This window comes from Lytechinus variegatus, chromosome 1 (assembly GCF_018143015.1).
Source record: "Lytechinus variegatus isolate NC3 chromosome 1, Lvar_3.0, whole genome shotgun sequence".
In the NCBI taxonomy this organism is placed as follows: Eukaryota; Metazoa; Echinodermata; class Echinoidea; order Temnopleuroida; family Toxopneustidae; genus Lytechinus; species Lytechinus variegatus.
The window spans coordinates 54,414,198-54,486,286 of NC_054740.1; the positions used below are offsets into that span (position 1 = coordinate 54,414,198).

Below are 72,089 nucleotides of genomic sequence, written 5' to 3' on the forward strand. Positions count from 1 at the left end.
CGAAAACCGATCTATATTCGAGAAGTTACAACCAAATTTGCATAAATTTGATGACGTCATTTTTGAAAAAATGAAATTTTTAGTTTAGGCGCCATTTTGATGACGTCATGATCAAATTCAGGGACAATGGTGACATGAAATCAAATCTGCAACTAATACTCTATTGATATATGAAAAAAAATTGGGGGTCAATGAACTATTTAAAGAGCTACAGTAAATTTTCAATAGGCATGTTTTTGCACATATATGGCCTATACAGTGCGTATCAAAAAAAACGGGACAGTTTTGAAAAGTCTATGAAAAATTTGTTTCAAATTATTATATCTATATTTTGATTTTAATAGATGCTCTAAGATCTTATCTTTGAAATGCCATTTAAAAAAATATATTTTGTTCATGCTTGAGCGAACACGGGACGTTTTTGTCGGGGGTTCAAAAAGAGGCTTGCGCCAAAATGGCAGAAATGAGAAATTTGATGATTAGGCTTTTGGCTTATCAGCAGACTTCCTCTTAATCTTTTCATTATCTTTGCCATAATTTTCGAATTATGCTGTCAAATTTCATTTACAAATTTATTTATTTACCTGAATTGTATTGTTTTTCATTTCAACTTCTTTTACCCTTGAATTTTCCTTCATAAGTAAGAAAAGAAGAGACTTTTTGTCAACCCAAGTAAGAAGATTTGCATTGTTAACTGGGAAAATTTGTAATTTATTTATTAAAATCATTTTATTATGTGAAACAAAATACCTTTGATTATTTGGTGAAAAAATTATGCTATGGTACCTATAAAAGACATGAATCCTATTTTTCAGGAGTCATTGAATCCTTAACCAAGTTTAATTATGTGCTTGACAGGACAAACAGGAAAGGATTCATGTCTTTCAACGGCAATGGTGTATTGAGTCAATTTTAAAGGAGCAAGATATGGCAGATCGGGTAAAATGTATTAAAAAGTTGCGAAGCGAGCACGCAAAATTTTCCACTTTTTTATTAAAATATCCAATCTTGTGATTTTGACATAATATTCAGAAAATGATATCATACTTCACTTTCTATGATTTCTGTTATTTTCTTTCCCATTATTTTTCTTGGTAATAATTTTTTTTATTTAGGGGGGAGCACCCCGAGCCCCCACCCTCAGTATGCCACTGTTCAAAGGCACCATAACCTTTGTAGCACATAATGAAAGGAAAAAAAACACGCTCTCCCATACTTTGGTTTAAAAAAAATGTTCTTGCCTAAAGAAGGAAATCAAGGAATATTCAAAGCTAAAAGAGAACAGATTAAAAAAGGAACAACAACAGAACTGTTCAAGCAAATAAGTAGATTTGGAAATGAATTTTGACCGCATAATTCGAAAATTATGGCAAAGATAATGAAAAGGTAAAGAGGAAGTCTGCTGATTAGCAAGAAGTCTGACCACCATATTTATCATTTTATGCCATTTTGGCGCAAGCCTCCTTTTTTACCCCAGACAAAAACATTCCGTGTTCGCTCAAGCATGAACGAAACTAAATTATTTTAATGGCATTTGAAGGATAAGACTCCAGAGCACATATTGACACCAAAATAGAGAAATCATAATTTGAAACAAAAATTTTATAGACTTCAAATCTGTCCCGTTTTTTTTTATATGCACTGTATAGTGAGAGTTCGCGCGCACACGTGCTGCAAACTTCAACGGGTGGTAATTTCGTCATTAATGGTTGTAGAAGGTTGATCAAGGTATCAAATTGTTCAGAATTTCATTATCAATGCAAAGATGTAAAAAAAAAAAACGGTGTTTCTGCGTCGCGTTAAGGCGTTACGCGCACGCAAATTTTAAAATGCTTCAAATGACCTGAAACGTACTCTACTCTGGTCAAAAAGTGATTTTGAGCATTTTGACGAGCGCGTACGCGTGCGTCGTGACCTCCAGGTGACTTTTGATGACATGACCCAATGACCCTTGACCTGAAGTTGATGTGATGTAAATATTATTAATTTTTGATAATTGAAAATGGAGATACGATTGATAATGTGATTTTACAAAATGGCGCCTAGATGACGTCATCATGACCTGATGACATCGAAAAGCAAATTTTGACGTTTCCATGAGAGACCCTATGTATGGTATAAACTTCAATGAAATTGATTTTGTCAAACTCGAGATAACTTGGCAACAAAAACCTTGCCATTAAAAAGAATAAAAATAAAATTCTGACGAAATTAATAGGTGATCTGTCAATGACAGACCACCTAATAATAAGAACAATGATAGTGAATATATGGATTACTGCAGCTGCTGCAAATTTTAAAAGATGGTGAATGAAAGAACACAGATTGCTATGCATGTAATATACAAATGATACGTGAGAGAAAGAGATGGAAATATTTGGCAAGACATTAAGTGAAACCGAGGTTATCGTTTTCAGATTTTTTTTAAAGAAATGTCCAAAATCTTGGCCTTAATTTTAATATTGTTATAATGTTAATTTCACTATGTGCCATTTCATTCTCTTCAGGCAAATATTTAGTATTTTTTATTTTAATTTTCAGGGGCTACGTTTCACGAAAACACCTAAATCAGCAACAAAGAATAAGCTCTAAAATTGCTATGAATGGGGATTTCAAGCGCTCCCTTTTTCACTTTCCAGGGCTCTTTTGGGCACATCGGGGGCTACATCGCCCCCAGCCCCTAGTCTGCAGGCACAGACCCTGATTGAAACTTTGATCAACAAGTGTGTCTCCATGCAAAGACTAGCACATACAAAACTTGCTGTTTTAATTCAGGGGCCTTCAGTACACAAGGCATGAGTAGGCTGCAATTCAGACCCTTAACTCCAGTGAAGGGTTTGCACAGCACACTACCCAGCCCCGTGTAATTTTTTTCCCCCAATATTCTTCTGCTTCTCAATTCAACCCTAATATACACTTGAAATTAAGGTGTAAACAAAACTGAAAATAGCTATGATAGGAGAATGTAACGCTTGGAGACAGTTGGATTATATAAAAAGGGAGAATAAAAGAAACAGATCAATGAATGAATAAAGTTATGAGCATTTGAATATCGAGATCACTAATAAATCCTCCCTTTGGCAATGCCACCAAGATCTGTGATGTCACATATTTACAACTTCCCCATCACTTTTATTCATATTTAACATACAATTTTTTTTTCCTTTAACCAAGAGTTGATGTTCTCCTTTTTTTCTGATAGAAGACATGTACTACAGGATTCACATATTACTGAAAAAGATCATTAATCGTTTTATTTTAAACATTTTCCAATATAGAATTTGATATCATTTTTTTTGCATTGCCCTTTTAAGTTGCCGAACTATCATGTAAATGAATTACCCCATCATTAGAATGAGCAAAAGATATGTTTTGGAGTGTATTTTCAGTATCCAAAGGAGAGAAATATACTACATGTGCAGCATCACACATCTTGTTTGCATTGCCAATTTGAAGATCTCCAAAGCATTAATGTTCTCGATATTCAGATGCTGATAACTATCTTATTTTATTTATCCAGCTTTACTCAAACTTTCGTTAATCTCATTTCATTTTTTTTCCGACACAAGCCATCTTGATCCGTAGATCTCATTTTCCTTGAATTTGTATTCTACACAAAAACACATGTACATGTAAATAACAATATTCTATACAGTAGATTTACAATTTTGCTACAAACATGAAAAAAATTTAATTCAGCTGAAACTGCCTACATATAGGACATCTTTTCTTCTTTTTTTTTTAACATGCAATCATAAGCAATGTAAAATGTACCATTTTTAGGTAAAAAATTTTGCACATAGATATGATAACTTACAATATTTTCATAAACATCAATTTACAGAAGATAAAAAAGTAAACAAAAACCAGGCAACTATGCATATTTCCCCAAGTTTTGATTGTCACACATAAAATTGCATTCTATACTTCTAAGTCTAGATAGGTTAAAAGTCTTGAACATAGTTCTTGACATCGGACTTTAGATTGGTGTAGTGGAAGTATCAACTCATTCGGTCCAAGAGATATTGTCTTATTTGAAGAATTTTGAATGAGGTTTACTTTTCAAATGCCTGCAGTTCTTAAACAGTAATTTCTTTCCCCAGTGTACACAACATATGTAGAAAATTTTCCGCGCTTTCAACCAATACCTAATGTTCCTAATTAATTAAATTGCATACATGACAAGTTTATATTTCTCACTTGATTGCTGTTTTATGCAAGTTGGATTTGTCCTTATGGGCAATCATTCACGGGATATCTGACGCAGCAGCAATGCTTGCAAATGCAGAGAATTTGAAAGGTTGCACAAGGTTTGTGAAAGGTTGCAATGTGGTAAACAGTTTTCATTGCTGCAAGCAGTTCTTCCTGTTGCAAAGAAACGTTCAAAATGTCTTTGCCAATCTATTTTTCTACCACCACTTGCTGCCATTTGCAAAACTTTTGTATTTCAAATGATATTAACATAATCACATGGCTCCTGCATGAAATCTACACACCAATAAAAATGCGTTCGCAAATAGACTTTGATATTACAAACAAACATTCATTAGCATCACTCAAAAGAAAAGTTGGCAAATCCTAAAATTTGTACCGATCGTATATAAAAGCATTCACCGCTAAGTGAGATACACCTAACCTTAAATGCTACAGGGCTCTGCTATTTAATTTAATGCACAAGCGCTGAAAGGCAGCTCAAGCTAAAACTGGGGTTATTATAACAATGCGCCTTGGAACAGATTGTTTTTAGATAGATTGCATTATACAAATGCCAATTATCATCATTTAAGTGGACTTCCCTTATAATTAATGACTGATTTTAAATCCCAAGTTAATAATTATCCTTTTAAATCATCATCGAGATGTCACGTAATACAAAAAAGTATTGGCTGCTTATTTTTCAGTAAAAGAGGAAGAGTCATTGTTGAACTGTGAAGTCAGCAAATGATTTCAAAATGGCACTTATACTATGCTCAAGACCAAAACCATTCTTTATCATATAACCCTGAGAGGTCAATATACTATACCTATGAAAGACAATCACTAAGCAGAGAGGTTGAACAAATCTAATGGCAAGAGTTTTTTTTTTCACATACTTTTCACTGATTTAAGGTTTATACTATTAAATCAACACTTGTGCAAGATTTTATGCAAGATCATGCCTTTCCAATAGTCTGTTGTGCATCTTAAAAAGTGACGGACATACATTTACTTCAATAAAAATATCTCAAAATGAATAACGCATCCATACTCGATCCTAGGAAGATGCAGTTGTTTTCACTTTCTGTTTTCACTGAAAGGAATTTTTTTTTCTCTCCAAATCTAAGTGCAATTTTAAAACCCCTCAACACACATCTCCAATCAATACCATCTTACTATGAATGCCACTATAAGATATCATTAACTACCAAACAAAATATACTCAAAGGGAACATGATTAAATATTACCAACAAAAAACATATCAATGATATCAAAATAAATCAAAGCAATTTAATAACTGTCTTATATACAACACAACTCAACAATAATTAAAGAAAAAAATAATGGAATGAATGTTTAGCAATTTCGTTCATATATGAGTATACGAGGCTAGAGTGATCTGAAATACTGTTTCTCATATTAAGCACTACAGGCATATTAACTTCACCCACAAAATAAACAAACTCAATAACTTAGGGCAATTACTCAAATGATTAGATTTGACTTTAACCTTGTGCACTATTTTGTAATGTTCTTTTTATGAAATGTGAAAATAAATTAATCAAGCAATCAATTCAAAATCACTATTCCACCATCTCTTGTAATCTTGAAAGAATTTTTTTACATCAAACAGAAAATGCCTTAAATTTTTTTTATTGTACCTCCATATTATTACAAATTCTCCTGAAAAAAATATCTGCATTCCTGGAAGGTGGGATGTTGTTTGGGGAAGCTCAATTATTCTCCACTTGTTTAAGATAGTCAATGACTTTCCATTTGTTGAAATCTTTCAAATATTCTAGAGTTTTACGCACGAGTGTAGAGTATTTACCACTCATACTGTCAAAACTCAAAAGCCAAATTCTCTTCTTTCGCTGAAATCAAAGCCCGTCTTTAAGCTTTGGTAAATCCCCCAAAATGTTTGAGGCTTTGACTATTGCAATTCATTACAAGATTATGATGTGAAGGATAAGGAATGAAAATGTGTTTTTCAGGATAAATTTTACAATGTCACATAAAAAATGTATTTTAATCGGGTGCCCTTTGAAGATTTTTGGGGGTTTTATGGTGGTTTTTCTATTTGATTAAAAACCCATTCTAAAGAAGAGACTGGGCTGAAATATGCTGGATATATAATCTTTGTCCGAAGCTTATTTTAAAAATAAAATCCAATCCCTACATTTGTGAGATGAATGCTTTAAGTCCCCTTTTAAAAGAAAACAAAAATACCGCTGACAGGGGTCACTATATATGTGTGATTTTACAATGTCACATGAAAAATGTATTTCAATTGGGTGCCCTATGAAGATTGTTTGGGGTTTAATGGTGGTTTTTCTATTTGATCAAAAACCCATTCTAAAGAAGAGACTGGGCTGAAAAATGCTGGATATATAATCTTTGTCCGAAGGTTTTTTAAAAATAAAATCCAATCCCTACATTTGTGAGATGAATGCTTTAAATCCCCTTTTAAAAGAAAACAAAAATACCGCTGACAGGGGTCACTATATATGTGTGATTTGAGTATTTTCACAGAGAATCGGTGTTGATAAAAGATAAAATGGAACAGTATTTACTGAATGGGAATGCAAGGTATTATTCAAATATAGTTCTCATTACCAACCCTCTCCAAAGCCAAATACAGACTTTAATCTACCCTCTAGACATCAAAGATATCAAATGGCCAAAGTATAAAGATGTTCATCTTTGTATTAAGTTAGATGTGATCAAATGAAATATTTGAGAAACACATACCAAACATAAATACATTATAAACATATCCGCAACAAGCATGAAACATGCTAATGATCCATATTAAGGTAAACAAGCTAAATGAATGATAATAATGAAATTATGATAGCTTATAAATGTGAACATACATAGTAACATGTTTCAATGTTGAGGGAAGGCAGTGGAAATATAATTGAAAGCAAGCTATGTGGCTTTAGTAAGTTAGATAAAGTTATAAACAATGATCCTCCAAGCAAAGAATACGCTGCAAGCACACTTGAACTGATTAAAGACAACAAAGTTGCAAACTGTGAATAATTGATTTAACAAAAAAAGAGCGTCTTATACTGCGAGATAATTTTGAAGGAACCTTCCAAAAAAGAAAAAACTCATTTGTTAGATTAACCGAGATATAAAGAAAAAACTGAATCATGTAAATCCCTCTTTTTATTTTTCTGTTAACACAACTATAGACCTTATTGTCTTCAATTCCACTGGCATTGACACAACAAAAATTTGTTGACAACTATAACGTAATCAGCATCAGAATAAACAATGAATCTCTCTTAAAATCACATTTGAAAAATTGTTTGAAAAGAAATATACAAAGAAATGTTAGGAAATATATGACCCGCTTCACTTTCTGTTCATATTCTTTTATATATCATCTGAGTCCAGAAAGAACAATTTTATCCAACAATAAACAAGATTGAATTGCGTGTGACTCAAAAGAATATATCATGACAAACAAAACAAACTACAAAGTCCCAAATCTGGCATGAAAATATGATACTAACATAAAACCTCTCAAGCTGACAACAAAATACCAAAGTCAACTTATCAATAAAAGAACTGATGTCATCTTTTTATTTGAAAAACTAAACATGTACTGATGCAATATCCTTCTTCTAAATGGGGGAAAATAATCTTGACCCATTTTCAAAATTATAATGACTCTTAAAATCACCACTCATTTGACGATGAAAATGATATTTGACAATAAATCAAAAGAACAATTACCTTATGTTTTTCACTTTGGTGTGATAGTGGTTTTTTCTTCGTTAAAATTATTTTAAGTCCAGATTCAGAGAAGTGTTCTCTGAATCTCTCACAGCAACTGAGTCGTAAAACAATTCTTGCAGTTTTTAGGGAAGTTCCTCAACATCAGTGCAAATGTTGTGTGCACCACTGACGACAGCAATGTCCCAAGAATCACTAGCTACATAACATTGTAAATAGAAGGGCTAACTTCACGCCTGGTGCGGGACATTCATAAATCTTTCATGACCCGACAAGGGATTTTCAAATCCTTTGCAAGCATTTCATATGTGCTGCGAAGGTCGTGTGCATATGACAATACTTTTCAGACATGTTTTTCGAAACAGATTGCAGAGAAAATGTTGCAAAATGTAGTATTTCCTTTCAAGAAAAAAAAAAGCTTCAAACTGAAAACAACATCAACAAGCAACTGACAGTTTCCTAACCAACGCACACGTTCTGGCAAACTTTTGCAGCATGAACTGTGAATGTCGGACTTTGTAATTTTACTTTATTTTTTCGTATCCTTTACAAATCATTCACGTGTCCCATGAAATACCAACTTTAGTCATCTGATCATGCATAAGTTTTGTATCCCAGTGAGCAGCCTTTATCCCTGGAGGACCTTGCCGCGTCCAAGACCGCGCCCGAGTCCGATGTGAGCTGGCTGAGGTGCACCAAGAGGAGGGAAGTCATCTTCTAGGGAAGGAGGACCAGAGCTACTGTTCCCAGAGGAAGCTTGCTGTATGTTCAAAGAATGAAAGGGTATGCATGAAAGGTGAATAAACTACAAAAAAATGCGTCTTTCACATCTTTACCCCAACACCAAAGTGTGCCAAGTTTCATGAGAATCGGTTAAAAACAGGTACATGACGAAAACGGCCTGTTAGACCTCTTCCCTAGTATAACTTGCTAACTCGGGTTCAAGACACCACATTCCAAAGGGTCTTTCTGAGGATTAAGTTTCCAGTCCTATGTCTTTCCTCGGTAATCCTATTAAGGGATAATCCTCTTTAAGTAGCAAAAGACAGTTAGCTCTCACCTAGTACCAGCCCATTAGAAGATTGTGTGTGCAGTGCGTACGAACATTTTGTGTGTGGTATCCATGGCCAGTGGTAGTGGTATCGGTCCGTATACTCCGCTGGGGCCCATTTTCAATGAAATTGCAATAATAGCTATAAGCTATCAAAATTCTTTGTGATTGAATGTTTTAGCAATGATATAAATCATCATGTATATGTTATTTTAACAAGATCAGGTCTTTCAAACGGCACCATGGGTTTGTAAAAGGTAGCCAAATATTCTTACCAGGTTATAAGTTAGTTCTTTAAATGTTCTTATTTTTTACAGTTTTTTCTTGTCACAAAAACATTTTTAACATGTGTAATTTTTACGATGTTTTTAAAAGTCAAAGTATGTTTGGTCTTGATCGGACCCAATGACTTATGATTCTGTTTTTTTTTTCTTCTGTCGTCAGAATAATGTGTATTTTACATTTATTTTTGGAGAACGGAAGTTCAAAATGAAAAGTACATTACATTTATTTTTACTTGTTAGCTTAGCACCTCAGAAAGTTTAAAATGCTCCTGATAGTTCGTTTATTAATCTAAGAAGTTTGTGACTTTTCTTCTGTTTTATTTCATTTCCGCTGCTGTCAGAGTATTAACGATTAATTTACATATATTTTATAGCGGAAGTTGTATGAGTATATACCTGTTAGCCAACTCATGTATATATATATATATATATGGGCCTACATGTATATATATATATATATATATATATATATATACATACATATAATATATATTTTACCAGTTAGCCAACTCAAAGGAAATATTAAAACGTTCCCGATACCTTCATCATTAATCTTAGATGTTTGTGAATAATGCGTCTTTTACACGTATTTTTTAGAACGGGAGTTCATAACTAAAGGTAAATAGAATTTATTTTTATTCTTGTAAGCACTTCGAAACAATTTAGTTCTAAGATGTTTGTGAATTCCATTTTATTTTATTTTTCTTACGTAATTTATCATTCGTTTCGGAGAACGGCATTCAAAACGGAAGGTACATAAAATATATTTTTTATTGTGAGCAACTCGAAATAATCCTAAAACGTTCCTGATAGTTCGTGATTAATCGAAGATGTTTGTGATTCTATTTTGTTTTATTTTCCTTCCGTCTGTTATCTTTGCTTTTGAAGAACAGGATTTTTTTTAACGAAGTGTGTATAAAACAATTTTACTTGTGAGCAGCTTAAAATAGTTTTAAAACGTTCCTGATATTTCGTACTGAATCTGAGATGTTTGCGACTTTTATTCTGTTTTATTTTCATTGCGTCTTTTATATTTCCTTTGGAGAACGGGAGTTCATAAAGAAAGGTTCATAAAATTTACTTTTGTATTTGTAAGCACTTCAATTCTTTATTTGAAACGCCTTGAATGTTTGTTTATTAATCAAAGATGTTTATGCCGGGTGTTTGTGACTACTATTTTGTTTTATTTCTCTTGCGTAATTTACTTTTCGTTTAGGAGAACGGCGTTCAAAACGAAAGGTATAAAAAATATATTTCAAATTGTGAGCAACTCGAAATAATTTTGAAATGTTCCTGATAGTTTGTTCATTTATCTAAATGTTTGTTCATTTATCTAAGATGTTTGTGACTTATTTTCTCTTTCATTTCACTTTCAGCCGTTATCCGAATAGTATACGTCTTTTATATTTCATTTTGGTGAATGGGAATTCATAACGAAAGATATATAAAATGCATTTTTACTTGTTAGCACATCAAAATAATTTTAAAACGTTCTTAATAGTTCGTCCATTTATCTAAGACGTTTGTGACTTCTATTCTGTTTTATTTTCCAGTCATCTTCTATATTTCTTTTTGTAGAACGGGAGTTTTGTTAACGATATGTATATAACATATATTTTTTGTTATGAGCAGCTAAAAATAATTTAAAACGGTCCTGATGGTTCGTTCATGAATCCGAGATATTTGCGACTTTTATTTTATTATATTGTATCAGCGCCTTTTATATTTCTTTTTGGAGAACGGGGCTTCGTTAAGGTTCACAAAATTTACTTATATATTTGTAAGCACTTCAATTCTTTATTTGAAACGCCTTGAAAGTTTGTTTATTAATCAAAGATGTTTATGCCAGGTGTTTGTGACTTCTATTTTGTTTTATTTCTCTTGCGTAATTTACTTTTCGTTTAGGAGAACGGCGTTCAAAACGAAAGGTATGAAAAAAATATTTTCAAATTGTGAGCAACTCGAAATAGTTTTGAAACGTTCCTGATAGTTTGTTCATTTATCTAAATGTTTGTTCATTTATCTAAGATGTTTGTGACTTCTTTTCTCTTTCATTTCACTTTCAGCCGTTATCCGAATAGTATACGTCTTTTATATTTCATTTTGGTGATCGGGAATTCATAACGAAAGATATGTAAAACGCATTTTTACTTGTTAGCACATCAAAATAATTTTAAAACGTTCTTAATAGTTCGTCCATTAATCTAAGACGTTTGTAACTTCTATTCTGTTTCAATTTCCAGTCATCTTTTATATTTTTTTTTGTAGAACGGGAGTTTTGTTAACAAAATGTATATAGGCCTAACATATATTTTTTTGTTATGCGCAGCTAAAAATAATTTAAAACGGTCCTGATAGTTCATTCATGAATCTGGAATGTTTGCGACTTTTATTTTTCTTTTTGGAGAACGGGGCTTCGTTAAGGTCCACAAAATTTACTTATATATTTGTAAGCGCTTCAATTTGAAACGTCCCTGAAAGTTTGTTTATTAATCAAAGATGTTTATGGCGGGTGTTTGTGATTTCTATTTTGTTTTATTTCTCTCGCGTAATTTACTTTTCTTTTAGGAGAACGGCGTTCAAAACGGAAGGTACATAAAATATATTTTTTTGTGAGCAACTCGAAATAATCCTAAAACGTTCCTGATCGTGATTAATCGATGATGTTTGTGATTCTATTTTGTTTTATTTTCCTTCCGTCTGTTATCTTTGCTTTTGAAGAACAGGATTTTTTTTAACGAAGTGTGTATAAAACAGTTTTACTTGTGAGCAGCTTAAAATAGTTTTAAAACGTTCCTGATATTTCGTTACTGAATCTGAGATGTTTGCGACTTTTATTCTGTTTTATTTTCATTGCGTCTTTTATATTTCCTTTGGAGAACGGGAGTTCATAAAGAAAAGTACATAAAATTTACTTTCGTATGTGTAAGCACTTCAATTCTTTATTTGAAACATCCCTGAAAGTTTGTTTATTAATCATATTAATCGAAGATGTTTATGCCGGTCGTTTGTGACTTCTATTTTGTTTTATTTCTCTTGCGTAATTTACTTTTCGTTTCGGAGAACGGCGTTCAAAACGAAAGGTATAAAAATATATTTTAAATTGCGAGTAACTCGAAATAATTTTGAAACGTTCCCGATAGTTTGTTCATTTATCTAAGATGTTTGTGACTTCGTTTCTGTTTTAGTTCACTTTCAGCCGATATCCGAATAGTACACGTCTTTTATATGTCACTTTGGAGAACGGGAATTCGTAACGAAAGATATATAAATATATTTTTTATTGTGAGCAACTCAAAATAATCCTAAAACGTTCCTGACAGTTCGTGATTAATCGAAGATGTTTGTGACTTCTATTTTGTTTTTAATTTCCTTCCGTCTGTTATCTTCGTTTTTGGAGAACGGGAATTTTTTAACGAAGTGTGTATAAAACAATTTTACTTGTGAGCAGCTCAAAATAGTTTCAAAACGTTCCTGATATTTCGTTACTGAATCTGAGATGTTTGCGACTTTTATTCTGTTTTATTTTCATTGCGTCTTTTATATTTCCTTTTCGAGAACGGGATTTCATAAAGAAAAGTACATAAATTTTACTTTTGTATTTGTAAGCACTTCAATTCTTTATTTGAAACGCCCTGAAAGTTTGTTTATTAATCAAAGATTTTTATGCCGGGTGTTTGTGACTTCTATTTTGTTTTATTTCTCTTGCGTAATTTACTTTTCGTTTAGGAGAACGGCGTTCAAAACGAAAGGTATAAAAAATATATTTCAAATTTTGAGCAACTCGAAATAGTTTTGAAACGTTCCTGATAGTTTGTTCATTTATCTAAATGTTTGTTCATTTATCTAAGATGTTTGTGACTTATTTTCTCTTTCATTTCACTTTCAGCCGTTATCCGAATAGTATATGTCTTTTATATTTCATTTTGGTGAATGGGAATTCATAACGAAAGATACATAAAATGCATTTTTACTTGTTAGCACATCAAAATAATTTTAAAACGTTCTTAATAGTTCGTCCATTAATCTAAGACGTTTGTGACTACTATTCTGTTTATTTTCCAGTCATCGTTTATATTTCTTTTGGAGAACGGGAGTTTTGTTAACGAAATGTATATAACATATATTTTTTGTTATGAGCAGCTAAAAATGATAGTTCGTTTATGAATCTGAGATGTTTGCGACTTTTATTTTATTATATTTTATCAGCGCCTTTTATATCTCTTTTTGGAGAACGGGGCTTCGTTAAGGTTCACAAAATTTACTTGCCGGGTGTTTGTGACTTCTATTTTGTTTTATTTCTCTTGCGTAATTTACTTTTCGTTTAGGAGAACACCGTTCAAAACGATAGTATACGTCTTTTATATTTCATTTTGGAGAACGGGAATTCATAACGAACAATCATAAATATATTTTTTATTGTGAGCACATCAAAATAATTTTAAAACGTTCCTGATAGTTTATCCATTTATCTAAGATGTTTCTGACTTCTATTCTTTTTAATGTTTCTTTCTGCTGTTATCAGAGCAATGCGTGTTTTATATTTCGTTTTGGAGAACGGGAATTCATAAAGAAAGGTAGATAGAATTTAATTCTATATAAGCACTTCAATTTTTTTAAAACGTTCCTGACAGTTCGTTCATTACTCAAAGATGTTTGCGACTTCTATTCTGTTTTATTTTTCTTGCGTAAATTACATTTATTATTGGAGAACGGCGTTCATTATGACAGGTATTTGAAATATGTTTTTAATTGTAAACAACTCGAAACAATCTTAAACGTTCTTGATAGTTTGTTCATTTATCTAAGATGTATGTCACAAAAACTTGAATTTGGTATGTTACTACCAGAGTAGCCCACACAGTCACCTATCGTGATAAGCTGATCAGACGAGAGGCTGAATTTGGTGTGTTAAACCCGAGTTAGCCTACACAGTCACCTATCATGATAAGCCCAGCAGACGAGAGGCTGAATTTGGTGAGTTCGACCCGAGTTGTAGTCTTTTATACGCAGACCCGCAAGTTGCTAGAGTCGATTCTCACGGAGGTTTTAAGAAAAAATAACTTGAAAACAATGAACTGAATCTTGGGTAGTTTAAAATGAACTAATAAACGCAGATTCCAGATTCTATTTTTGCACTCCACTAGCGGAAGAAACAAATGAAACAAGTTAAAGTTAAGTAATCAACGGAGGTTCCAGATTTTATTTCTCGCACTCGACTAGCATGAGAAACAATTTAAACAATGATTGATTTTAACCAAATAAATAAATGAAATAAATAAAAAAGCAACATTTCCGAGGATATATTCTGGTAAACCATGTGAACAAAACTTACAATTAGCATGAAACTGAACAGGAAAATGTCAATCAAAATACTTTATATCAAATAGTATGTAGTCTTGAACATGTCGGATATGGGATATTCCTACCCCCCCCCCCAAAAAAAAAAGAAAAGCAAACTCACAATAAAGAATTAGAATTGAATATGAATGCTTGTCGGCAATGTATTTCAATTTAAAACAAGGGTAATCATAGTTTCACTTGCAAGGGAAAAATTACGATAAGAAATTAACATCATTTGATAAAAGGAAAGGATTCAGGACCAAAACCTGTCATGTTTTTAAAACGCTGACATACAAGCGCTAGCCCATAAGCCGAACAGACGAGAGGCTGAATTTGGTGTGTTAAACCCGAGTAGCCTACACAGTCACCTATCATGACAAGCCCAGCACACGAGAGGCAGCTGAAGTTGGTGTTTTAGACCCGAGTCTTAGTCTATTCTACGCAGACCCGCAAGTTGCTAGAGTCGATTCTCATGGAGGTTTTAAGAAAAATAACTTGCAAATAATGAACTGAATCTTAGGTAGTTTAAAATGAACTAATAAACGCAGATTCCAGATTCTATTTTTGCACTCCACTAGCGGAAGAAACAATTGAAACAATGATTTATTTTAAACCCAATGAATGAATGAAATAGATAATAACAGCGACATTTTCGAGGAAATATTCTGGTAAACCATGTGAACAAAAGTAACAATTAGCATGAAACTGAACAGGAAAATGTCAATCAAAATACTTTATATCAAATAGTATGTAGTCTTGAACATGTCGGATATGGGATATTCCTACCCCCCCCCAAAAAAAAAAAAAGCAAACTCACAATAAAGAATTAGAATTGAATATGAATACTTGTCGGCAATGTATTTCAATTTAAAACAAGGGTAATGATTGTTTCACTTGCATGGGAAAAATGACGATAGGAACTTAACATCTTTGGATAAAAGGAAAGGATTCAGGACCAAAACCTGTCATGTTTTTAAAACGCTGACATACAAGCGCTAGCCCATAAGCCGAACAGACGAGAGGCTGAATTTGGTGTGTTAAACCCGAGTAGCCTACACAGTCACCTATCATGACAAGCCCAGCACACGAGAGGCAGCTGAAGTTGGTGTTTTAGACCCGAGTTGTAGTCTATTCTACGCAGATAATAACAGCGACATTTTCGAGGAAATATTCTGGTAAACCATGTGAACAAAAGTAAAAAATTACAATTAGCATGAAACTGAACAGGAAAATGTCAATCAAAATACTTTATATCAAATAGTATGTAGTCTTGAACATGTCGGATATGGGATATTCCTACCCCCCCCCCAAAAAAAAAAAGCAAATTCACAATAAAGAATTAGAATTGAATATGAATGCTTGTCGGCAATGTATATCAATTTAAAACAAGGGTAATGATTGTTTCACTTGCATGGGAAAAATTACGATAAGAAATTAACATCTTTGGATAAAAGGAAAGGATTCAGGACCAAAACCTGTCATGTTTTTAAAACGCTGACATACAAGCGCTAGCCCATAAGCCGAACAGACGAGAGGCTGAATTTGGTGTGTTAAACCCGAGTAGCCTACACAGTCACCTATCATGACAAGCCCAGCACACGAGAGGCAGCTGAAGTTGGTGTTTTAGACCCGAGTCTTAGTCTATTCTACGCAGACCCGCAAGTTGCTAGAGTCGATTCTCATGGAGGTTTTAAGAAAAATAACTTGCAAATAATGAACTGAATCTTAGGTAGTTTAAAATGAACTAATAAACGGAGATTCCAGATTCTATTTTTGCACTCCACTAGCGGAAGAAACAATTGAAACAATGATTTATTTTAAACCCAATGAATGAATGAAATAGATAATAACAGCGACATTTTCGAGGAAATATTCTGGTAAACCATGTGAACAAAAGTAAAAATTACAATTAGCATGAAACTGAACAGGAAAATGTCAATCAAAATACTTTATATCAAATAGTATGATTTGTTTTAAATCTGTCATGTTTTTAAAACGCTGACATACAAGCGCTAGCCCATAAGCCGAACAGACGAGAGGCTGAATTTGGTGTGTTAAACCCGAGTAGCCTACACAGTCACCTATCATGACAAGCCCAGCACACGAGAGGCAGCTGAAGTTGGTGTTTTAGAGCCGAGTCTTAGTCTATTCTACGCAGACCCGCAAGTTGCTAGAGTCGATTCTCATGGAGGTTTTAAGAAAAATAACTTGCAAATAATGAACTGAATCTTAGGTACACATGTAGTTTAAAATGAACTAATAAACGGAGATTCCAGATTCTATTTTTGTACTCCACTAGAGGAAGAAACATTTTAAACAATGATTTATTTTAAACCAAATAAATGAATGAAGTAAATAATTACAGCAACATTTCCAAGGAAATATTCTGGTAAACCATGTGAACAAAAGTAACAATTACAATTAGCATGAAACTGAACTGGAAAATATCAATAAAAATACTTTAAAGTAAATAGTATGTAGTCTGGGATATTCTCACCCCCCAAAAAAAAAAAAAAAAAGAAAAGCAAACTCACAATAAAGAAGAATAGAATATGAATGCTTGTCGGCAAAGTATATCACTTTAAAACAAGGGTAATCATAGTTTCACATGCATGGGAAAAATTACGTTAGGAATTTAATATCTTTGGATAAAAGGAATGGTTTTAGGACCAAAACCTGTCATGTTTTTAAAACGCTGACATACAAGCGCTAGCCCATATAAGCCAAGCAGACGAGAGGCTGAATTTGGTGTGTTAAACCCGAGTAGCCTACACAGTCACCTATCATGACAAGCCCAGCAGACGAGAGGCTGAATCTGGTGAGTTCGACCCGAGTTGTAGTCTATTCTACGCAGACCCGCAAGTTGCTAGAGTCGGTTCTCATGGAGGTTATAAGAAAAATAACTTGAAAACAATGAACTGAATCTTGGGTATTTTCAAGTGAACAACGGAGATTCCAGATTTTAATTTTTGCACTTTACTAGCGGAAGAAACGATTTAAACAATTATTTATTTTAAACGAAAATAAATGAATGAAATAAATAAAAACAGCGACATTTCCGAGGAAATATTCTGGTAAATCATGTGAACAAAAGTAAAAATTACAATTAACATGAAACTGAACAGGAAAATGTCAATCAAAATACTTAAAAGTAAAAAGTATGTAGTCTTGAACTTGTCGGATATGGGATATTCTTCCCCCCCCCAAAAAAAACGAAGCAAACTCACAATAAAGAAGAATTGAATATGAATGCTTGTCGGCAATGTATATCACTTTAAAACAAGGGTAATCATAGTTTCACATGCATGGGAAAAATTACGTTAGAAATTTAATATCTTTGGATAAAAGGAATGGTTTTAGGACCAAAACCTGTCATGTTTTTAAAACGCTGAAATACAAGCGCTAGCCCACACAATCACCTATCATTGATAAACCCACCAGCAGACGAGTAGCTGAATTTGGTGTGTTAAACCCGAGTAGCGTACACAGTCATCTATCATGACAAGCCCAGCAGACGAGAAGCTGAACTTGGTGTTAGACCTGAGTTGTAGTTAATTCTACGCAGACCCGCAAGTTGCTAGAGTCGGATCTCATTTGGGTTTTAAGAAAAATAAATTGGAAAAAGTGAACTGAAGCTGTGGTATTTTAAAATGTATTAATCAACGGAGATTCCACATTTTTTTTACACTCCACTAGCGGAAAAGATTTTGTTTTAAACCGAATAAATGAATATGATAAATAAAAACAGCAATTGCGAGAACATGTTTGCTATCCGGTAAATGATGTGAACTTTTAAACTTGAGGATATGATAGGATATTCCCCCCCCCCTCCAAGAAAAAAATAATGACAAAAAAGCAAACTCACAATAAAAGAATTGAATATGCTTCCAAGCATTGCATGCCAACATGCAGGCGCGGTTCCGGGGGGGGGGGGGGTCGGCTCTAAGTGTGTGAAGCCCCCCCCCAAAAAAAAAAAGTGCTGAAGCCCGCCCCCCCAAAAAAATCTACCACATAGGAAAAATAAACATATTATGTCGGCCCTATATATATTTCAATGCAGTATTCCGTTTATGTCGCCAAGTGCTATAAAATAAAGTTTTTACATTTTTTTTTCTGCACACTTTCTTTTTGTTTATGCTTTCGTTTTTGTTTTACCCTTTGGCATGCACACTTTTTTGTTTCGTGTATGTGTGGGTTTCTTGTACGTTGATTTGATAATGTTTTATTATTTCTTCATTTTGGCTTTGCCCATTTGCATCTTAGAATTTTAGACCTATATCTCTCTCAAATTGATTTGTAACAAACCCTTAGGCCTAATTAGGGGCTGGAAATATAATTTTTCATGCCAACATGCAGGGATCATTTTAAGAAGCTTTAGCAAATCTTTTATATTTGAAACATGGAAACATGGGGCATGGAAGGTGCTGAATTTCCGGGATATGTTTTTATCTTTGTTATACTATGTACCCATTCCACTATAAATGCTCATGGTGCTACAGAGGGAACATTGAAATACAGGGAAATGCTAGTGTTTATTCATACATCAACATTTTCACGGGAAGTTCGGTCATTAGAGGCAAAACCGCCGGGATAAAAGAGTTTCGACAGCCAATTACAATATGCGATCATTAAAGTTCATCTGTGTTTGTTGTATTTTTAGCCAATATAGCAAGATTAGATTGGTGGATCGAAGAGCAGGCCCTACTCGATTCTTAAAAACTTATATGTTGTAAAACTATTTCTTGTTGTATTCGTTGTCGAATTAAACGCGGAGAATTTCCTTGGGTGTTTTTTCCCCCTTGATATAGATATATGTATATATATATATATACTTTATATATATATATCTGTATTGCCTTTTTTCCTCCGAGAACCCCGTCCAGGGCACCCCGCACCCACACCACCCGCAACCGTTCAACACATCATAGCAAATCGGCGACATGAAAAGACGGTCTTTGTAAAGACTCTTCTCATGGAATTCCCAGCTTTTGTTATCCAATTAGCACACTTCCTTGACCTCAATACTGTTCTCAGGGAAATCCCTCTCGTCGATTTTGGAGCCTCTATTACAAATTATTCTAAATTTTGTAAAGATTTAATTTTCTTCTTATATTAACTTGAAATATATTTGATAATGTTATAAATATATATATCGATATATAAATATTGTACATTTATTTACGATCGGCTTATTGGGTTTAGCTATTTTTTTAAAAAAGGAATATAGGGTCTGATTCAATACTAATATGCAGTAGATGCGATATGGAGCACGAATGCTCGCTCGCGATCGCGATTATTGCGCAAGTCTCGATCGACTCCCGCCAGCGCGTTTCCGTTTTACACCCTGGCGAAGGCATTTTCCGGAAAAGTAGCCAAAAAGCGACTAGTGAAGAGTCTACGTTTGTTCGCATTATCAGCTGGGCGCGCGATCCAAAGTCCGCACCGAAATTAGAACATATACTTTCCAGGTTCAATACGAATGTTTGCCTTGCCGATTTGCTGATGTCTGTCTTTTTTCTCTCTTTCTCTTTTGTCCATCCATATTTCTATCTACAACATCTCTCTCTATCTATCTATCCTCTCTCTCTTTCTCTCTCTCCCCCTCTCCCTCTATATATCGACCTCTCTGTCTCTCCCCCTCTCTCTGTTTATCTATCTATCCATCCATCTCTCCCTCTTTCTCTCTCTTTCTATCTATCTATCCACCTCTCTCTCCCTCTCTCTCTCCCTCTCTATTTCTATCTATCTGTCTGTCTATCTTGTCTCTATCTATTTGAGTCTTCTATATCTATCTTTCGGCAGCTAGCTATCCAATGAATCCATCAAACTTCAATTTGTCTTTCCATTATAAGTATCTGTTTATTTTGATTTTGTCTGTCATTCTATTCATTTAGTTAATAATTTATTTTTAGAAAAAAAAACTATCATAAACAACGCGACTGCAAAAGCATGTTCGGATTTCACTCCTGACTGCCGCTCTCTCTGTACATGAAGTGCCGAGGAACTCTGTGCTCTGATCAGTAACTGTGCAAATTGCATGCGGTGTGGTGGACTCGCCTGTGTCGCACGCTGCATGCAACCAGCGACGTGTGTAGACTCTTCACTAGTCGCTTTTTGGCTACTTTTCCGGAAAATGCCTTCGCCAGGGTGTAAAACGGAAACGCGCCTCCCGCCATAGTTTGGAAAATAATACATTTACAAGGCCTTTATTAATTTTGTTACTGTTGGGCCTAGCTTTTAACAGCTAGATGTACATGTAGCATGATTGAATCTTCAATGTTTTGTGATGTTTATCTGATTATTCTTCATCAGTCAAAATCATATACTCAACCTGTTCTACTCTTTAAATGATCAATTCCAAGACTGTTTCGAGCACCCGGCGGCATGGGCGCCGGGTGCGCTAGCGCAGAGGGGATATTCGGGCAGCGCTCCGCGGCCGCTTTTCACCAAAATGCCGGCTCATTGTAGCAGATATATGCGACCGGAACGGCGTAACAGAAAATATGCGAAGCTTTGGAGCGGATTCTTTCTTCTTTTTTTTTTACGAAAAGAACAAACCAATATGCTTTGAATTGGATTTCTTTGTTTTTTCTCAAAATGACAAAAATGCTATGCCTTGGAACGGAAAAGTCCGAATTTGCAGCTATGATTCCTTGTGCTCTAAATGCCCTCTAGAAACGGCAAGCTTTGTATCTGCTCGTCCTTGTTGATCAAAGTATTATACACATCTCTGGTGAATAAGTTTATTTTATGACCTTCACTTCTGAACTGGAAGGATGAGGGTGCTAAATGTCATTTCAGTTAGTTTTGTTTACAATTACATTTACTTTAGTATAGGACCACAGTTTATTATAACTACATGTATGAATAATAAATGTGAAGTATAACTGTACTTGCATATATAATTATTGCACCATTGAATAAGCAAAGTTAATGTGCCTCATACCAGGCCTCATAAATACTATAACTTATTATTATGAACGGTTTCAAAGTGGGGGGGGGGGAGACCATGCAAAAAAAATCTACAATCCTATGATCATTTTTTACGTTTTTGTACACGGTTTTGGAAAAAAACCCCCCCCCCCCGCCCCCACTTCCGTGGCCCCTGATGAATACACACAATGCATGTTTACTGTTAAATATGAAACTAAAATAATTTTGCTTATATCCAGATGTTTGTTATCACATTCACTGTATAAAGTATTTAAGGAAAATATATTCTTCTTGAAGATATAAAATGCAGAATCCATATATAAAATGTATGAACTAAATAAGAGGGAAGAGGGTAAACTATCAGGGGTCAATCGTGTAAATAGCTCTATTGGTTGATAATGATGATAAATAGAAGGTATACATTATGTAGTTCATTTTATTTCACCGATTAGGAAAATTTATTGATAACACACAGGGAAAGATTGTATGCACAGCCCCCCCCCTCCCCCATCACAAGTTAATTTGCATATAACTGTCTGTCTTAGTACACTACTTGGAGGGGATTATAGTATTACCAGAAACACAATAGAAGAGGTGTATTAGTGGTAATTGTATTAAGGTCAAGAGTCTTAGGATTACAGGATTAAATCTTCAGTAACAGTGTGAAAATCTGGTGTGCTGTTTCTAATGGGATGTTTTCGTCATGAGAAGTTCAATGCACTAGATTGGTAATGGACCGACCAAACGACTGTACACCGATTCCTGTATACCCCAACAAGCTGCGTTTGGCGGGGGTATGAAAAAGATTTAATACTGTTGTTTCACTTTGCTAGATTTTAGCTAGTCATCCAGGATTTGAATCTACTTCCTCCACTTTACTTTATTCGGTGCATCCTCCTCCCTCAACCCAACCCCCTACTATCTTATCTTTAGAGGGCTTGGCTATTACTTAGGTGTGACAGACAGAAATTTGCAACCCATAGGTGTAGTAGGGCTTTTATGAACTAATCTAAAAGTCTCCAAAATAGTCTAGATCTAAATACCATCTAAGATTAAACGGAACAGCCAACGTTTGATCCACATTCAACTAAACTTGTAAAATTAACATTTAAATTTTTTTTTCTTTAAATTGACCTCTGCTAACACCAGCCACAGCCACAACATCCGTTCATCAGCGCGCACGTGTATACATCCATCATTCGGTCAAGCGACATACGAGAGAGGGAGAGGGGGATAGATAGGAGGGATATTCTGACTTTTTTTAATACAGAAAAGAGGAAAAGTCTGAAACCCGGACAGATAATGGTGGAAAAATTGAAATTCTGAGTAAAAACCGGAAAAGTGACATCCCTGAATAATAATCAGAATTTGCATAACTTACGTGCACTGCCCAGGAGCTTTGAGCCAGTCCACCCGGCTTGGTTGAGGGTTGTTGGTTCTGTTGGGGGGGAGCACCCCATAGATTGGCTGCCATGACACGACCTTTGAACTGCCCTCTGCCTAGACCAGCCACAGCTGACGGTTGCACAGGTGCTGAGAAAGAGAGAGAAATGAGACACTGATAAAGAAAAATGTACCTGAAAGATAACCCCGGACAGGTTATACTGAGGCACTTTGGGGTAGGTTGTTGTAAGAACTTATTCATAATTCATTGATCACCTCTGAAAAAAGAGGAACAAGTTCAAGAATAATTTCCTTTTGATCTGGATATTGTTTGATGGATTTTAACCCCCTCGCCATATTTATATATTTTCTCCTAATTGTTATTAAGTCTGCTTTTAGATCTTTTAAAAAAACTTTTTTGAAACTAAAAGACAGAAAAAACATTAAACAATCAAAAAGAAAAATTGTTTTCCCTGAAATTTGCTGGTTAAACTATGATTGACAAAACAGCACAATTATTAATCGGTGTTCATCTGCAAAAAAAGAAGTAATCATCTATTGATAACTTCTCACTGAGAATACGGTTTTTATTGAAATTGGAGATTATAGTTTTTTTAAATAGAATTTTGGGATCTGACACACAATTGCAAAAATGTTGCACAATCAAAGGATTGAACAGATATCACAGCACCTTTCAACTAATCAAATGACATTAATCTTTTGACAAGTTGTTAAACAAGCAACAATGAATAGACTTACCCGGTGCTGTGCCATTGACCTTGGGTTCAGGGGCCGCAGGAACGGTGCCATACTGCTGCTGTTGAAGTTGCTGGTGGCGCTGTTGAGCTACTGCGGCTGCTTGGGCTGGTTGCCTCGGTAACCTCATCTCGACGGGCTCCTGGGAACGGTCTTGGCCGACGGCTCGAGGAGCACCCCTTCCTTTCGCTCTTGGTAGATGATTGTACTCCCTACGAAAGAGAATTCGTGGCATGGTGACCTTGCAAACCAACATCTCCATAGTATCAGTAATAAAACTTCAGAAAAAGGAAGTTATTTCCAGGATACTTCTAGTACTTCATGCATAAGTGTGACAGAGAGGAATAGTCATCTTCTCAGAATGTTGGCCCCATAAGCCACATAAATTGTAATGTAAAAATAGGTAGACTACAATACAACAAGGCAAAACTTTGGAAAATTTGTTGCAAATATATTCTGAACATAGCTATTGTGTGCAATCATTACGTAGAAATTATTGTTTGTCCTATCATTAATGGTCTACAATAATTTCCATTCCGATGGAAATTAAAATGAAAAATTTGATCTCTAATTCTATTTTCTCCAGGGATTTAAGCCCCTCCACAACATTTTGAACATGTATAAAAACGTAAAAATTACCATTTAATCATCTCTTTAGCATGGTAGGCCCCCGGCCCATTCCCCCTATTTCAAAACCGTTCTGCAAAGTGGACTAAGACATGGTGTTAAGTGAACTGAGAATTAGACAATATACACCAAGAGGATACAAGCCCTTTAATGAACCAATCCAATGCAAAGACCTTTTCACAGCACATGCAACTTCTTATAATCAAAATAATTAAAATATATGATATAACAAATTTATAAAAAAATATCAAAATATAAGAAATGAAAGAAAAGTTTAATACCTATTACTTCCTTCTTCGGGGCCCCAGTATTCTCTGGATTGGTCTGTTCGGATCTCTGAGAAACAAGAGCATATAATAAAATAGAAAAATTGGTCTCTACGTTTAAAAATGGGTTATTCCATTGCATATGGGAAACAAATTACAAGGCAGATTAATTCATATTGACAACAAAAGGTAAGACATTTTTATCATGAACTATATTTAACCTAATCTTAGGGTTTAACCCTTATTAACCCTAAAAAGACTGGGGGGGGGCTGATTCAGCCCCCCCCCTCGACATTTTTCGCGATAAATCCGCTGCGCAAAATTTTTTGACCACGTCGCTCGCTGACTTTTTACTTTCAAGTCTCGCGCAACTTTTGAGACCAAAATTGTGACCCCCGGGTACGCGGTTCCAAAATTACGCAACATTTTGTAAGTGCATGCAGACCCAAAATTACTCAAAAACGTGAATTTGTGTACAAATCCAATGCAAATAGTGTTCTTAGCCAAAATTCATGTTTCATTATTTTTCCTTTTACTGCTTAAAATCAATTAATTTTATCTTGTTTATGGTCAAAATAAAGTCCCCGACAATTTCCATTGAAAAAACAATAAAAAACAAAAAGTCGAAAAACAAAGAAATACATAAGAAATTTAGAAAACAATAGAATACATAAGAAAATAAATTTGATTTTGAAATTTTTTTAAAATCAATTTGATCAGATGCCTATCTAGAGTATGTGAAACAAAAATTAGCATTTCAGGGGCATTATTTTATTAATTAGAGCAAACTTATGATTTTACGCATAAATTAGCATAATTAATGAGACATGAGATTTTTTGCCGAATAGTTTTGTAGATAATGCCATGGGTAATGCGTGTGCCAATTTTCGTCGCGATCGCGCGATCAACGGCCGAGATCATAAGGGGGGGCTGAATCAGCCCCCCCCCCAGTCTTTTTAGGCGTCGAAATAGCCCAGTCTATTTAGGGTTAAACCGAGACCAAACTTGCGACGCCAACATACGTGGTTCCAAAATAATGTAACATTTTGTAAGTGCATGTCAGACCCGAAATTGCTCAAAAACGTGATTCCATTTAAATTAAACCTATGGAGGTGAGAGTATGTCAAATAATTCAATTTAATATCATGTTTTGCTACATGAAATAAAATCTGAACAGATAAAATGTTAATTTCCTCTCAGATATAAAGCAATCTCAGAATACCAATATCGTTTTTTAAGATAAAATTTCAAAAAATATTGAAGATAAAATGGATCTCAGAATACCATCCCAGGTTTTTATTATCAGTCTTCCAACTGCATGTGGGACCATCTGTAGTACGTAGACTTCACTTACTGACCTTCATCCCAGTTTTCGGAGGGCTTGTGTCCGAATTCCTCCGTCCGCTTGTAGGTTGGACTCTTGGTGTAGCCTTTGCAGTAAGTATTATTCGCATCATACCCTAAGACAGAAAGAGAACATGTTGTCATCACTGTGATCGAATAAAACGTAAAATTCACGAAGTCATTCCAGATTGACTGGCATGTAATCAGGTGAGATGGAGAGGTGCAATTATCGGCTGATTTTGTTCTGGGTTGACCTTGAAAACGCTTGAAGTAAACAATAGGGTTTCCTGAAACCACTGAGAAAGTGTGGCAGCAAAACTGCCATAACTTTTGTAAATGACCAGGAATCTGAGTGATGTTTATATTTTTGGAAAGAAAGATGACTTTGAGTGTTTATTAATTTAGTTTTCATACAGTGATTTCTCAAAATATAAGTCTTCGGCACAGCAAAAACTTGGCATGCAATCTGTACATATCTCAAGGATATGCACAGGAATGTGATCCATTGTATCATATATGTTTTTTATGTATATTTTGATGAAAAGGATCAATAAAACATGAATTACAAAAAAACAAAGATCTGTCAGGAATAAGTCCGAGGGCATGTTTTGGAAATGGGGAAAATTAAAGTAAGCAAGAAATGAAAACTATTTGTTTGATATAATTTTTTCAGGATCGAATGATATCATTTTGGATAAGTCCTGAAAATTTTAGGGATTTTTTAAACATACATTGAAAATAATTTTCCATGAAAAAATGAACTCTTGTCTCCACATGCACGGATGACGGTTGAAAATTCAAAACAAATCAGGCGTTATCACCGAGTTCATTAGGCCCATCTGCTGGGCCTGTAATCTGAGCATCGCTTCATGAAAGACATCGTGGTCTAACCTTCCACATGACTCTCTGTCCACATATGGGTAAACGTGTGAACAATTAGGAAATACAAGGTTTGTGAGAATATTGTATTCAAGTATTTTGTCTTTTATTTTTTAAAGAGTGATTTGGGGATTGACCTTGACATACGAATGGCCTTTGTTAATGAATTCCCTACACACTCTATACTGTACTCCATCTTTTTAAGTTTTACAATGCTAAGTTATGCCATTTCTAACATGTTGTATCATGTGATATGTACTGATTTGCCAAATGTCCCCAATCCACTGTAAATTGTGAGACATTTCCTATCTTGGGGAAGCACCATGAGTGCCCAACAGAGGCAGAGACTGGCGCTATGCAAGATCCCATCATCAATTTTGAAGCACCAAATATTCTTTATATGTTTTTTTTTTAATAATGATGTGTGAATAAAAATGAATGAAACTGAATTGAAGTAGGAGATGAATAGATACCTCTCATCATTTCCTTCTCCACACAAGCCTTGTCTGGACAGTTTGCAACGTGGTGCCTTGCTTCGGGAGCTGGAACTAGATGGCATGCATTAAATGGACAGGTGAACATTTCTTTCCCTGTATAATTCTAAGAACAAAAAAGAAAGAAAGTATTAAACAAGATAATTTATCAAATTTGTCACCTTTTGGCTAGTATTAAACAAGATTTAAATGTAATTTATCAAATTTGTAACCTTTTGACTAGTATATGGTTAGTACTTCTCTTTAGTTTAAATGATTACATGTTTGTAGCAGATAATAATATGCAATATTTAAAGCACTTAATACAATGTTCAAAAGTGCCGAGTACTGTTACACGTTTCCTCACGTATTAAGTAATTCTAAAAAACATCGGGGACCGTTTAATGAAGTTGTCGGCACCGACAACTTATCTTTCTCCAGCAGTTACCATGGTAACAGTCAGAAGTTATTGCCTCTCAGCCAATCAAAACCAAGGATTTCACCGACATTGTCAGCTCTGGCGATTTAGTAAGTGCTGACAACTTTCATCAACCCCCCCATGGTATTTCTCTATCCCCACCCCATTAAGTCAGCCTGCATGTGAATATTGATTTGCATCAACAGCAAATATCACTCACATGGATATCGAAACCAACACTAAAGAAAATGTTCATAATACCTTTCTACACTTCAGGAGATGCATAGGAAAGCGGCCAAGACGAATCCTGTGGACTTTGTCGTACGGGCATTCGATGAGTTCGTCTGGGTCGTTGATCGTGGATTCAGCCAACTTGACCGGCACAGCCTTCTGCTCTGGCTGCATATAATCCTCCTTGGTCATGATGGCGTCAAAGACGCCCCGTCGTCCAGGCATTTTGATCAGGACTTCTCAGGTGAAAATCTGCAAGGTTCTAGTTTGTCATGGATCGAAGTAACACCTAAAAAGATAGTTGGAGGGGAAAAGGGTCAAATGAGAGCAAAAAAAAAAATGTCTGTAGTCTTTTGCTCAGACTGCATGTATTCCTCCCTGGTCATGATCGTGTCAAAGACACTATCACAGCTAAATCTGTAAGGTATATAGCCTACATGTAAAATATATGCATTCAAACACTTGAAAGATAATTCAAAGGGAGGAGGGGTCAAACATGAGCATAATTCTTCTTTAATGTTTACTAGGCATGAAGAGATTTGGAAATCAGTGTTGTAGGAACATGAAGAGTGTGTGTTATAGTCAAGCAGCACATAACAGTCAACACATACTCTAAATGGTCTTTAATATTGCTCTAGATGAGAAATTTTGGTCCATTGGTAATTTCTTTTAAAATATACCTTGGCTACTGTTTTGTACAAAGAGAATCATGAATGAGACAATTTATTTATGCAGTCAAAATGCACATATCAGTTCTTCATTTAGCTATTGTTGAATACTAACTTTGCTCAAATCTAGCATTTTCTCACAAAAAAAGCACTGTATAATTGTATATTTGCTTTTACTTGACTAAAACAGGAATGTCGCTGGAGCGAACCATAATAAGCCCACCTATAACAAGAAAAATGGAGTTATTGGTCAAGCAAGGAAAGTGGCGACTTGATCTTTTGACCTCAATATCACTAAAATTCCTAAGAACCATGCTAGCATTATACACACTAAAATATGTGAGCCTACATGTAGGTTAAACTAGAGTTATCGTGTTTACAAGTGGCATATTTCTACAGAAATTTGTTTTCTATCCTTTATCCTTCCTGCTTTCCCCTTTTTTGTTCCATCTATCTTGATTTCCTATTTTCTTTCCTGATCCTTTCTCTCTGTGTTCATTTTTCTTTCTTTCCTTCTTTCTCTTTCCTCCTTTTAAATTTCTTTTTTTTTTCTTCATTCGTTCTTTCCTTAAAGGGGAATGAAACCTTTGGAATAAGTAAGCTTGTGTCGAAACAGAAAAATCAAAGAATAAAACCAAAGAAAGTTTGAGAAAAATTGGACAAATAATGAAAAAGTTATGACCATTTGAATATCGCAATCACTAATGCCATGGAGAACCTCCCACTGGCAATGCGACAAGTGTGACGTCACATGTGAACAACTTTCCCTTTGATGGACTATAAAATACCCTCTTTCTTTTTCTTGTGGTGATACGAATTCTATATCCATGATGTATTCTTTAAAACTCTGTACATGCCCTCCTATAGAAAGAACACATGATCTACTGGTAGATGTGATAAGAGGCAATTTAAGCGAAATATATACCGGTACTTAATTAATCGGGAGGGTTGTTTACGAGTGTCATCACACAACTTTGTTGCATTGCCAATTTGAGGATCTCCATAGCATTAGTGATTGCAATATTGAAATACCCATAACTTTCTCATTATTTGTCCGATTTTTCTCAAACTTTTTGTTTGATCTGTTTCTTTGATTTTTCTGATTTCACACAAGCTATCTTGTTCCAAAGATTTCATTCTCCTTTAAATACCCTGACCGGTGTAAAAACAATCATATCAAAATAAAGGTAATGGTTCATAGAATACAAATGTACCAAAAATATTACATATATCTCCTTCCATTTCTTAAAAATATTACATAAAAATGTACGCTTTGATTGAGCACCCCCACGTCGCCTGGAAATGACGTCACGTTGTCTGGAGGGTTGTGATTCCATAGGTTTGTATACAAAAGCATTGGGTAATTTCTTCCATTTCCATGTTATGAATCCATTTTTTTTTCGTTTCCAGATGAAAATGGCACTCAAAATTATTCACTGTTCAAATTGATGTAAACCTACAACTATTCACTACCTTTTTTGTGATTTCTTTGTTTGGCTCTTATTGGGCCTAAATTGCTATGTCAGGAAAAGTTGTTATACATAATCTAAATGCAATTAGAATTGAAATCTGCACCAAATAAGCAGGAAATAAAATATGGCAAAAACTAGATCAAAACTGTAGATTTCATAAATTCAAGCTTGTGGGAAAAAATATATGTGTATCCCTCTGTGATAGAAGTAAAGAGAATGAAATGCGTTATCTTGAAAGCAAAAAAAAACACCCAGTTTTACTGTGTACAAACCTATGGAATCACGACGCTTCTTACACAACGTGACGTCACGGTCTCGAGGCAGGTGAAAAGCACAATAAAGCCTATTTTCTAAGCCTGGTTCGAAGCCCGATAATTGGAATATTCTTAAGCCAAATACTCAGCTGGGAAGCGATGAAAATGCATAAAGCATACATTGCTGTATTTAGTAGCTTATAAGCTTACGATTGGTATATAATTTGTCAATTTCATTTTTGGGTCCGGTCTGGGTCTTTAATCTTTTCTTTGCTTCCTTCTCCCTTCCTCTCATTTTCTCGTTCTTCCTCTCCTCCCATTACTTCCTTTTTTTTAATTCTCTCCTCCCTCCTTTCTTTCATTTTCAATTTTATTTTTTACTTCTAATTTTTTCCCTTATTGTTTCTTTCCCTCTCTTCCTTCAATCCTTCCTGTTTTTCTTCTTTCTCTGTTTCTTTCTTTCAATGAAGGAAACACTTTTCTTTCCTCCTCTTTTATTACTTTCTTTTTCCTTTCTGTCCCTTATTCTTTCACATATTTATTCATTTTCCCTTCCTTTCTTTTTCTTTCGTTCTATATTCATTTCAAAGAATGCTGAAACCTTCTTTCTCTCCTTTATCCTTCCTTTCAAGTTTCATCCTTTTATTCTAACTTTCTTTTTATTTATTTCTTATTTTCATTTTCCCCTTCGTTTTTTTTCTTTCTTCCTTCTCAATTCATCTCTTTTCTTTCTCTCCTTCATTCTTTCGTTCACCCTCCCTTCCAATTATTTACATTTTTTTCACTAGTCTAAGACCGTCTAGCCTTCTTTGCTGATCTTTTTTAAATCAAGACCTGTCTCGGTCAATCAGCTCAAGCAGCATACGTGCTTTGTCGATTGTCCCGTATTTCGTTTTGTGAAATCTGGTCACCCTGTGTGGAGACTGTAATTATCTTGACGAATTATGACTCTGAGACAATTTTCTGAATACCACCCGGCATCCCTGGAATTAAGAGCCTTATCCCGAAATGAGATACAAGTCTGAGTCACCTCTCTTCTCGTGTGTGTCACAGTGTGTGTGCTCGTTGTAATAAAATCAATGGGAGAGGAAAGAATTACCGTAACGGACTATAAACCGCACCTGTGGATTAACTGCACCCCCAACTTTGGACAAAAAAAATCCTTTTAACATTTACATGCATATATATTTAAGGTACGAAGAAACAAAAAACTAAGTTAAAGATTTCAAAGCATCCAAAGAGATGAACGGTATGCGGAAATCTGCTGTTTTTGATCAATTCATCTACAAATGTTAGCAAGAAAGAAAGGTCCCGACAATACTGGCCAGTTACACACTCACTCACCTCAGTCACACTGTACACACACACAGCACTCCCATTCTTTTACTAGTTTTACATTGCAAACTAGTGCTGTAGCTCGGTTCCTTCAACTCGGTCCGAACCCGGCTCGTAAATCTTATCAGAATCATAGCTCGACCCGGAGAGGCCCGGTAACCCGGTCCGGCTAAAATTGATTTATGTCCATGCAAAAGTACAAAGTTTTGACCTACTTGACTCTTATCTGTGACCGACATCACCTTCTGACCTTGTTCTCAAAAGACGATACAAACCCCCAAAATATTTAATTCATTGTTTATATCATCCAGTAGTAATGTAGAGAGGGGATTGAGACGATACAAGGCCAAATCGCAATTCCTCACATGCTTATCACCAGTGCAGCGGTCAACAGCACAGTCTGTGCACCGCTAGTGATTTACTACGAAACATGTGCTTTGAGATGATTTTTGTGTGTGTGTGTGTGTGTGAAATCAAGAGGCAGATTACAAACCACATTGTTTATTATGTTATCATTCTGGTGACCCAATTTTCAAACAGGCTCTCACAGAGATTGTTTCTGTCTATCATAGGGCAGATTTTTTTCGGAGGGGTTGAAGTGGCAGAAAGAGTTAATTTCTGAGCGTATTTCATTCTTCATATTCGCTTTGAAGCAATAGAATATTTTATTCAATCTATTTTTTGTGTATGAGTTATTTTTATCTGTCTTATTCTAGCCTTCAGCTACCGGTAATAATATTTTTAAGAAAAATATTTTGAATAAAAAAATGAATCAAAATACATTTTTATTTCATATTAAACTTTGACAATTGGTCCAATATCATTCTACCCCCATAATCATCCATTTAGTCATCTCTCACGTTTTTTTGTTTTTGTTTTTTCCTCTTTAACACCCCCCTCCTCTCTCTCTCCCGGTAACGGCACCCTCCTCTTCTCGTCCGTCTCGTCCACCCTCTTCAATGTATCCTTTAAATGGGAATTAAATTGTTTTGCACCCAATCCCAGCTGAGCTATTATTTTCGGATCACCGACTTTGTGGAAAATGTCAACACAACAGGGTTTTGGGGGAGGGAGGGCTTTTATGGTTAGCAGAAAAAACTGGTATAAAAGATATCTCAATAAACCGGACAGATTATTTTACCAAAAAAGAGAGAAATATTCATCATGTCATCACAGTCATAATATCAAAAGGAAAAACTTCTTGAGTTATGACCATGCCTAATGGACCAACTGGCCTTTACTTGTAAACAAATTGGACATTCTCACCCAGTGAAACCATTACTCTCAGCCAATCACATGACCAGTCAGACGATATCACATGGCAGGTACTGTGTGCATGTGCGCCGTTAGCTATATCATCTCGATCCCTCACACACAAGGCCATAACTCAGACAGGAGGTCCGATCATGATGGGGAAAAAATGAAAATAAGGTAGGGATCACATAATTAAAAAAAAAAAAAAAATAAGGTAGGGATGGTTGACCTTTGACCTGTCTCCTCGACCATCACACTAGGTGGATGGATTGCTTGTTAAAAATAGTTTCACAACTTTTATTGCGGTGACAAATGACACCTCAAATATTATCAAACAATCCGGGTTTATTTTCCGGGTTCGAGGGATTCAAAGTGAAACCCGACCCGTAAAGCTCCCAGCCGGTCAATGCCACTTGTTCACTGCTACCATCCTGCCTGTGGAGAATCTACAGGTAGGACTATGGCATGCCAATGCTGTATTGAGCACACACTTTAAAAAATCATTAAAATATCACTTTTGTGACCAAAATTACTAATTTCCATACAGTTGCAATTTATTTTTCATTAGTAACTTGGGAAAAATTATTGTATTCACAGAGCGCTCAAAAACTTGAATTTTGGGCATATTTTTGTGTACGCCCTCTATTGGTGGAAAGTAATATGGCAAGAAAATTTTCATTTTTTGATCTCTATTTTTAATTAAGAAAAAAATGAAATAAAGAATCAAATTTACTTAAGAGCCAAGTTGTATGATGAATAGGTGTAATGGAAACTGTCAGTGTAAAAAAATCAAGCATTTGTCCTGAAGAAAAAGAGAAAATAAGCCAAACATTGCCACCCTTATTTTGCCACACATGGACATGTAACTGAGAACAAGGTTACCGGTATATTATAACCTTGTTCATGGAATGAGTGGTCAATGCCAACACGGCAGGATTCAGCCCGGTAAACAATCCGAGCTACAGCACTATTGCAAACTACGATACAGTACCAGTACAAGATTATCGAATTATGATCCGTGTCTTTCCAGGCATAGGAGGAAGAAACGTTCACATTTCTTGCATCACAACCTCACAGTCACTTTCAAGACAACCTTTGCTGGCTTTGAATTCGGGCCATATTCATGATCTTCACACACAACTGCACACTTGGTTTAACTTGTGTGACTATTGCAGTGCCAGTGTACTGTGTGTGGTCTCACTCTCAACATGTGGCTTGTGCCAGTTCAAATTAATTACAGATAAAATTCGATTGTTAAATTCCATTGTTAAATTGCTCTGGATCAAAAATAGATAGTCATCATGCTAACTGTCATTACCAATTCTGATCTGGTTCTATCTAAGTTCAGCTGACAATGTGGAATTCCCTCGTTTGGTTCGGTCTTGGCCTTAGTTTGTTGTTCGCCAACGCAACCTATATGCATGAATGTGAAATGCGTAGGCGCGCTGTGTATGGCTAGCCCAAAAGAACAAAATTTGCTCTAATAAAACCCACACGTAAAGTAAAGGAAAGAAAAGAAAATGAAGATATACACCACAAATCGGGCGATTCACCTTCTACACTGATCTGAGTACACAGATAAAGGGAGGGGGTCGGGGCGCCCCCCCCCAAAAAAAAAAAATCACAACCAAGGAAAAAAAGGAGAAAATTAAGGAAAGGAGAGAAGGGTGAATTTTCTGTGTCAAATTAATCTATCAAAAAATTGGATTTTGTCAATAAAAATGCTAGGCATTGTGCAAGTACTTAAGACTTGCACTCGCTCACTTGTAAAATTTGCCAGATACGACATATCTGGCCCCCTCAAATTTTTGGGCATAAAGGGCACTCTATCTCTCTCCTCCAATTAGGTCAGAGGTCATTGATTTCAGCTAAAGTAACTGAAGATGAGGGCAGGGGGAAAAAGAAAAGAATTAAAATGGAAATATTTACAATATGAAATACATAACAAACAACAACTCTACTTTTGAAAATAACAAAAATGCAATGCACAGATTTTATTAAAGTGTTTCCTCACTTATGCCAGATTGTATTGGAGGCAGGTCGTGACATTTTAAAGAAAAGTCTATTCTCTGTAAAAGTTTTTTTTTTTAGTTATGTGTATCAAAACAGCATATATATACAATTTTGTCTTTGTTTGTGTGTTTTGTATTGGGATTGTCATGGGCCGGGGTGTTGAGGCCGCCCATTTCGGTTCCTCTATATTCATGGCCGAAATCCCAGGGGGAGGGGAGGACAGCTGGGGGGATGCGCCCACCTACCATTCGGAAAGGGGGGACGCACAACATCAAATGTCCCCTACTATTTGTGGTCTTTTATGATGAAAAAATCATAAAATCGAAATTTGTAATAGAAAAAAAGTTTTTTCCCAAGTGTGACCGCCCCCCTTTAAAGTGAAGTTATTTGTACTTGTCAAATTTATTTTGGACGAAATTACCATACATTTTGGGAGATAACCTTTTTTTTTTGCCTCTCCCACTTTTGTCAGGGGGAAAGTCCTTCATCCGCCCATGTCTATCCCTGTCTATAATAGGCCACCTGCGTATAGACCCTATGCAAATCTGTTAATAAAAAAAAATTGTAGTGCAATGAATCTTGTTCAAAATTACAACATAACAGATATTGGGACTCAAGTGTTCGAATTTTGTTTGCGTATCAGTAGCAGCTTAGCTCCCTCGTAAATTTAAAAGGATGGTGCAAGCTGGAAATATTTATATCTCAATAAATGGAGAAAAAATCACAGCACAAAATGCTGAAAATTCGATCAAAGTTGGATAACACATAAGACTTGAATTATTCTGGTGAAACAGTTCTAGGCATGTCTTTATAAATATTCCTTAGGTGTGCTGATGATGTCATATCCCCACTTGTTCTCTTGCATTTTATTATATGAAACTAGGTTTATTTAAAATTGTTCTACCAAGAACTGAAACAATTGGATTGACAACTGATAAAGTGCATTATTTATTTATTGCTCCATCTTATTTCATCACAATGGAGACACATATTTTGATTTGATTTGATTTGATTTATTTCTGCATTCACATCAGTATCAGAATTACAAAATACTTATGTAAGTTGCGGTGTTTCATACATATAGTAAAACTTCATTTTCCCCACAACTTAATAATACATGTACCTATGTATCAACAAACTTTCATTACCTGATTCCATACATTCATGTCTTTCATAGGGCTTTAGCCCTCTGCACAAGAGGGATCTGAGGTTAAGGCTATTGCCCCCTTGGACCATAAATCTATCAGTGTAGTGCATTAATGTAATGCACAATGACCACTTTCTTCTTTACCCCTCTTCTCTCGTCCCCCCCCCCTCTCTCTCTCTCTCCTCTGAATTTGTAAGGCCCTGCTGTTTTATTTTTCAATATATTTATGCTCCCCAGAAAAGTTGGGTGTGGTATATTGGGAAGGGAACAATATAGGGCAGAGCAGTGTAGAGATCGTCAGGAGAAGGAAGGGTATTTTCTGTGTATTGGTTTTTCATGATCACTGTCTTCCGTAATATTTTTATTAACATTGTTTGTGCCTGGTCTGCTATTCTGCTGTGCTAACGGATAAAAAGGTCTATAGAACACGGAGTAACTTCACTAATAACAATAACTAAGAAGAATATTGATATAGAGAGTGGACGCTATCCAGCATATGTTACTTCTTCGCCATTTTGTTACTATTACAAGTAAACTGTGAACTGCTTATACTACATATATTATATGAAGGACGCTTTCCAGACGTACATGATTATTGTGGACCCCATCTATTCCAGAACGTTTCCTGAGTTTCTTCTAAATCTTATTAGTTCATGCTTTTCTGTATTTTGCTCAACCCTTGGAAGACTTTGAGTGTTTCATCTTCTTCATCCCTGATCTGCTTGTTTTTGTGGACACCTGTGATTATTTTATCTTCGTTGTGTTTTGTATGTCTACCCTTGGAAATCTTGCTCGCGAGGACAGCTACTGTTAAGACATTATTCTTTATCATCGATTCCATTTTCCGCGGTTAATAGAGTGGCCACTCGCAAGTTACACAGACATTCTTAAGTATTGGTTATTTTTCTTTGAGTATTAGATTTTTAATTTGTGTCATATTTCTTTTTTTATTTTCATTTGTTTACACAAGTGTCAATTTTTTTGTTGAAACATATATCTCTGTTTATTGAAACATAGTGATAGGATTTTAATAAACCTCTTGTCTCAAGAGCAATACGCATTTATGTTGCGTCTCTTTCAATTATCATCTCGTAGATTCTTATTGGTAGTTCGAACCCGAGGGCTAATTAAACAATACTGATTTAATTTATGACGCCTACACTTCTATACAATATTTACAAAGGTAATACATGATTATAACAAAATAATAGTCGCATAGTATAAATATTGTAAATAAATATTAACACATATATTTACACATGTATGAAAAAATGAAACATTTATGATTTCATAAAGGCCCTAATGATAGATAAGAAAAAGGAAGTGGGGATGTGACATCATCAGCCCACCTTTCACAAAATAATGATGAACTTTCAATAATTCAATAACTTCGTTATTTGTTATCCGATTTTGATGAAATTTTCTGCATTTTGCTCTGTGAATTTTACTCTATTTAAGTACATCTCTATATTTTCAGCCCGGATCATCCCTTTAAGGAAAATTTCAGGATATAAGAAATCCTTGTGGGATCCCTATTTAATTTTGTTATAAACGGCCGTCCATAGTTTTCCACTGTTATTGCATGTGCAGTCAAGATTGTTGCAGAGGATTGCGAAATTTGGATTTTCACGTCGATCATGCATGAACCCCGGCGCTCGCCGGACGGCTCCGGCGGCCGGCCGGCCGTACGCGTAAGTACCGCTCGATCGTGTACCGCGGTACTACTCTGATGCCATTTATCGCAATCCGAAACTCAGACCTAATCTTAGTTAGCTTATATTAACGTTTCCTCAGCTCTTGATGTTGATGCTCTGCTGAGACAAAAGGCCTTATCGTCATCCAAGTCACTGGGGACAAACTTGAGACACACCTCAAATATCAGCAATCTTTCAATAGAATCCACGGTTGGAAGATTTTCAAAAGAAATTCATTGTTCGCGATGCGAAACTGTGCGAAGCTTCTCACTGAGCGGGGACTTCCTTCCACCACACGTTTTCCCATTGACACAAAAACAACTGACTCGGACACTTTTTCAAACGACAAAAATAGTCTTTTTCTTTTCTCTCCTGTGGCGGTATATTCTTCCTAGTTGATGAAGCAATGATCAAAACAATTAATAAGACAAAATTAATCACACAAAAACACTATATAACTGTCTAAATACTCCTCGTGATCCGAGTCCCCTTCCCGTGTCAAGTTCGTTTTATCTCCCATAGGAGGGGACTTGGATAACGAGGAGTAGTATTAGTCGTTATCCAAGTCCCCTCCTATGGGAAATTAGACGAACTCAACACGGGAAGGGGACTCCGATCACGAGGAGTATTTAGACAGTTAAATAGTGTTTTTAATGTGATTTTCATTGATTTTAATGATTCGTATTATCGAAAATATTCATTGACCATGTCTATTAAACTGTCTAAAAGTGGCAGAGTGGTTTTGAAGAGGAGGGAAATGAGGGGTAGATGAATATCAACGGGTTAATTGCCGTTTTGTATTTTTAGGATAGGGGACTTGGATCACGAGTAATACTACTCCTCGTTATCCAAGTCCCCTCCTATGGGAAATTGGACGAACTTAACACGGGAAGGGGACTTGGATCACGAGGAGTATTTAGACAGTTAAATAGTGTTTTTAATGTGATTTTCATTGATTTTAATGATTTTTATAATAAAAAATATTCATTAATCATGTCTATTAAACTGTCTAAAAGAGGCAGAGTGGTTTTGAAGAGGAGGGAAATGAGGGGTAGATGAATATCAACGGGTTAATTGCCATTTTGTACTTTTAGGAGAGGGGACTTGGATCACGAGTAATAGTACTCCTCGTTATCCAAGTCCCCTCCTATGGGAAATTGGACGAACTTAACACGGGAAGGGGACTCGGATCACGAGGAGTATTTAGACAGTTAAATAGTGTTTTTAATGTGATTTTCATTGATTTTAATGATTCTTATTATCGAAAATATTCATTAATCATGTCTATTAAACTGTCTAAAAGTGGCAGAGTGGTTTTGAAGAGGAGGGAAATGAGGGGTAGATGAATATCAACGGGTTAATTGCCGTTTTGTATTTTTAGGAGAGGGGACTTGGATCACGAGTAATAGTACTCCTCGTTATCCAAGTCCCCTCCTATGGGAAATTGAACGAACTTAACACGGGAAGGGGACTCGGATCACGAGGAGTATTTAGACAGTTAAATAGTGTTTTTAATGTGATTTTCATTGATTTTAATGATTCTTATTATCGAAAATATTCATTAATCATCTCTAGGAAACTGTCTAAAAGTGGCAGAGTGGTTTTGAAGAGGAGGGAAATGAGGGGTAGATGAATATCAACGGGTTAATTGCCGTTTTGTATTTTTAGGAGAGGGGACTTGGATCACGAGTAGTATATACTGTTTTAATTCAAACTTCTTTAGACAGTTAAATAGTGTCTTTAATGTGATTTTCATTGATTTTAATGATTCTTATTATCGAAAATATTTATTAATCATCTCTAGGAAACTGTCTAAAAGTGGCAGAGTGGTTTTGAAGAGGAGGGAAATGAGGGGTAGATGAATATCAACGGGTTAATTGCCGTTTTGTATTTTTAGGAGAGGGGACTTGGATCACGAGGAGTAGTATATACTGTTTTAATTCAAACTTTTTAGACAGTTAAATAGTGTCTTTAATGTGATTTTCATTGATTTTAATGATTCTTATTATCGAAAATATTTATTAATCATCTCTAGGAAACTGTCTAAAAGTGGCAGAGTGGTTTTGAAGAGGAGGGAAATGAGGGGTAGATGAATATCAACGGGTTAATTGCCGTTTTGTATTTTTAGGAGAGGGGACTTGGATCACGAGTAGTATATACTGTTTTAATTCAAACTTCTTTAGACAGTTAAATAGTGTCTTTAATGTGATTTTCATTGATTTTAATGATTCTTATTATCGAAAATATTTATTAATCATCTCTAGGAAACTGTCTGGCAGAGTGGTTTTGAAGAGGAGGGAAATGAGGGGTAGATGAATATCAACGGGTTAATTGCCGTTTTGTATTTTTAGGAGAGGGGACTTGGATCACGAGGAGTAGTATACTGTTTTAATTCAATTCTATTGATCTTAATAATTATCATCGAAAATAGGAAACAAGTAACACAGTGGTTTAATTCGGATGAAGGGGGACTTGAATCACGAGGAGTAATTATAGACCGACATTCTTTTTATGTACCTTACGAAATAAAGCAATGGAGACAGTTAACAGAGAGATGCATTTTGATTTATTTAGTAAAAACGTGATAGACGAAATAAAGCATAATCTTGACAAACATATCATGAGATTTATTCATAGCATAATTAAAAAGTACGACGAAATAAAGCCTATATATTGAAAAGAAGTAGATGCAATTTTGATTTATTTAGTAAATTAGGGATAAACGAAATAAAGCAATGTCTGCAGAAGAGGGATATACTCGGGGCCGATTTATTTAGTAAAAATGTAAACGAAATAAAGCAAATTTCATAGTGTGGGAAACATAAGAAGATGAATATAATCTTGATTTATGTATATGAAAAGTACTAATTTACGAAATAAAGCAATGGAGATTGAAAAGATGATTCAATCATGATTTATTTAGTAAATTAGGAATCAACGAAATAAAGCAATTGAGACTGTTCGAGGGACTAGGGGCCGATTTATTTAGTAAAAATGTAAACGAAATAAAGCAAATTTCATAGTGTGGGAAACATAAAAAGATGAATATAATCATGATTTATTTATATGAAAAGTACTAATTTACTAACTAAAGCAATAGAGATTGAAAAGAAGTATATAGATGCAATTCGATCTGATTCATAACGCCAATAAAGTGAAGATAGACCAAAGATTGTAGAGCTCGCGTACGCGGCGCTCTACAATCTTTGGTGGAGACTGAAAAGAGACAAGTCACACACACCTACGATGGAGGTTGGTAGAAACAGGTAGGACATGTTTTACGTTGTGAAAAATTGTCCGTGGATCCGAGTCACCGGGGACTTGGATCACGATAATGCCAGACAAAACAGTGGTAGTGTAGGAATACGGTACAAACGAATAGACGGAATTGTGGAAAACTAAAAGACAAAAAATAATAACGATGGAGCCCGCGATGGAGTCAGATGCCACCACCACAGAGCTGGAGGAACGAAAGGAGCTTGAGGAGGCCGCCGGAGCTACCGGGGCGACTTCGACCCCGGGAGACGCAAATGCTGCTACTGGATCGGAGTCTGCTGGGGACTTTTCTGAAGAACAACTGCATGTATTTGCTGGTCATCAAAAGGGAAACTATCCTCTATACGCAGATGATAAACCAGCCGGTGGTGTAAACTATGAATGTAAGAACAAAAAATATTTTTTAAAGTGTTAATTTGGGGATCTTACTTTCCGACAGCGACTTTGAATTTAATAATAGTCTTAACGCTTTTTACTTTAAAATTTAGGTTTAGTTATTGTAAATTTAGCTGTTTAGGTGCTGGTCAGAAAATTGGGATCATCCCACTTTACAGGGACTGTCTCAGTTTTCAAAGATTTCTCCACACAAGAATTCTAGGAAACTTCATTCACCTAAGTGCCGACACCGATCAAGTGTGCCAGTTGATGTATTTCACTTCAGGTTTCAAGATTACGGTATATTGGAAGACGGCAAGTCATGACAAATAGACAGTGAAGTGGGGGGAACTGCATGAAGTTACTGAATCTCTGTTTAACACTCTCAATTCTTTTAATGTTTGTCTAGTATAGGTGGTCTCAGACCGCCTCAAATTTCGTCAATTCCAGGTATTCTCTGATCGGGAAATTTACCCCGATCAGAAAGTACCTGGTATTTTGTTAATGTGAAAGCAAACTACGAGTAATTTCCCCAAAAGAAAATACCCACTGAATAGTAGGTACTTGGTGAAATTATGAGAAATTTTGCGGGGATTTTCCAAGGTTGCAGGTATTTTGGCAATGTGAAAGCAATTTACAGGAACTTTTAGCCCAGCGTGTCGTTGGGCGTGGCTGCTGGGCTAGTGATTTTGAATTTCGCTCTTTGCCTGCTTATCAGACCATACTGCGCATGCTCGTAACTTCAGGAACTAATCCCGAAGGGATGTTTCTGGGCGGTGTGAATGCAGGAATAATTAATGGGTATTTTTCAGCCCAAAAAAGTTCTTGTAATTTAACGGGGGTTCTTATGATCAAGGCTGTTTGAAACCACCATAAGTCCATGCGAGACATAGACAGCCAAAAAAAAAAAACCTCCCCATAAACAGACAATCCCAAGTTATCAAGACATGATTTGTCTTGGTTTACAGTATGAGGATATCCTTGTTTTCTTGGACAATCCCAATTTTTGGACCAGCATCTCTACTGTTAGTTTGCAAGATTTATATTGACAACATTACTAAGCGTGCAAAAGCATAGTCAGAATAAATTGAGACGTACATGTAAAATGGTAATTATTTGGCTATAACTCTTTTCCTTTCTCCTCTTTTTAATATTCTTTTCCCTCTCTCTATATCCTTTTCAGTCTTCGTTTCATCAATCTACATATAAAAATGTTCCATAGCCAAAGCCTTCAACTGTTTATATCAGAAATTTAGTGATTGTTCCATAGATCTCTATTGCCATTTTTACATTGGTCTCTCTTTTTTTCAGATTTGGATCATACTGCAGATGTCCAGTGAGTGATAATTTGTCTTTTTCATTTTTTGTCATGGTCTTTTAGTGACAGCATTAACACAAGGCTCCAATTTTCTTTTTTTTATTTAATTTTTGGTTAGTACTGTAAGGTTTCTTTTTCTCTACCATATAAAGATAAAGAATGCATGCTGTTTAAGACTGAGTTCAAGTTTTCAGGAGCATTCTGGAAAGATGGGAAATAATTTTTTTTTCAATGTATTCTGAAACCTATTTATTCAGCTTTTATCTTCAGTAATAGTTACACTGTACATGTGTAGGCCATAATATATTTTTTTGAACCCCCATCCATTTATTGCCCTCAAATCAGTTAAAGGACAAGTCCACCCAAACAAAAACTTGATTTGAATAAAAAGAGAAAAATTCAACAAGCATAACACTGAAAATTTCATCAAAAGCGGATGTAAAATATGAAAGTTACGGCATTTTAAAGTTTCACTTCATTTCACAAAACAGTTATATGCGCATCTCGGTCGGTATGCAAATGAGGAACTGATGGCATCACACACTCACTATTTCTTTTGTAGTTTATTATATGAAATATTGTTATTTTCTCGTCATTGTCATGTGAAATGAAGTTTCATTCCTCCCTGAACACGTGGAATTCCATTATTTTAACATTTTGAGTTTCAGGTAAGGAGGTCCTGATCGTCAAATTCATAAAAATTGAAATATTGTATAATTCAAACAGTAAAAAACAAGAAATAGCGAGTGAGTGACATTATCGACTCTCTCATTTGGATGTAACTGGCTAGTTCATATAACTATTTTGTTGAAAATATGCGAAACTTTGAAATGTCATAACTTTATTTTACATCCGATTTTGATGAAATTTTCAGCATCGTGTTTGTCTGAGTTTTCTCTATTGATTCAAATCAACATTTTTCTGAGGTGGACATGACCTTTTAAACTAGAAGTCATTTACTTGCTTGCTCCTGACTTTAAGTAGACCTTGCCTTTATATAGTTGTGAACTCTTATTTTACTTTCCATTATTTTACTTCAAACTTTTCTTTTATCTTGAACTTTGTGCAATTTCCCCAGATGTTGTCTTAGTACTGTAATCACTCCTGGCTTATGTGTACAATAATATTTTCTATGATCAAACTCTGTTATCGGTATCAATCATACATGTATTAAAAAAAAGTTCAGTGTTACTTCTAATGTTAATTTCTTTAACAAGTGGAAGTGTTTTTGACTGATCAAAGTTTCAAATTTATTTAGTTCCTTTCCAAGTTGAAATAATTTTGCTCTTTTTAAATTTCTTTTTTTCTTTTGCAGATTACACTCTTGTATCCTTTATCTTATGATCTACTACATGTATATTCACCATATGAAACAATTCAATAGGCATTGTATATTGTCTGTAAGCCATTCCTGAAATTATTCAATTTTTATATATTCAGGGTAGAGTGAATCATATGATTTTTATAAGGATCGCAAATTTGAAAATATATGCCCTGTAATGTAATTTTATAATGCAACCCTCTAACATGCAATCAGTTATTCAATTAAAATGTGTAAAGTTGGTTTTGATAAAAGCTGAAAAAACATATTAGAAGCATGCTGGCGAAAATTTTGCCAGGTCCAGATCAAAGATTTGATAGCTCTCCCATTGGCCGGATGTCATAAATGTAATAAAATGCTATTTCTCTTTGAAAATTGAGATTTATTTTTGCATTCATGTCATTAGATATATGTCATTTTATACCCTCTGAAAAATCATTCAGTCACCATTAATCATAAAAAAGGGGAATTCATTGAATTTATATCCTATGACATCTGGGGCTGCTGCTTATAAATTTCTTAACTCATCTTCTTTTGTAGTTTTTAGCTCATCCGACCCTTCGGGGCTTATAAATTTCTTAACTCATCTTCTTTTGTAGTTTTTAGCTCATCCGACCCTTCGGGGCTTATAAATTTCTTAACTCATCTTCTTTTGTAGTTTTTAGCTCATCCGACCCGAAGGGTCGGATGAGCTTATGCCGTGGCGTGGCGTCCGTTGTCTGTCGTCCACACACAATTTCAAACTGAGCACTACTACTTCGCCATTTCAAGTCCGATTTCAATTCTGTTTGCTTTATATGATAGCACTAGGTGGGGGATTCAATTATTCTTCACAGAATTTTGAAATTAATTAAATATGCTAATTTATGCGCTTTTTCAAAATTCACGAAAAATGCTTCTTCTTTATTTGTTGACCAATTTTGAATTTTTTGCTTCCATCTGGTAGAGCTTCATGAGGTTCACCAAACTTCTACACAGAATTTTGAAATTTTCATGTTACTGCAACTGAATGAGAAACTGAAAAAAAAGTACAATCCACTTTCAATACTATGCCAATTCTTTTTATACCCCCCCCCCCCAGGTTCAATGTTAGCTACATGTAGATGCCTTGCTCCATGGTTAGGATGGTGACTGTTCTGTATGATATTTCTAGTGATTAAGAAAAAAAAGACAGGGGCCACGTAACGGGGGGGGGGGGGGGGGGGGCTTCAGTCCCCCACTTTTTCCAAAACCTTGTACAAAAATGTAAAAATTACCATATGATTGTGATTTTTTGCATGGTCAGCCCCCCCCCCCTTTGAAAATCATTCCACAGCCCCTGAAAGACGTGAAAAAACAGAAGGGAAAGGGGAAGAGAAAAATTCTAAAAAAGAAAGAAAGAAAATTACTTGGGAGAGGGCATGAGCATGGTCATGGAACTATAGATAGAGTAGTACCTTATTTTTTTTCAATAAGAAAAAAAAGTCCTCACATTTAGTTCACCTCCCTTCCCCCTATGAAAACTCCACTGATCATTGGTGGAACTTAGGTTGAGCCTCCTTGTAACTCTGGTTTTATGTTCCAATATTATAAAACTCCTTAGAATGTTCTGTATTCTGATTGATCCAAATAGAATCACATGATATTCAGCGAACTGCACTATTGCATCCAAAATGCACTATCCTGCACTCTGACGTCATACCAAATGCACTATCGTGCACTCTGACGTCAGAGTGCAAGATAGTGCGAGTTCTGGAATAATCTAGAAATTAGATCAAATATATTGGGGCAACTCAGTAACATGGGTGAGGGGGTGGGAGTTGTATAAAACAAACAATACACGCATTCTTGTGCATAGAGGACCTAAATAATGAACTCTGTGCTCGACATGCCAAATGGATATACGGTACCGCACTCCATCCTGCGGACCTCGGTGCGGTATATCCATTGGCTCTTCTTGCACATTATTTGGCCCTGCATGCATGCGTTTACCAGGGGCCGCGGAATGGTTTTTAAAGTGGGAAGGGGGGCTGACCATGCAAAAAATCAAATTCCTATGGTCATTTTTACAATTTTTTACATTTCCGCGGCCCCTGTTTAGTGCATTATTTGTATTCTACTGTACTTGAAAAAAAATGTGCATGCAGATGTGTGCAATAGATCGTTTCAAATTTCCTTAGCAGAAATTTTATGCAACAGGGGGTCCAACACTCAAGGATTCATTTGAATCGGTAAGTACTAAATTTTTTCATGATGCAATTAATCAATATTTATCATTACCACTTCAGTAGGTCTGAGAGGCCACTGCCTGGAATATCATAGGAGTCTACTAAGTTTGAGCATTTATTACCAAAAGGGAAATCCGACCGAAATAACAAGTTATTTTTATCAGAGGAAGAAAAATCAGACAAGTACCGGTACATGGGTGACAGTTTTGTACAAAATTGTAGAAACTATGGAAAAGTTATGAAAGGTGTACAAAAATGGTAATCATTATACCCATGGAGACTTCAAATTGGCCACAATGGTGATGTCATAGTTATGTAAGGCAAGGACAAATCTGCCATTTACTCCGAGACATATTGTGAAATTATCACTTTTTTTCAAACGTTTTATTTCAAACTATATTTTCTTTCATGAGGCTTTAAACCGTGGTGCTATATCAGTTATATTTGGATTACTGCCCCAGGGGAATGGGAACTTGAGAGAAAACTACAAATCCCTTATAATTAAGAACATGGCCTGTGGGAAAGTTGTCCTTCTCACTTGTCATAATTTACTTACCCAGTTGCCAATTTGGAATTTACATAGTTTTAGGGATCTCAATTTTGAAACAGTCATTATTTTCTTGTTGCTTGTCTGATTTCCTTCAAACTGTCACCATTTTGTTTGTTTTGTCTCCTTTTCAGCAGACCCCGGGGGCCACTTCGATTCACGAGTGGATGCCATGCGCGACCATGGGGTCTCAAAAAGCACCCTAAACACTTAATTTCCATATTCTGAAAATACACCCCTTAACAAGTATTGGCGTGTGAAACCCTACCCTGAACAAGTATTGGAAACAAAACGATACTCTTGGCAAATATTCCCTGAAATGAACCCCTAAACAAGTACAGGAATGTTTTATTGTTACGGGTCCTTCGGTCGTCGGCTTTACCTTATTTGGTTTAGTATACGACCCCACCTTCTACACCTCGCTCAAATCGGACTCTAAACACGAAGTGTTGGGGCAAAAAGGACATCCTTTATAAAACATTTTAATTTTGTTTTATCTTCCCCGCAAATTCGACCCTAAACACGTAATCTTCCTAGCGAATTAGATACCCTCTTTTCATTATTTTTGTGTTTTTGACACCCTTTTCACGTTACGTACGTAACGTGCCCTGTCGTGAAAAATGTGGCCCCCCCCGGGCAGCAGACCCATAGCCAGCTTCTCAGATGGAAAAGGCTGTGATGGAGAGGGAGGGGGGGGGGGGGGCTTAGCATAGACCACAATTGAAATTTCAATCAATAAGTGGGTTTTAAAACAAGTCTAGCACAAGGTGGCAAGTGGTAACAAAGCATTAAAATTTTCTATGTACATTGCATGTCTAGAGTCACAATTGTAAGAGATTGGTCTTGTTTGTAGAACAATGTGCCTTTATCCCACTTCCTACCTGCCCACATTTAAGCATACATTAAACATTGAATGATCTTTTTTAATTTCAATCTGCCCTTATGCAATATTTGCACCACTTTCAGACAAAAGAGCTGACTGGTTTTAGTCTCCAACCTCTTTCAGAGTTCAAATTTTGCTTTCACACCAAATAGCCTAACCCATGGATTAAGTTTTTCCTTCCTGTACCCGGTACATGTATGTGTATCTGGCCTCAGAGTTTGAAGACCATGAGTTTGTTAAACCTGAATGAAGTGGGAGCAAGCATGACTCAGGGGTGGGGGGGGGGGGCATTCCATGAAATGTTACACAGAAATGGTCTCCATGAGTCTCTTTTGTAGAAGGGGGGGGGGCTTGTCCATTTTTAAGTGCCCCCTCCCCCATTGGTAAATCCTAGATCTAACCCTAAGTAGATGGATAGGAAAATAGGTTGGTAGAAGATTATTTTTACTATTGTGACATACAAAATATACTTTAAATTTGGGGGAAATTTAAAACATCACTGATTTTTTTCATTCATTCTGGGGGTGTGGTGTATAGGGGGGGGGGGCCTACATGTAGGACAAAAAGTTGAAAGTTAGGTTGAAAAATGAGTCTCAGAAATTTGAATAGGCAGTATGTGGTGCATGGTAAGACTGCTCCTTAAATCAGTGAGAGCTTTCAAACAAACTTTTATCCCCATTGGACCAAAAAATAACTTTTCTTAGTTTTGAGGGCTACTTATTACTACATGTACCTTCTACCTAAATCTAAAACAATGGATATGAAAAAAAGAGCCAAAAGAATTGTTATTATGTACTGTAAATTGAAAAAAATCAAATTACTAGTAGTAATCTCCTTTATTGATTTTAACTTTATTCCAGATATAGTTTAAAAAAAAAAAGAAGAAGGGCATTTTGTTGGTAATAATTGCAGCATTAAAGCACACTGTAATACGGAAAAGATCAATTGTTAATATTGTCATCTGAAAATCAATATATTGATCAACATGTAGCCTGTTTTAGCAACATCTTAGACATTGTTGGATCTGTGGCTTTTGAACGACTTGAAGGCGGGGGGGGGGGGGGGCATACAAACAGGACTGAATAACTCTTCCCTGATCATGGAGATGAATTTGTTTTTGAGATCTAGTTTGTCTGGGGTCGATTGTTCTCCCATGAATTCTGTATGATTATAGTCTACACTTCTATTGACATAAGCACGCCCACTCCCTGGCATGCTTTTGTCGCAATACAATGAAGGAGTGTTTGTATTGGAATATGATGCACAAGAGAGGATGCGTTTGAATATCTCAATCGGTGGAAGGAACGATGTGGGGATCACTCCAGGGTGAACTTTAATGGGATTTATATTCACTTGGCCTTCCCAGATAATTGGGTTGAACCCATTTGTTCTACTGTTAATAGGCTGTTTTCAAACCGCCTCGATCATAAGAATCCCTGTTAAATTACAAGAACTTTTTAGGGCTAAAAAATACCCATTAATTATTCCTGCATTCACACCGCCCCGAAACATACCCTTCGGGATAAGTTCCTGAAGTTACGAGCATGCGCATTATGGTCTGATAAGCAGGCAAGGCACAAGATTTGAAATCACTAGCCCAGCAGCCACCCACTGCGCCCGTGCCCAACGACATGCTGGGCTAAAAGTTCCCGTAAATTGCTTTCACATTGCCAAAATACCTGCGACCTTGGAAAAATCCCCTTGAAAGTTCTCGTAATTTCGCCAAGTATCTACTATTTAGCGGGTATTTTCTTTCATGGAAATTACGCATAGTTTGCTTTCACATTACCAAAATACCTGGTATTATCTGATCGGGGTAAATTTCCCGATCAGAGAATACCTGGAACTGACGAACTTTGAGGCGGTCGAAACCACGTAATGTTGTCTACATGTAATTGTCATTGGGTCTACATGTACCTTATACTTGGTTTATTGCCCACATCTAGACTACTGTAACCCTGATATACTTTTCACACTGCACTTTTTTTCCTAAACCACAAAAAATTGGTGGGGCAAAGGGGGAGGGGGGGTCTCTTGGCCCCACCAATTTCCCGGGGTTAAGCTTAGCCCACTTTGTTTTCACACTACATGTACGTTTTAGCAAAGTGGCTAACACTTTAAATAGTATGGTACTATCCAGCCCAGCAAAAAAGCAGGGTTAGCTGACTTATTGTGGTGCTAGCACCACATTTGCAGTGCTAAGAGATGCAGTGTGAAACAAAACTGGGCTAAGGAAAAGTGGGGCTAAGCGTTAGCCAATCAGAGAAGTCGAATTGCATGTTAATCGCACTCTGTATGGTAAAATCATCAATATTCATGAGCTGTGTGAGAGTCTGGGGTTAAGGCATTAACCCCGGCTAAGCAAAAAGTATGGGGTTAAGAAAGACAGAGTGAATCCACAAAAGATAGTATGGGGTTAAGATGGTATGGGGTGAAAAGCATATAATTCTAATAAATGTAGTCTATATGTAGTACCGAGTTGGTCTAATTTCCACCTCATTTACTTATTTATAACTGAAAAAAAGACATTTTATTTCACTGCACTACACATGTAAGTATACATGATACATTTTTCTGTATAGAGCACATTGTATGTAAGATCTATTTTTTTAGGATTTGTTACTGAGTATTGTTCACTGTTAGATAATTGCCTCAATATCATCAGTCATGAAATTAAATGATATCTGTAATTTTTTAAAAATAATTATACATTTTTTTCTTTTTAGACCACAGTTCAAGCACTTGTATCATTTCTGATCATCATCATTCTTAAAAATGTAGTGTATAATGAAATTCTGTTTATTAACCCTGACAGGTAGTGCAAGCAATGTTTGATTACATGACTGACATCAGATGTGTAGAAAGTACCATAAATCATGACGTTTCAGTTGAAGGTATGTTTTTCAATAATTATTAATTTTAGGTTATTTCTTTCTTTTTTTTGGGGGGGGTAGTTGTTTCAAGGATCGTCCCTTTATCGTCAGGGGGCATAATGGCCAGCCCTCTCAATATTTTTTTGTGTGTTATATCTGTAATGTTAGAGGTTTGCATCTCAACATTTCATGACTCTTGAAGTTTAGTTAATGTTAGGAATGCAGTAGAGAATATTTACACCAAAAATAGCATTCCAGGAACTTAATTGACACAGCAACAAGTGTAATTTCATGTATAAATGTAGATTAACATAATAAAATCATTTAAAATATTATAGATAGATTGAGTGAAATGTAGCTATCAAACCCTCATACAGTAGTTTATGTCATATTCTTGCATTGTGTGAATTTTGCAGCAATCAAGCAATCTTAAGATCTCGTCTACCGGACAAGATCTTAATGGCCATAACCCCCCCCCACCCCCTTCTGGACTGTTAGGGTCAAGTTGAATTTCTCATGTTTCTGTTTTTTTAATGCAAATTCCATGTTGTTTAGAGTTCTAAACATCGAATTCTGTATTCTCTGGTGACATATATACTAAACATACATTTACATGTATGAAAATATCAGATAATTTTAAGTTTTCATTTTAAGTTTCCACTGCTGAATGCAGATAAAGATTGGCAAACACATGCTGAATACTGTGAGGAGGTTTGATCTGCAGACATCTGCAGGTTTGATTAAGTATTGGAGTTTGCTTTGATGTATTCATGATTTTGACTGTATTTTTTGTACTTTTTTTATTTTTATTTTTATTCAACTGCTCCACTCCTTTTCACTAAATTTTAACCTATTTATCACTTTTATTTCACTTGCAGGAGATGATATGAAGTCCTTACTCTTCAATTTCTTGGACGAATGGCTCTTTGTTTTTTCAGCTGAACCTTTCTTTATCCCGAGGGTGAGTCCAAAGTCCAATGTAATGTTCATGCGACGGCGATCATCTAGCATGTTAGGTGTCTGATTTTTTGTATGACAGGGATGTAGTCAAAGCCAATACCCCCTTGTCATGAGGCCGCTGGAGAAAACTTCCCATAGACCGAGGCTGAGGCCAAGGCCGGCAAATTGTGGCCATGACTTTTCCCCTGTTGTAAGATGAGTTTGAAGTTGTTTGTTGTGAGCTACTTTTTTCCAAATCATTCAGGAATACTCTCATACAAACCTCTCCATTGCAGTTCATGTCGACTAGCGAGAGCCCTCGCATTGAGCCAGTACGAGGACAAGAAAATTTCTTTTGAAGCATTATCAGTTTATAATTGTTAAATTGGCATCTCAGGAATTTTTCGTTTGAAAATTCTTACATAACAGTGCCCCGTCTTACAAAGAGTTAAGATTGATCCAATCAACCACAATTATGGTAAGCCAGGCAACATCAACACCTAAAATTCCTGTTTGTTCAAAATATTTTCCAGATTTGATGTATATTCATACATTCACTGTCATCTTGATTATTCAGTATGCTTCTCTTTGTTTTCAAAGGGCATTGTGCAAAATTTCTATAGAAAAATTATGTAATTGAAGGATTTCCGTATACTTGAGGTTGATCGAATTAATTGCAATTCTTTGTAAGATGGAGCCCTGAAGTAACATGAGATGTTTTAAAATGGAGAATTTGCTAAATTGGGGGAGTTTTATATTTGTTCCCTTTGAAATGATATCAAATGAAAGAATCTGATGCAGTAAGTGCATGTACAGTATTTGTGGAATATTTCACACATTCTTTCAATGAATGATCCTTAGGTTTCTGCTCCAAAAGGTATTCGACTAAACATCCAAATGTGTTTACTTTTATAGCGAAGAATGCAGCATATTAATTTATGATAAATTAAGTGAAATTTCACAATATAATGTCTTGTTTCTTTTTGTGAATGTTTGATTTTTCTCCTGAATTCTAGGAAGTCAAGATCACAGAATTTGATACGAAGAAATTTAAAATTCAGTCAACAGGGTGAGAACAAATCATTGTTTGATTATTTATATTGTTTAAAAGCCTGGCTATAGTTTTTAAAGGTTAAAAAATGTGAACTATATTTGAGTATCATCAAACATTTTGATAATTAATACAAAAGTGTGGTTACTGATATATTTGTGTTTGTGTCAGTTGGTTCTATGTGAAATCAAGACAAGGGAAGAAAATGATGACTTGATAGAATGATGAATGTTAGAGAAATATGAAAAAGGAATACGAATGTTAGGATTTTCAAAAAATGAGATCACTAAATACATATTAAACTTAGATTAGAAGTTGTGAACATTGTTAAGCTTGGTAGGATTATACACTATATTGTCATGTATTAATAAGTAATTTTCAAATGTAAATGAAGTAATCAAGATATAACATTCATCATGAAATCAAATCTGAAAAAAAAAATCACACTCAAGATCATCCACACAGAGAAGCACACGTGGGACTGTGTATTATTATTGCTTGGAATATATCGGAATTACACAATTTCTTTATTTTTATGTTGTATGGAGTCATTGATTGTTAGTAATTAAAGCTTTTTCCCTCTTCATTTTTTTCCATGTAGGATTGGAGAATATTTTGATCTTGTCAAGCATCCACAGGTGAGTCTAATGCAATAAAATAGTACATTTCAAATCTGTGAACAAGTCTCTATACCATGCCTTAAAATTGGAGAATGGTGCGCTGTTTTTATTTCTTAATCTTCTTCAGCAAGATATTAATCCATATTGTGCTGCACTATACCCAAGTGAGGTGAATGGGGTACCTAACAAGATGAATTCCAGACATGCACCCATGCCTTGAAACAGCAGCCTGGCTGAAGACCAAGGTCATAATAATAATATGCAACAATTATATAGCTCTTAAAATAATGTTTCTGACCATTGCATACTATTACCCTGGCTTTAGCACAGCTAACCTCATCAGGTGCTTGAGCATTAAAGGAATTTCTTCCTACCGGATACACATTTATTACACCTGTGTTGAGAGTGGCTCATGTAGAAAAAGCCTTGCCAAAGATGCGAGTGCTGGAGTGAGATTTGAACCCCAGACCTTGTAAATTAAAGTCTATGGAGACTGATCGACTCAACAATACCTCTACATTATTTACGTATACAGTGCAAGGTCTGATCCAGTGCACTACTGAATAATGTAGGCATAGTGCTGTACAAAAACTATATTTTATTGTTTCATTGTTTCATTATTTATGATTATATGTCAGAAGTTGGATTGAAAGAATAAGACCATTGAACCCGTTTTATATTTTTGTGTTTATTACAGGGGACAGAGGTTAAAGCCATTACTTATTCCAACATGCAGATCCACGAAGATAAGGACACAAATGACGTCTACGTGATCATCGACATCTGATACAAGCTCAATCGAGAGCATAGACTTTCTCCTTATGCAAGCAAACATTAGAGCGAGTATATGGGACTGTACCGGCTGTTTGAATATATCTTCAACGCTGAGATAAAGTGGATTCCTATGTCTTTCAATACTTGATCATCCACGGCTTTTCAAAAGTATTTTCTTGCTTCTAATTGGATAAAATCAATCATGTAGAAAACTTTATAGACGAAAAGTATAAACCAGCTCCGATCATGACTGTAAATCAAGCAGCTGGAAAGATGTGATGGAAATCAGTTTTGCATAAGTAAACAGGCCTGCCGTATAAAATAAAGAAAATAAATAAAACAAATAATACATGTGTGCTTTGACATAGAACAGCCTCTTACTTTTATCAGCTGGATGATGATCTATGGTGCCTATTTCTTTGATATATCTTTAGAGGATGTTCTGTCCACACAGAAGTCTTCGAGTGTCTATGTGCCAGTGCTGCAATATTATGTGTACTGCCAAGATTGCTTTACACTGTGCGAATGGCTGCGACTGGATTTGTGAAAGAAATTGTGATGTTTTTATACAATTTCTTGATACAAGGTAAATTTTTTTTTCAAATTTATATTCTGAATTGCTGTATGAACAAGTATATCTCCATGTAGATTGCAGAGTGATATAGCCCATCTACTCAAAGACAAAGGCAAAAGGCAGAGAATGACAGCGATGCTGCTTCAGTCGCAGCTGGCCTGCGACTGGTATCCGAGTCGGCCCTCTTTTGACTCGTTGACTGAAAATTGAGAGCAGTTTTGATATCTATAACTCTGATGCCCTTTCTGGACCTCGGTCATGTTCAATTTACAATTTGAATCTCAATATTATATCTTATTGCATTCTATAAAGACCTGGTCAATTGCACAGTTTGGGGCATGTGCAGGGGAACCTGGTGAAATGTCAGGATTCCGAAATTCATGGACCTTTAACCCTAAAAAGACGGGGGGGGGGGCTGATTCAGCCCCCCCCCTCAACATTTTTCGTGATAAATCCGCCGTGCGAAATTTTTTAACCACATCGCTCGCTGACATTTTACTTTCAAGTCTCGCGCAACTTTTGAGACCAAAATTGTGACCCCCGGTACGCGGTTCCAAAATTACGCAACATTTCGTAAGTGCATGCAGACCCAAAATTACTCAAAAACGTGAATTTGTGTACAAATCCAATGCAAATAGTGTTCTTAGCCAAAATTCATAAATGTATCATTATTTTTCCTTTTACTGCTTAAAATCAATCAATTTTATCTTTTTTATGGTCAAAATAAATTCCCCGACAATTTCCATTGAAAAAAACAATAAAAAACAAAAAGTAAAAAAACAAAGAAATACATAAGAAATTTAGAAAACAATAGAATATATAAGAAAATAAATGTGATTTTGAAATTTTAAAAAAATCAATTTGATCAGATGCCTATCTAGAGTATGTGAAACAAAAATTAGCATTTCAGGGGCATTATTTTACTAATTAGAGCAAACTTATGATTTTACGCATAAATTAGCATAATTAATGAGACATGAGATTTTTTGCAGAATTTGATGTTATAGTTTTGTAGATAATGCCATGGGTAACACGTGTGCCAATTTTCGTCGCGATTGCGCGATCGACGGCCGAAATCATAAGGGGGGGGGCTGAATCAGCCCCCCCCCAGTCTTCTTAGGCGTCGAAATAACCCAGTCTATTTAGGGTTAACCTTTGCTATACCAATCAGTACCATGTAGATACACAAAGTCCTAAGAGCTTAATTTCTTTAGCAGGTTGAGGATTAATAAAAGTGAAGCATAATAGTTGTCCTTTTATATATTATACTTTATGATGATTGTAATGATAATAAAAATAATGGTTCCTCTTTACTTAGGGTAGCCTCTTAAAGCTCTGATTGACTACTCCCAGTGGGCCCTGTCTAACGTGATATTTTGTCTAAACTGAATACCTGTGCATTAAATGAATGATAGAGTTTTTAATTGTTTCTTCTAGATTTTATCCTGAACATTGCATCTTTTTTTCACAATTTAAGGTAAATTTATGACATTGGTTTATTTCAAAACTTTCTTTTAAATTTCACTCTTTGTTTTGCACAATATTCATGAACAAGTTCTGAGTCCATACAATGTATTGCATTGGCCAGAAAAAAAAATTGTTTTTATTTTTCTGTTTTACTTTTGTCTCACCATCTATTTGAAGGTTGTATATTTGCTATAATTATTCTGGTGGAAATCTGCTAGTGAAGCCAAACTTAAAGCTCTAATTCTCTCATTTTTGTAAGTCGAATACCATGTCACAACATAAGCCCCTCTGATAATCTTTAAGTTTCTGAGGAATTAGTGTTTCTTGATCTCCCTTATACAAATTTTTCTTCTATTGACTTTGTACACAAAGCACAAAAATGAGCAATATTGGGCATGACCACTTGTATCATAAACTCACATCCCATGAAGTTGGTTTAAAAATTTAAAGAAAACTCATATTTCGTGGCATTATTTGCAGTCCATAAAAATTGCCCCCCCCCCCATCCTTTAGGGTTGACTATATGCAGATAGAAACCTGGGTTATAGAATTCAAATGTGTTTCTGTATGATGTCTATGTACCCAGATTCCTGATAGTTAACTAGCGAATTCTATGTAAACAACCCCTACTAGGGAATACTAATTTCTGTTATCTGAAATTTGTGCAAGTTTACTTGAATTTTGCAGCTTTGTAATACATTTACCATTCAGGCATTTTTAGAATTGATTTTATTTATTTATAATATATCTTTTTTAATTAGTATTATTTTTTATTATTATTATTATTTATTTATTCATTTATTTTTATGGGGGGGGGTGTACTGAACTATTCCAGGCACTGAGGAATGATGTCCTTCATGTGTGATGTGATAATGAATGATTTGATGCTATTCATAGCCATTCTCTATTAATTACTTTTTTGCCACCGGTGTTATGTCTCCCTCTGGAGACACTACATGCACATGCCTCACTTCATGAATGCCATCTGATTTAAGTCACCACTGGAACTGTAAATCCAGTTTATTAAAAAACCCTGGTGTTTTATTCTTCACTAGCATGGTGATCACTTTTCTTGTCCATTTCTCTTTTCCCTTCCCACTAGGCTGATTTTGGTGGAGTTTACAGTTCCAGTGGTGACTTTGTTAGATTTATTAGATTTGACACTCAAATCATTCATAACTGACTTGGAATGTGGAAAGAGCCTTGTGAAGATATGAAACATGATGTAAATGCAATTTTAAGTGTTTAACTTCCCATTACTCTAACACAGAGTTAGACCACGGTTGAAGTTAAACCAGAATGCAGAACACGGGCCAATGATTCTGTGATTTTCAGAACAAGAATAACTATGCTTTTAGTCCCAGTAGTCTAGTCATTTTGTTGGATTGGATAGACACAGATGGGTGAATTGTAATACATGTATACATATGATGATATGATACACATCGTCGAGGTCATTAGCATGAATTGCATGCACAAGGTACCTTTGTACAATTCTAACACATCATAGCCGATGGCATTTCAAAGGTAACACGTGTGTGTGATTAAATACCAATGCTCGTTATTTGATGAACCATCATGGGTGGTGTTGCAAGGAAATATTTGCAATCAATTGCAAATTTACAAGTGATAAAAGAATTGTAACTGAAGCAAATCTATTTATAATTGTAAATACAAGAAGTGGACCAGCGATCAATAGACCATTTCGTAGTTACTTCATGGGCAATTTCGGTCAAATTACCTTTCATTTCTTTCATTACAATTGGCAAATTTGAAAGCAAGACATTATGTAAGCATGCCTTACATACTTGTAGCAGGATGAAGAAAGTGAATAGACCTGGGCCCCGTCTTCCAAAGAGTTTCAATTGATCCAATCAATCATAACTCTATGGAAAGCCAACAATGTCACAATTTTTTCTACAGGAAATTTGCACAATCTATATTGTAAACAAAGAGAAGCACAGCAAATTTTCAAGAAAACAATGAATGCATGAATATGCATCATAGTTAGAAAATATTTTGAACAAACACGCATCATCGATGTTGATGTTGCTGGCTTTCCATAGTTGCAATTGATCGGATCAATTGCAACTCCATGTAAGACGGGGCCCAGGTGACTAGAAGGTATTTGTTGCATTTCTACTTTTCATGCATCAGCATGTCATAACTATAATTGGTCAACTGAAATACCAGTGGACGTATTGTTTTTGTGTGTGGATCTCATGAAAAAAACAATTCAGAAGAATATATTGATAATCAAGACATCAAAATTGGTGCTTATCACATTAAATATTTAAACAGCATGTGACTTTAGGTACCAATGACCTTTTTCTGATCATGCGCAGGCCGGAACTACGAAATGGCCTATTGGATATTTGCAATTACTTGCAAGACTGATAATTGGTTTTGGGACCTGTAATTGAATTGATTGCAGGTTTCTTGCAAAACTCCATTTATCTAAAATCATGACTTGTAGATAGAAGGCTACTAGTCATTAGTACCAGTCATTGGCAATTGTTCCTGTTTGCTAAGATAGAATGGTCACATGATAGATGTCGGCCAATCACTTGATTGAGATCCATGTTGCCATTTTTAGAATTATTTGAATGTATGTGATGAACTATCATGCTGCATATTCTGTCAATGAATGCATCTTAAAGTATTCCAACATGCGTGAATACTGGATAATAAAGTATAATTCAGATACGATACATGATAATACGCTTCCTGTGTCGAGTTTGCTTTATTTTTAAGTGTTCTAATGCCATTTCTTCCAATGAACAGCTTGTCTACTATCATTTGGGCTACCATTTGTTTCTCCATGTCCTCATGGTCTAATCGCCATTTCATCCATTCGCCATTTCATCCAATACCCATTAAGTATATGTTTTTGCTCTAATTGGAATAAGTGTAAACTAGGCAAAATGAATGAAAATAAAGTGGATATTAGACAAACTGGTGATTAGACGAAGTGACAATTGACCAAATGGTTGTTAGACAGAAGAATGGCATTTAATGGCCTGAATTCACAAAGGTGGTTTTGGAAACCCACGGTTGGATCCATGGTTTATGCAGATTTCCTGTATAAATTATGCTCAATTTAGCATGTACTGGGTGGATGTATGAGAAATTCCAATGCTGATGTGCGCTTTTGTCACAGTGCGCCAAATTGATGCCTGTTACCATGGTTAGACATGCTATTTTATTCATGAGTCCACCGTTACGAATTAATGAGTCCACTCTTCAAACAGTGGACTCGTGAATAAAATAGCGTATCTAACCATGGTAACAAGCGTCAATTTGGCGCACTGTGACAAAAGTGCTAAATTAAGCGTACTTTATACATGCAATCTGCATAAACCATGGATTCAACCTTGGGTTTTCAAAACCACTTTTGTGAAATCGGGCCAATCAAGTAGACCATGTGATGAGTAGACGAGTTGGCAATAGACAAGTTAGCAATTTACCTAGAAAAAAATCATGTTCTTACAGGTCTTCACTGAGAAATGAGATTAGTTTGGATATACATGATCCTCTTACACACCATTCCTCATCTTTCACTAATCTAAGAGATTCAAATCTGTGTCACTCATCACACATCCTTTGCAAGAACAAACACAAAAAATCAACCATTCATTCTCCAATTATTAAGGATGACATTTATACACATTTATTGTTCATAAAATATTCATACAGAAGAAAACATACATTACAAAAAGTCAATCCTCCATTTTTTCCCCAATTAGGCAACAATGCACCGACTACTGCGATTACTTCATACTCGGCGAGGTATCCTATCCAATATTTCCATTTATTAGTCAAGAGATATAAACGGAGTAAACTAATTTCAATGCTGACCAACTTAAATGTACAGTGAAGGAGATGATACAAATTAAATATAGAAATGAATCCGGGACTATTTTCTTTAAAGATAGTCTGTATTGTCCGACAGATAAAATGTCAACGCAGAAGGTAAATAATAAAGCATCTCCTACACTTAAAATTCCCCCAATACTTGCGTTATTCATAATAATGTCATAGTCTTTCAATATTCAATGGGAATTCTAACATTCCTCCTTATAATAAACTGAAAAAATGAATAAGACAGTGGAACTGAACAGAAGAAAAAATAAAAGTAAACTAATCCAAAGTCAAAATGCATGTGTCTGAACTGATTTTTTGTTCTTTGGTGGGGGAGGGCAATTTGACCTTCAAAGAATAACTTTCTTACATTTTGTAATAAAAATGTTAATTTGTCAACTGTACTCTTCACTTTTCTATATTTTGAGGACAGGTCAAGTCACAGCTATAATCTTGACCTCAAAGAGTATTTGCCATGTTGGTTACATCTTCACTGTTGTTATTTCTTTACCAATCTTGATGTGGACTATCACCAAGTTTTTGAATTTCAACCCATGCCACACTAGATATTTCAGGAAATTGATATGCAAACTTGAAATGTCTTCTCAAAGAACTAAATCACACTCTACAACCAAAGACATAAGCAATTCTAGCGAAAACTTGACAAGAGGACGAATTTGAAGCTAATACCTTAAATATTTTCGTATTTGAAACATTGAGATTCGATAATGTATGAATGAGTAGTGTGGCGTTGACGATGATCAAATAGTTTTTAAACATACCACTTCTTTCATCACATTGCTGATATCCAGATATAGCATATTCTGTATTCCCAATCAACTGTCAATTATCCCAGACGCAACAAATTACATCCTTTTCTTTTAGATATTACAATGGAGTTATTTCTTCCCTGATGCTCAATATGTAAATTCATAAATACATTATATCATACAATACTATTAACAAACACTTCATATGATGAGTAGAAATGCTGATGTAAAATTGGGCTATTATTTAAGACCTTGTTATGAATTGAAAACAACAAAAAATTTGGTTTCAATTTTATGAAAAAAAAAGGCTGCTGATGTAACTGAGGCAAAATGAGTAATCAAATACTCCGATTAGATATGAACACAATTATTTATAACCATGGATTTTTCTTTTGTCAGACTAATAAAAGGTGTGAGAACAAGGAGTTTAGGTCACATGTCGTCAGAGTGATGTCATCTCAAAATATAATTATGCATGTACCGTGTTCCCTCCTGCATTCATTATCGACATTAAGAACATGAACACCATGATCCTCGCATCCCAAATCCAAGGAAAACCCGAAACCTAAATGCCAACTGGAATCTTTACAAAAACGAGTTGCTTTATCGTAGCACATAGGTGATACTTCTTGCATTACATAACTGGCAGTTGGCCATCATTATCGATACACACCTCACCATTAGTGTAACCATCATTGCTAAAGCCATAACCCGCAGCAATAGCAATATAATCATAAAATACATTAGTTCAATAATCATTCAAATTATTTGTCAAACAATTAACAGCCGGCAGCATTCCCTAAGTGACATACTTGCAATTATTTGGCATGCTGTTACACTGTTATACAAAAACACCTTCATTTGTGTCGTAATACTGAACATTTGCATATATATAGTGTTACGAATGTAATAAAAAGAAATAGAAATTAATGAAAATAGTACAGATAATCAAAGCGAGCAAGTGAGAAAAATGAGACATAGTTTTCTCAAAACTATTCAAACATTTTTTTACGGAGTGGAATAATATCAAACCTCAACGACTTGGTATTTCAACGTTGGGCCTCAAAATTTTAGTAGTATTGAGGACATGCCTCTTTTCGATGGGCACATTCCTGAACTAGACCACATATATGGAAAATAATTGAATGGCATAAAAATTTCTAAGGCCACTGACCAATGAGAGGGGGAATCGTGACCAATTACAAGGGCATCCAGTCATGGACTTAGAATAATACCAACCCTGAAAAACATATGCAAGTACACACAACAAGACCTTCTGTTGACTGTCGCTTCGATCACAAACCTTGGGCCCCATAACACTAAGTTAAATAGCAATCAATCCCAAAACAAGATTTTGTGATGGATAGCATTGACCACAATGTAGAATAAGTTGTGAGAATCCATCATAAGATCAGTCACAAAGGTTTGTGATGCATGACCCTGGTTGTATTAACCACAATCTTACTTGCAGTTCTGTGGCAGCAATACACTAGAGTTTTGACAAATGTCTGGCCGAACGGATTGAAACTGCAAACCAAATTCAAAGCTTCAACCACGTGTGAATCCGACTAGTAACATGTCTACCTGATAGTTAAAATCTCAATAGATGACACTGGTGATGCGCAAATGTGCTGCAAAACATTTGCAGTTTGAATACATAGCAGTTTGATCTAATGTTTAAAATATGTGGTATTAGTAAAAACAGTACATAGTGTTAATCTTTCAATCATTATCTCCACTGGTTCAACAGAATTGGAGTGTCATACACCGTTTATATCTTAACTCATTTCGACCTGTAACTTCACCCCCTTGCATTTAGGATGTTATCAGCTCACAATTGCATGATCCTGTATTCTTCATCTGAATCCAATTAAAAATGGTTCTGAAGTAGTAAAGACAGGGAATAAAGACCACGACTCATACTGCCTCCTCGTACCTGTACAAGTATATGTGTAGGGACATAGATATGATCTTTACTTTCTTCCATATCTTCTTCCTCATACATTTACAAGTATGGGTGCAGGGGCAAATAGACATTCTCACTTTCTTTCATATCTGCCTCCTCAAACAAGTACAAGTACGCATGCAAGGGCAAAACAGATATTCTTCACTTTCATATCTGAAAATGAAAATAAATAAGAATGGAAAGAAGGGGGAAAGCTTAAAGACAAGAATAAGAGTCTCTGTTAGTATGGCCTAGCGTCACCTACTGATACTGTGCATGTCTCTGCTTCCTCCATAATGGTGAATGTCCGCAAAGTAAGGGTGTTCTAAGACGTGACCCAACGTCGCTCTCTTGAAAGGATCGAATTCTAACATCTCCTCGATGGCGTCGAAGAGAAGGCGGTGCTCGTCGGCATCGCTGTCCGGATAGTAGCGTAGCGGGTGGCAGTTCTCGCAGACGTAGCGACCGGACGAGCTGTCCTGGTCCCAGTCGACACGGTCGTGGTAGAAATACTTGCTCTTTCTGAAAGTGGAAATACATCAAAGTCTCATTTTACTAGCCTCCTTTATGTTGCCCTCACCTCTAGTAATTTTACACACTCAAATGCCAATCAAATGTACCATGACAAAATCTGAAATGGTTTATATCAAATATAAATGGATTCTTTCTACAACCTGAAACTGATTTCTTAATTTGCAGACTGTCACTGGTCTAACAAGAACTATTTCACAATTTTTCTTTTTTAGAAAATTATTTGTTGATGACAAGATTTTCTTTAAGTACCACAACGAAATATCACACATTTTGTATAATCTTGTGGAGGGGGGAGGGGTTCAAAATGAGTTAAGTATGACTTAAGAGTCGCACTTAAATTTCCAGTTGCGTGCTGTATAAAAGGCATCACTAGATTGGTCAACTCATGCTTAGAGGATGTACGTTAATGTGTTTTATAGCCCAAAGAGATCCGTTTCAGAAAATGTTATAATTACAAATTGCAGAAAAAAAATTAAGCTAACGAAATAATTCAATTTGATCGACTGGTAATAAATGTGAATAAGCATTATTATTACAAGTCTTAGTGACATGGGACCCAGGTGGGTGTTTCATAAAGTTGTTTGTAAGTTACAAACGACTGCCGATCCTTTTTTAGGTGCTAAATTGACATCAATGTATATTTGATATTCATCATTTACCAATAGGGTCACCAGTCGTTCATAAAGTTGCTCGTATCTTACGAACAGCTTTATGAAAGACCCACCAAGGTGTTAACATTCTTTCTTACCTTGTTCTCTTGATCATCCAGGAAGGGAAACTCCCCAGTATTCTCTCCATCATGGCAAGATGCTCTCTGTTATCATGGGTCTATGACATCGATATACAACATAGAAACAATGAAAATAAAGATTAACCCAAGAACTGGTAACATCAGAAATTAAAATGTTCACAGAACTGAGCAAAGCTTAAAGAAAACTATGGATAAATGAAATCTGGGTAAACAATTTTTCAGAAATATGTATAATTACAGAGTAATGAGTAAAAGAAGATAAGAGAAAATACTGAAAAATGCCCGTCCATTTAAAGTGGGGTCCCACATGTTGTTTCCTGTGTTGGCCACACGATAAGCATGCGGTAATGAAATGGATATAATTTCAAGCAAGCCTGAATTATTTCCATTTAAATTTGTTGATCTAAATAAATAAGCATTCTGGCATATGATAAACAGTTTAGGATTGTTTCTTTACATTGGCTTTCAAAATCAAATTTCCATACCACAACTGAAACTTGGCTTTATGACACCATTCCACAATAAACCTTTAACTGCCACTTCACCCGCTTTTTCTTCTTTCCGTTTGGTCTCATCCCCACATGGTGTAATCCTAGTTACTCTACAAGTTTGTCTACTAACCATTTTGATCTGGCAGCCCGATCAAAATAAATCATAATTTTTTTTCTTTCTTTTTGATATAAACCAATTACAAAGCATAGAATAGGCTGAAAAATTTTCTGTAGTTTTCTGATGTACAATCACTATATTTGTAAGATAAGTGCTCAGAGACTTTTTAAAAGCAAATTAAAACATTGGGTAGAGAGGGAGCTAGATACGAAACAATGTCAAATGTGACCTTTGAAGGCTGAAATATTATTCAACTGCCACTACACTTTGGTATGATTAGAATGTTAAATGACTACAGACCCTATAGCAAAGCTTTAGATGGGCTTTAACACTGTTGCATGTAAAGATGAAAGCTGTTGATATTCACCTGAAATAATGTAAATCCGGTGTAAAGTTCAAATATGATACATCCAATACTCCACACATCACACGGCTGGCTCCAACCAAGCTCTGTAATACACAACAGAAAATAATACTAAGCTGCAGCAGAATCTTTAAAATGCTCCGTATATATTCTTAATGTAGATTACAACAATAAATTATTCTCATATGAGCCATCACTTGCAGAAAGTTCAGGATCAACCAAGAGACACAAATTTTTAGCACAACACAGTGCTCGATAGAATTTATTTGGAGCTTAGCAGCCCTGATTAGTTCTCCGCATTTTGAAACAGAGGATTATGGGTTCAAATCCCAGCCGAGGTGTAGTTTCTTTCAGCCAGATAGACCGACGTAGTGCTGCACTCAACTCAGGTGAGGTGAATGGGAACCCGGTTGGAGGAATTCCTTGAATGCACAGCACTAGAAACGGCAGCTCAAGCCAGGGTAATAAGATAAGTGAGCCTCAGAATGAATTATTTCAAGATAGATGGTGATTTATAAATGGCTATCATAATTATCATTAATACATCAGCAATACTAAAGATTCAATACACTGGTATAACGATAGGAGAGGGAGATACAGTAAATATTAAAATCTAAATACCTAGGATGACCTCAAGTGCCCTGTAATGCCTGGTTGAAACAATTGTGCTGTGGTGTTCATGGTCAAAGGTTGCTGATCCAAAGTCTATTAGTCTGATATCACAGTTCAGTACTTGCCTCACATCTTGTTTCTGAAAAAAAAGATAAACAACATACATTTATTTCACTTTCATGCAATATATTGAAATCGGTAATATGGCTTTCTAAAATGCATTTCAAATTCTTAGTTCAAATTTTTAGATTTATCAATACAATGAGATTTAATTTGATCTCAAAAACTGAATCACCCCATCCCCCCCCCCCCAGATTTTTCAAACAGGTAAAACAACCTCGCCTGCATTGAATACAATATCTCACGGAAATATCATTAACCCTAATTCTCCCGGGGGGGGGGGCCATAATGGCCCCCCCTCAACAATTTTTGCGATATATCTGCTGCGCGAAATTTTTTCACCTCGCAGCTCACTGACTTTTTACATTCAAGTCTCGCGCAAATTTTGAGACCAAAGTTGTGACGCCCGGGTACGCGGTTACGACATTACGCAACATTATGCAAGTGCATGTCAGACCCAAAATTGCTCATAAACGTGATTTCATGTACAAATCCAATGCAAATTGCATATTTAGCCAAAATTCATAAATGTATCATTATTTCTACTTTTACTGATTAAACTTAATTAATTTTGCCTTGTTTATGATCAGAATTATGTCTGGAACAATTTCCATTGAAAAAACAATAAAAAACAAAAAGTAAAAAAACAAAGAAATACATAAGAAATTCATAAAACAATAAAATACATAAGAAATTTATTTCCAAACCAAAGTTTTTTTGAATTACGATTGTTAAGAATGCTACAAAGAAAAAATTTACCAAAAATTAGCATTCTAGGAGCTTTATTTAGTGAATTAGAGCAAAAAGTATGATTTATGCATAAATTAGCATAATTAATTCATATAAAATAAAATCTCATTATTTTGGAAAATTTTACCATACAGCCTTGTAGATTACATCGCACACTACCAGCGTGCAAATTTTTGCGTCGCTCGCGCGATCGGCGGCCGAGATCTTAAGGGGGGCCATAATGGCCCCCCCCCCCCCCCCCCCGGGAATGACAAGAATCAAAATACCCCGGGAGATTTAGGGTTAAGTTATAAATAAAAATATAACAAAAATTAATCATCTTACCTTGGCCGGATCATATTTGATAGATGATCGACTATCCAAAAAGAGAATGTTCTCTGGTTTGAGATCTGTGTGTGTAATCTTCATATCATGTAGAACTTGAAACAAAAGAGAGGGGAGAAAACAGAGAGGAGCAGACAAATGAAACTTTTATCAACCAGTACATGAGACAGTTTATATTCACTTAATCTACCAGCAATCAGTCTACTTTTTTATACTCAAATGCCCGTATTCTGAAGTCGGGTTTAACTTAAACTCAGGTTTAAAGTTGTGGTTTAAGTATGGATAGCCAATTGTTACATAAATCACTGACAGTAGAGATATATTTCAGCTCATTTGGCTCTCAAATCATTCAAAATTGTAAAGGAAGTATAAATAGATGAATGTCTTCACCATCGATGAATCAGGAAAGGGCACAGTAAACATAAGAAACAGAACTAAATACAAATTTTGACACTTTTGGCTCCCCATAATTATAGCACAGAGTTAGACCATGGTCTAAGTTAAATCTGACTTCAGAATACGGGCCAAAGTGTCACTCATGAATAAACTTCCAGCACAGTTTTTGGTTAACTTGCTGATCTTTTGCTTCCAAATTACGACTAAGTCACATAACGCTGTACCTTGCACAGACCTTCGAATATGAAAATGCCTGAACCTGCCCATACTTTGATAAAACATGAAGATTCATTTATCATATACTTACATTTGACAGCTGAGCAGAGTTGGTGGGACATTCGTTTAATTTGATCTAAAGGGTAAGGCTGGTAGTTGTTGTCTTTCTGTAATGTAGACACAATGTAAAGAAAAACTGAATAATTGAAAGTTTGATTTATTGTGAAGTATCATGGTGACAATGAATATTAAGTTTTTCAACCTATAGATACAAACATTAATTAATCTTCCAAACATGAAAGGAAAAAATATAAAGAAGTTAGAAATTAGCCACAAAATAAAGTCAGTGGAAAGATTTCAATTTATAGTTTCATTTATAATTAAATATTATTGGCACTATTTGTGTTCTCATTTTGATTTCATTTATTTATTTCCACATTCCAATAACAAAAGTGTATACAAGTGTAATATTTTTTCTCAGCATAACATAACAATAAGTAAATGACATGATGAATAACATATGCATACATATATTCTAACAATCTAATTGAAATATATTTACACCTCATAAATTTCTCCTTTTTTTGTAATTATCAAAACAAATAGCAGAAAAAAATATATATACATATATCGGCATAATACATTTTGGAAAGTGGGATGCCTCCATTAGAGCTTGAAATTGATAAAGGCCTCATTAGAAAGCTCCCTTCATATTGGACTGTGGTTTACTGCGAGAAAACACTTGACAGTATGCTTATTGCTTCTAAAACCTTGTTGGTTCACGTTTTTCCCTACCTATACTGTAGTATTCCGATTTTCAGTATACTTACCAGAAAGTCAAATATACTGAGACCAAGAATCTCAAAGGATATGCAGACATGGCCGTGGTAGTCAAACCAGTCGTACATCTTCACACACAAGCTACAAAGAGAATGCAAAATGAGAGCGTAATGGCTCCAACGCACAGACGTTTGAATGAAGCATAGGGTTAAGATTTTAAAGGATATAAAAATAGGTGGATCACATTTGTTCACCATATAAATGCATATAACTGCCAGCCCAGAAAGTCCATAAACATGGGCAAAGGATTAACAAACATGCCTCTGGGTTTTCTATAGCTTTATCAGTTTACCTAGGGTGGCCTTAATAGACAGATTTGAGAGAATATAACTTTATATGAAAAAAGAATATCAATTGGAAGAAAATAAATATTTACTTAAATTACATTGAATCTCAGAGGTGAGCATGCTATAAAACCGATTTTCAATATGCCATCAGGATTTTTATCTAGGTAAAATGTACATGCAAAAAGCTCTGGTCTTAAATACATGCATAATGTTTTATATTGAAAATACATAACGTTGAATTCATTAATTCCCTAAAACTGAAAAGGCAAAAAGGTCATTTTTCAAAACAGAAAATTATTTTTCTTACTAAAATATTATTTTCAAAACAAATACCTTTTTCCAGCTCCTTCTTTTTTGTTGATTTTCTCTAGGACATTGATTTCCAGTTTGGCAGCTTCCCTGTACTTCTCGATGTTCTTGATGATTTTCAATGCTTTTTTAGTACCCCTGAAAAGAAAATAATGCAAGTGACAACCTCATGCTAAACAGTAGACTACATGTAGTTTGTAAATGGCCCATGTTGCAGATAACCTACATGTTATCCACTTACATCGCATCAGGCACTCATGAGATCGTTAGGGACAGTGATTTTCCATTTAAAAAAATTGCCTTTTCCGTTTCAGAAATTTTAAATTCTGTTTTAGCATGTCAGAAAAACGGCAATCTTATTAAGTTTCATGTCAGTAGACAGAAGATTTCAGGACAACTGGACAAGTGACCTTTCTCTGAACAAGCTCCTATACTATAAGAGTGTTCCCAGTGACGTCGTCATCCTCCATCCATGTTGGAGGGCTAAACAATAGAAACATATTCATCAAACTGTGATAAATCATTGTTTACATGAACTGGTGCACAGGTTCCCTATTGTTGTATCCTCCAATATGACTGCTCATAATATCGCACAGGAATGCTCTATTGTATCTACAAATTTTCATTCAGACTCGTAATGACTTTACCAGATGGGGATATTGATGCTATGTCTGATTTGTTTGTTTAAATATTTAGCTTAGTACTTGACCTTTACAACAGAACTATCAACATTTTAGTGTCAGCACTGATGAAATCTAACACAACAGCCAAAATATGTCCGAGTGGCCAGAGTTACACTTGCACCACCTTTGTGAATTCGGGCTATAAATTTTCAAACACTATAGTGGGTGGTACTCTGATAATGAACAACAATGCTAAGCCTAGCCTAACTCAGTAATGCCTAGATGTTTTTATTGCTAATCTAAAGCCTGTGATTAAAAGTTACAAAAATATTAATATTGCAATTTTTTTTTCAATTCGATGCTACATTTCATTTCCATTCAAACATAATATAAAGTAATATGAATTATATATATATATATATATATATAGGGAAACAATTACACGACACAAGTATAGTCTGAATTTCAATAATTTCAATAAGAGTCCCAGGTGGATTATCTTTGTCATCAGTGTTTAAGAAGGGAGACAAATCCTTGCATCCCATAAACATCATGATCAAAGATACAGATTTAATCTATTCTTAGTACTGGTGACCTTTTCTTGCAGGTCGTAAACACTGTCGTTTATCTAACTGTTACCACAGTCATGGTCAGACACCCGAGTGCCTCTCGGCAACTAAAAACTATTACGAGACCTCTATTTCAAATTTGTCTGATCTGATAATTTGTCAATCAAATAATGTTGATGAAATGCCCCCCCCCCCTTCAAGTTAATTCATTGAACTAAAAGCCAAGCAATGCATAATAAAAAATTAAAGTAACAAGTGGAATGCCTCTGGCCGTCTAACCTGCATCACGCGATTTAACATAGCAGCAGTGCTGACTTTGAAAACTACTTTAACTCGCACAAGATGTTCAGTGATACTTGATTACTCTTATGTCCAAGTTTTATGAACTAGACCAACATACTTTCAAAGTTATGATGGTAATTCAACAAATACCCCCAATTTGGCCAAAGTTCATTGACCCTAAATGACCTTTGACCTTGATCATGTGACCTGAAACTTGCACAGGATGTTCAGTGATACTTGATTACTATTATGTCCAAGTTTCATGAATCAGATCCATAAACTTTCAGTTATGATGGTAATTCAACAGATACCCCCAAATCGGCCAAAGTTCATTGACCCTAAATGACCTTTGACCTTGGTCATGTGATGTGAAACTCATGCAGGATGTTCGGTGATACTTGATTAACCTAATGTCCAAGTTTCATGAACTAGGTCCATATATTTTCTAAGTTATGATGACATTTCAAAAACTTAACCTCAGGTTAAGATTTTGATGTTGATCCCCCAACATGGTCTAAGTTCATTCACCCTAAATGACCTTTGACCTTGGTCATGTGACATGAAACTCAGGTAGGATGTTCAGTAATACTTGATTAACCTTATGGCCAAGTTTCATGAACTAGGTCCATATACTTTCTAAGTTATGATGTCATTTCAAAAACTTAACCTTAGGTTAAGATTTGATGTTGACGCCGCCGTCGGAAAAGCGGTGCCTATAGTCTCACTCTGCTATGCAGGTGAGACAAAAATGGATAAACTTACCCAGACATGTTATCCCTGCATTGAACAACTTTACCAAAGGTTCCCTCCCCTAATGTGGAGGTGATTTCATCTAGAGGAGAAAAAACATGACAAGCATTAGAAATTGGTCTATGAAAAGATAGATCCCTGCAAAAAAGAAGAAATCACTGCCCTTAACATACATGTAGCAATAGCAAAAGAAAAAAAAACATGTTTTTTTTAATACCATGGTATTTTCCTAGCAAATCACACACATGACAAAAGGTACAAAAGTATCTACTTTCCTAAGTCAAACAAAATGGAAAATTAGAGTGGAAATATTGAAAATTCCTAGCAATTTAAACATCTGAATATTATGAATGACAAAGAAACAAAAATTGAAAGGCTAAAGAAAATAATCTTTCATGCACTAGAAAATATTAGTCTAGTAATAAGCAAAGAAGTACAACTCTTTGCATAGGACAGTGATGTTTTGAAGGACTTAATAATTTTTTTTTCAAAGTACATATTCTTTCGAGTCAATTCATTTGACTTAAAAGGTAAAGGAAGGGCAAGTATGAGGATTTTTTCATGTTAATTTTTTAGGAATGTGTTGTGGTATGTTGTGAATGTAAGAGATGTAGATGTCAAGGGAAAGTTGTCACTTGTCTTAAAAGGAGCGCTACAAAATTACGAAGCTGCATGTGTACATCTTGCTTGCAAGCAGTCGCCCGGTCGATAGATCAAATGACCCTCATCATCATCTATAACGCTTGCTCTGTGCCCTTCCTCCCTATGCCGACTCTACATCGGGAAACAACAGAAGCCACACCAGAAAACCATGCCGACAACAGGCCAGCCCCGCCCAAAGGTCACATGACAAGATCAACAGTATGCAGGAGGCACACATCCATCAACAGCCCGGTTGGAGTGAGTAGAAGACGGATTGGTTCGTTGACGGATTGGTAGGGTTGTAGTGCATGTAGCGATGGTGGTAGTGGTGGTGGTGGTGGTGGAAGAGGTTGAGTTGTTCCGTTTGGCGGCGGGGGCAGGTGGGCAAGTGAATGGAGGTTGTTTGGTGAGCAACATCGTTTTGGCCCACAAACGGTTTCATGAGGATACATACAGAAGATAAGATAGGGATGCAAATGGCATACATAACTAAAATCAGTGTGCTTTATCACCATCACTCTCTTTCCTTCTTTGCAAATG

At 35.5% G+C, this 72,089-nt stretch overlaps 3 protein-coding genes across 3 annotated transcripts in view; 1 reads left to right on the plus strand and 2 right to left on the minus strand.

Moving 5' to 3' along the window:
- Positions 1-3,659: 3,659 nt before the first annotated feature.
- LOC121417079 lies at positions 3,660-34,342 on the minus strand. Its single transcript, XM_041610647.1, has 8 exons — positions 34,235-34,342; positions 27,964-28,222; positions 27,285-27,411; positions 25,947-26,048; positions 24,604-24,658; positions 23,699-23,907; positions 22,938-23,089; positions 3,660-8,705 (listed from the first exon to the last, which is right to left on the minus strand). Exons 2-8 carry the CDS (start codon positions 28,156-28,158, stop codon positions 8,574-8,576), a joined length of 972 nt encoding a protein of 323 aa, XP_041466581.1. The 5' UTR covers positions 28,159-28,222; positions 34,235-34,342; the 3' UTR covers positions 3,660-8,573.
- A 6,773-nt stretch (positions 34,343-41,115) lies between these two features.
- Positions 41,116-54,403, plus strand: LOC121417089 (protein archease-like). The gene is made up of 9 exons (XM_041610660.1): positions 41,116-41,429; positions 42,733-42,757; positions 44,055-44,065; positions 46,239-46,270; positions 50,513-50,591; positions 51,449-51,531; positions 52,526-52,578; positions 53,162-53,198; positions 53,878-54,403. Exons 1-9 carry the CDS (start codon positions 41,192-41,194, stop codon positions 53,965-53,967), a joined length of 648 nt encoding a protein of 215 aa, XP_041466594.1. The 5' UTR covers positions 41,116-41,191; the 3' UTR covers positions 53,968-54,403.
- A 5,246-nt stretch (positions 54,404-59,649) lies between these two features.
- Positions 59,650-72,089, minus strand: part of LOC121417096 (dual specificity protein kinase CLK2-like) — a 20,486-nt gene continuing 8,046 nt past the window's right edge. Inside the window, exons 4-13 of the mRNA XM_041610673.1 lie at positions 71,588-71,681; positions 70,920-70,989; positions 68,708-68,821; positions 68,078-68,168; positions 67,339-67,414; positions 66,636-66,730; positions 65,451-65,580; positions 64,833-64,915; positions 63,854-63,933; positions 59,650-63,093 (exon numbers count right to left, since the gene is read on the minus strand). Coding sequence (XP_041466607.1) covers positions 62,829-63,093; positions 63,854-63,933; positions 64,833-64,915; positions 65,451-65,580; positions 66,636-66,730; positions 67,339-67,414; positions 68,078-68,168; positions 68,708-68,821; positions 70,920-70,989; positions 71,588-71,681 — 1,098 coding nt within the window. The 3' untranslated portion in view covers positions 59,650-62,828. The remainder of the gene's footprint in view (positions 63,094-63,853; positions 63,934-64,832; positions 64,916-65,450; positions 65,581-66,635; positions 66,731-67,338; positions 67,415-68,077; positions 68,169-68,707; positions 68,822-70,919; positions 70,990-71,587; positions 71,682-72,089) is intronic.

Bases quoted from the DNA above. Each gene is read 5' to 3' on its own strand.
- LOC121417079 (XM_041610647.1), bottom strand. From the start codon at position 28,158: ATGCCTGGACGACGGGGCGTCTTTGACGCCATCATGACCAAGGAGGAT. The intron at 26,049-27,284 runs GTATCTATTCAT...TTTCTGTCTTAG, and splicing joins GGAGAAGGAAATGATGAGAG to GGTATGATGCGAATAATACT. The intron at 23,090-23,698 runs GTAAGTCTATTC...TCTCTTTCTCAG, and splicing joins GGTCAATGGCACAGCACCGG to CACCTGTGCAACCGTCAGCT.
- LOC121417089 (XM_041610660.1), top strand. From the start codon at position 41,192: ATGGAGCCCGCGATGGAGTCAGATGCCACCACCACAGAGCTGGAGGAA. The intron at 46,271-50,512 runs GTAAGTACTAAA...TAACCCTGACAG, and splicing joins TCAAGGATTCATTTGAATCG to GTAGTGCAAGCAATGTTTGA. The intron at 51,532-52,525 runs GTGAGTCCAAAG...CCTGAATTCTAG, and splicing joins AACCTTTCTTTATCCCGAGG to GAAGTCAAGATCACAGAATT.